This window comes from Antechinus flavipes, chromosome 1 (genome assembly GCF_016432865.1).
Source record: "Antechinus flavipes isolate AdamAnt ecotype Samford, QLD, Australia chromosome 1, AdamAnt_v2, whole genome shotgun sequence".
NCBI classification, from domain to species: domain Eukaryota; kingdom Metazoa; phylum Chordata; class Mammalia; order Dasyuromorphia; family Dasyuridae; genus Antechinus; species Antechinus flavipes.
Window position 1 is genome coordinate 645,445,278 of NC_067398.1, and position 71,604 is coordinate 645,516,881.

The 71,604-nt window shown below is 37.1% G+C and overlaps 2 protein-coding genes across 3 annotated transcripts; one reads left to right on the top strand and one right to left on the bottom strand.

The window, feature by feature from the left end:
• The first annotated feature begins 6,765 nt into the window (after positions 1-6,765).
• On the top strand, positions 6,766-9,910 carry LOC127544546 (mitochondrial inner membrane protease subunit 2). Of its 2 annotated transcripts, none has more exons than XM_051971228.1 (2): positions 6,766-7,609; positions 8,600-9,910. In XM_051971228.1, exon 2 carries the CDS (start codon positions 8,618-8,620, stop codon positions 9,140-9,142), a length of 525 nt encoding a protein of 174 aa, XP_051827188.1. In that variant the 5' UTR covers positions 6,766-7,609; positions 8,600-8,617; the 3' UTR covers positions 9,143-9,910. The 2 variants fall into 2 exon arrangements, 1 of the variants encoding a protein (XP_051827188.1); XR_007949464.1 differs by lacking the exon at positions 6,766-7,609 and having other exon boundaries at positions 8,065-9,473; positions 9,515-9,910.
• Positions 9,911-36,147: 26,237 nt separating this feature from the next.
• LOC127544525 (zinc finger protein 345-like) lies at positions 36,148-60,698 on the bottom strand. The gene is made up of 5 exons (XM_051971190.1): positions 59,403-60,698; positions 57,156-57,319; positions 51,005-51,131; positions 45,775-45,888; positions 36,148-41,725 (listed from the first exon to the last, which is right to left on the bottom strand). Exons 2-5 carry the CDS (start codon positions 57,156-57,158, stop codon positions 39,360-39,362), a joined length of 2,610 nt encoding a protein of 869 aa, XP_051827150.1. The 5' UTR covers positions 57,159-57,319; positions 59,403-60,698; the 3' UTR covers positions 36,148-39,359.
• Positions 60,699-71,604: the final 10,906 nt, after the last annotated feature.

Sequence of the window (71,604 nt, forward strand, 5' to 3'; positions counted from 1 at the left end):
GTAGAAGTGACTTGACCAGAGTCACAAAGCTAGTATATTGGCTTGATTTGAACTCAGTGCTTCCTGACTTCAGGCCTAATGCTGTAACCACTGTGCCCTTTTTGCTGCTGATCCTGGTACAGAACAGGTATCCAGTGATGTTTGGATCTATCTATGTGTGGGGAATAGATAAGGTGAAGAACTTACAAGAATGTATGAATTCTTTTTCTGTATTTTATTATTTCTGTGTTTCCCCTATGACCTGTATAATATGTACAGGCTCATATCTACTTGAGCCTTGGCCAGCTAAAAACATATTTACTTAACCTGAGCTGATGACATTTATTGGTATTTGACATTTATCGATATTTAGTCTATTAGCTGGACCACGGTCTGCTTGATTAAGCCTGAAGGCCTGACTTTCTGTTTCCTAGAAATCAGGAGATTTCAGGGAAACAGAAACCTTCCATTCCAATCTCCCCGAATAGCAACAACCAATTAGATGCCTCCCCCTCCCCTTCTCCATGCTCTCTCACTTGTGATATAATTTCTTGTATAAAAGCTATGTATCTTTACTACTTCTTTAGCCCTCCTACTGTGAGCTTATCTTGCGATGGGACAGCTCATCCTCCAGAGGTTTTTTTAATAAACAACTTTTCTGCCTTCTACTGAGTGATCTCTGAGTAGTCATTTTGGGTAAGGGTCTTCTACATCCCTCACATATGGAAGGGCTACAGCAATAAAAAACTGCCAAATTCACATTTATCATATTGAATAGAGAGGGAAACGAGAAAAGAAATCCTAAAATACATCTTTCCTCTCTCAGGAGAGGATATGGTCCTCTATGAGAATGGTCATCAACCATAACTGAACTAGCTCTATGCTGACTTCTGTGATCAAAACCTCCTCTCCTTTGACTTCTCTCTCATTTCCAAATCTATTCTTACTCCTCTGCCCTTCAAGTTCATCTTTTCAGAATGGACTAACTTTCCTCCCTTCATGCCCTTGTCATGTTGCTGGACACACCTAACAAAATTCCAATCCTGGTTCGTCCCTCACTTCTCATCTTACTCCTGTGATGCTTAATAAAGTCACAAAATTAATGTTTTATTCTTTCCTGAAGAACTTTGTATAATACTCTTAATGAGAGATACTATGCTTTGGTACATAAAGAGCTGGACCTACAAAAATTTGGATTCTGGTCCAAGGTTACTTGGGAGGTCACTTGGCTTCTCTCATTGTCACAGGCAGTGCTTTAGGTCTGTAACTTTTACATTTGTACAGGAGGTTTCCTCACTTGGAGTTTTCTAAGCTAATGAAATCATGGCCTAGTCAAGAGACTTCTACCATTCTCCAACATAAGCTAGTCCACCATTGACTCTCCTAAGCTCCCTCTAATACGATTACCATCCTCAAATGTTAACTCTCCTTGCAAAGAACCTCAACATACGCTTTAGTGAAAGGTCAAGTTGACCATTATGAACTCTCTCCTATTCCATGCTGGAAACTCCTCTCTTTACTCCCATTCTTCTTTGTTCCAGTCTCTATGAAAGAGGTGCTCTTTCCTCTTGCAAAGATCAGTCTTCAACTTTTAAGCTTGAACCCATTTCCTTCTCATCTCTTTTGGGAGCTTCTGCCTTTGGTCATTCCTTCTCTGTCATGTTCAGTCTCTCCCAATCTGCTGGTTCCTTTACCCCAGCCCATTAGCATGCCTGTTTCCCCCATTTTAAAATTCATCATGTGATGAATTTTTATCTATTTTCTTCAAGCTACCATTCTATGTCTCTTCACCTTTTCATAGCCAAACCCATAGAAATTGTTATCTACACTCACTGCTTTCCCTTCACCTCTCACCTATTTCTCTATCATTTTCATTATGGCTTACAATTTTAGTGTATCACTGAATAGGAACTCTCCATATTATTAGTAAGTTCATTTCAAATCATTGTAAGAACGTGACTTTCCCCATGTGAACCTATGTGAACCCAATCTCCATTTGACTGACTTTCCCCATGTGAACCTACTCCCCATGTGAATCTAATCAAGGTACTTCTGTGGGAACTTGACCATTCCCTAACCCATAAGAACAGATAGTTTAGCTCCTTTTCCCATAAGAACTTGACCTATAAGCTGGGAACATACCACATGTGTTTTAGCTCCAACCACATGATTCCAGGAATTCGCCTCTCTTTGGAATAGTTGCTGTCGATAAGGATTGGCCCCCTTGTCGATGCAACACTTTTTTTTTTTTCTTTTCTTTTTTTAATAGGGACATAGATTTATTTATTTATTTTAAATAACTTTTTATTGACAGAACCCATGCCAGGGTAATTTTTTACAGCATTATCCCTTGCATTCATTTCTGTTCCGATTTTTCCCCTCTCTCCCTCCCCCAGATGGCAAGCAGTCTTTTACATGTTAAATAGGTTACAGTATATCCTAGATACAATATATGTGTACAGAACCAAACAGTTCTCTTGTTGCACAGGGATAATTGGATTCAGAAGGTATAAATAACCTGGGAAGAAAAACAAAAATGCAAGCAGTTTATATTCATTTCCCAGTGTTCTTTCTTTGGGTGTAGCTGCTTCTGTCCATCCTTGATCAATTGAAACTGAATTAGCTCTCTTTATCGAAGAGATCCACTTCCATCAGAATACATCCTCAAACAGTATCGTTGTTGAGGTATATAATGATCTCCTGGTTCTGCTCATTTCACTTAGCATCAATTCATGTAAGTCTCGCCAGTCCTCTCTGTATTCATCCCGCTGGTTTCTTACAGAACAATAATATTCCATAACGTTCATATGTCACAATTAACTCAAACATTCTCCAATGGATGGGCATCCATTCATTTTCCAGCTTCTAGCCACTACAAAAAGGGCTGCCACAAACATTTTGGCACATACAGGTCCCTTTTCCTTCTTTAGTATCTCTTTGTCGATGCAACACTTGACTACAACCACCTGGAACCCTTGTTGGTACTTCCCTGTCTTATATGATGTCTTTATTTGGCTCAAAACCTTTTTTGTCCTGATTCCTATAAAAGGCGGGTAAAGCATTCTCTATTCGAAACCTCACCTACAGAGATAACGATCTGCCTAGGATTTTTCTGTTCAGGACTCAAAGGCTGAATTATCGGGGTTTCCCAACCACTGAAAATAAATTAAAGTCGGAGTTCCCCCGATAAGTGATGTATTCTTTATCTTTCTCTGCTATCCTAATCATAATTCTCATTATTCTTTGTCTTTTATGTATCATTTGCTGTATTAGTTGTTATTGTAAGCATTCTATTCCGTGTATTGTATAATTAAATTTTACTTTCACTTTGATTGAGTCTAAGAGCGTCATTTATAGGAACGGATCCGAACTTTTCCCTAAAGTCACATAACAATCACTAAAACTGTTCTCTTCAATTATCAATGATTTTTAAAATTCTAAATCCAATAGTTTTTTTCAGTTTGGAAATTCAAACTCCTCAGTGTTACCTCCATATTCAATTCTCTTATTTTTAGCAAAAGATTATTGAAGGTAGTATACCAACTGTTTCTCCTAAATACTCAATTCTTTTGTCTTTTACAACACTGCTCTCTCCTGGTCCTCCATTCTATCTAAGCAGATATATTATTATGTTATATATTAACTATAATATTCACTTCCTTGGCACTTGAGAGCCAGTCATGGGCATACTTCCCTTTTGTCTCCCCATCTTCTCTCTCCCCTTGATGATCTTGAAGCAGGAGGGAAACTGTTCCCTTTAAGATTTTCACTCTGAGATTATGTCTCCTTCAGAGATCAGGCTCTTCCAGGCCCCAAGGAGTCTAGAGACAGGACCCATCTTCCCAGGATAAGAGAAGCAATACTATCCAAGAGCAAATCAACTCTCACAGAAATTCTAAATTCTCATTCAATTGAGAAATCCTGGTCTGATCAGCTCAGGCTGTCCCAGCCCCCCACCAAGATACTCAGTATAACAGCTTCCTGTGGCTCAGCTCCTTGCAGGCCTAAAGTAACTTGCTCAGCTGCTAGGAATCTGCCCAATGATTCTCTCAGTGTAAAACTCCATTTCCCCAATAGAACTTTGCCACTATAGAAGTCAATCTCTTAGCAAACTGATTTCTATCTAACAATAAACTTGCATTTTGCAATTAATGATTCAGGAATAAGTGAATTCTTTCACTTTTAAACCTGCAGCCAGTTAAAGGGGATATTTTTTTTAACAACTCTCTTATTGCTACTAACCTCATGACCACCAGGAATTGATTCAAACCTTATCATAATTATCTCCTGGTTCGGCTCATTTCACTTAGCATCAGTTCATGTAAGTATTTCCAGGCTTCTCTGAAATCATCCTGCTGATTGTTTCTTACAGAACAATAATATTTCATAACATTCATACACCATAATTTATTCAGCCATTCTCCAACTGATGGGAATCCACTCAGTTTTCAGTTTCTTGCCACTACAAACAGGGCTGCCACAAACATTTTTGCATATGTGGGTCCCTTTCCCTTCTCTAATATCTCTTTGAGATATAAGCCCAGTAGAAACACTGCTGAATCAAAGGGTATGCACAGTTTGATAGCCCTTTGGGCATAGTTTCAAATTGTTCTCCAGAATAGTTGGATTCATTCACAATTCCACCAACAATGTATTGGTGTCCCAGTTTTCCCACATCGCCTCCAACATTCATCATTAGAAAATGGGATTTTAACTGAGACTTGGAAGCCAGGGAAGCTGAGAGATAGAGTTGAAGAAAGAAAGCCACAAGCAAAATACCTGGAGTTCAAAGATGGAGTATCTTGTTTGTGAAAAAGCCAGGTTTAGTGTTACTGGATAGTATATGTGGGGAATATAGTATAAGAAGATTAAAGGTAGAGATTAAAGGTATTAGGAGGTTAGGTTATGAAAGGCTTTGAAAATAGATTTTGCATCTGATCCTAGAAGTAATAGAGAGTGAGTGTAGCTTTTGAGAAGAGGAGTGATGTAGCTGGATCTATACATTAGAAAAATCACTTTTAGTGATTGAATGGAAGATGGCATGGGGAGAGACCTGAGACAGATAAACCTACCAGGAGGTCACTGCAATAACCTAAACATGAGGTGATGAAGGCCTTCACCAAGGTGGCTGGCAATATGAGAGGGGACGAGTATTTGAGAGACACTGCAGAGGTAAAATTGATAGATGTTGACAATAGATTGAACACCAAAAAATGAGAGACAGTGAGAAGTTGAGGATGATACGTAGTTTATAAGTATTAAGAGTTAGGGAAAGTGAGGGTGAATAGAGGATAACTGAGAAGATTAAATAATCTGAAGATAAAACTGAATTAGCAGCAGATGAAAGATAAACCCCAAATCATCCACATCTAGACATTCTGTCATAATAATTAAGAAGTACCCATTTAAAAAATAGCATTCCCAATCAAGTATAGATTCCAACTACTATGTGTACTATAGGATAAAACATTTATTTATTATTATAAAGTAGAGTAGAAGGTTTATTTCTAGGCAGCTCCATATTGTGCTATTTTTAAATGGAACTTCCTATCTGAGTCATATTCAGCATGCCAACTATGACTCTAGGCTTCTTTCTGCCACCATTCCCATTTCTTTTGACTCAGATTTTAGGCTCTTATGCACTATACTCTATATATGCACCTTCTGATCTTCGTCTTAGTTTATATGTTGTTGTGTCCCAGTCATATGTGTGAAAGGAGTGGAAAGAAGTAAAGGATTTCTGGACTGAAAGAAAATTTAGCACTGTACTTGAAGAAAAACTCAAATTCAAGTCAAAGCTCTTCTACTACTAGCTACAAGACCAAGGATTAATTATCTTCTCTAAAACTCAGTTTTCACACAACTAAAAAATAGTAGTAAAAATTGCTGCACTGCCTATTTCACAGGCATTGAAAGTTTACAAAAGGAAAAAAGTTTACACAGGGAAATCCTTTGCAAACTATAAATCACTAAATATGAACTTTTATAATAAGAATCTGGGGTTTCAGTGACTTGGTAGTGGTAGGGGAATATGTGATGAGCCAACAAAGGAAGTCATCAGTTGTAAGAGGGAGCTCAGATACAGAGGAGTGAGTACCATGCTGAAGATCATGATGAAGTTCAAGAGGTGTCTCAGATGAAGGGAAGCTGATAGCAATTAGAGCAGGCACTGACTTCTGAAGTGCCTCCACAGACCCTGTGAAGATTTGTTTTAATGCACAGATGGGGACCTGAGATTGATTAAATTGAGTATAGACTAGGAAAGACATCAGTCAAAGCTTTAGAGTAAAGAATTATCTATAAGGGTTAAAGAAAGAAAGGCATGTCCTCTTGGAAAGCACAAAATGTGGAAAGAGGCTGACCAACAACTAATGAAATTAGTTTCAATAGCCTCAGAGGTAAATTTTCTTCTCTATGATATGCTTAGAAGATTTGTTTTGTAATTGTTTTCGAAATTAATTATTCCTATCTTTCCTATTATTGTCACTTTTCTTAGTCATGACAAACAGAATCCTTATAGTCATCTATATTTACATTATAGTTTTACATTATAGGTATGATTACAGGTGATCTGAAAGGAAGGAAGAGAGGGAAGGAAGAACGGAGGAAGGAAGGAAGAAAAGAAGGAAAAAAATTAGGGAAGAAGGAAGGAAAGGAGGGAGGGAACATAAGAAGGAAAGAAGGAAGGAAAGGAGAAAAAGAGGGAAGAAAGGAGGGAGGGCAGGAGGAAGGAAGGGAGGGAGAAAGGAGACAAGGAAAGAGGAAAGGAAGGAGGAAGTGAGGAAGGGAAGGAGGGGAGAAAGGAAGGGACAGGAGGAAAGGAGGGAGGGGAGGAAGAAAGGAAGGAAAGGAGAGAGGGAAGGAAAGGAGGGGAGGAAGGGAAGAAGGAAGGCAGGAGGGAGGGAAGGAAGAAGCCCCCAACTACAAGCTTCATTCGTTGGATTTCTAGCTCTACCCAAATCGGACTTTGTTTTCTCCATTCCGATTCCCACTCCCGATCACTTTGACAGCTAAGCTCAGACAAGACTTCCTCGCCGTCCCCTTCCCTCCCCAAGCCTTGGAGCTACACTTCCCAGAAGCACTTTTCATGAAGGGAGCTGAATGAAGCCCACCGGGTTCTTAAGCTTCTGATGATGACCTGGACAATGACACTGACACAATTCCGATGGCCCTGCGATCCCTGCGAGCCAGTCATTCAGCTGGGAGCCCTAGCCCAGGATTCATCTAAAAGCCCCTGCAGAAGAGGAAGAGGCTGAGAACCCCCGGAACTAGAGCCCGGGCCAGGAGAAGGGGGTGGGGGCGTCGGATCACCGCCCCCACAGGCCACGCCCCCACCGGAAGCCGCGTCCCGTGAGCCCCGAGAGTTGAGCTGGGGAAAAAGACTACTATTCTCTGTCTGCTCGAAGCAAGATCTCGCACGCGCAATCTAGGTTGTTTAGGAACCACAGACCCCGTCAGCCTCACACAATGACACGATTCCCGAGATCCGGCCTCAGTCAGGAAGTGTTCTCCCTCTTCCGCCCTGCTCCGGTAGCACTTCCGGCGACGCTCTGGGAAGCCGGGGAGATTCGGTGTCTCTGTAACCCGTCTCGTGGTCTGAAGGACACTGGGAGCGAACGGACCCTAAAAAGTAGGAAAATTAAGTGGAATCGGGGGAAACAGGGCGTCTAAGGGGACTAGAGAAGAGAAAGGGAAGGGAAGAGGAGGGAAAAGAGAAAAGGGACAGAGCCACGAGCGGAAAAGGGAGGAGAGGAAAGAAAATAAGGGAGAAAGAAGAGAGAAAGGGACGAGAGGGAAGAGGGAATAAGAGAGAAAGGGAGAAGAGGAGAGAGAAAGTGAGCAGAGGAGAGAGAACAGGAGAGAGAAAGGGAGAAGAGGAGATAGGACAGGAGACAAAGGAAGGAGGGGAGATAGGACAGGAGAGACAAAGAGAAAGGGGGAGATAGGAGACAGAAAGGGAGAAGAGCTGAGGCAAAAGGACAGAAAAAAGGAAATAGGAAAGAAAAGGGGGAAAGAATAGGGGAGAGAAGGAATGAAACTGACACTGGGAGAGGGGAAGTAGAGGGAAAAAGAGGGAGAAAGGAGGAGGAGGGGTGGAGGAAAAACAGGGAAAAGGGAGGGAGAATGGGGAGAGAAGGGAGCAGAAGGGAAAGAGAGGTATAAAGAATGAGTATCTGGAAAAAAACTGCTTTTTTGTCTTTCTGCCCAAATTTCTTGGCGTGCCTTAATGATCATGTCACCATTTAAAAATGGGAGGAACTGATGTTCTGGACCTTATTCTAACCAAGAAAGAAAATAGGTTGCTGGGGTAGACATGTTGGGAGCTTCAGGAAGGCACTAACAATTCCATCTTAGAATTGATGAGAGAAGACAAAATTGAACCTAATCTGATGGCTGCTCTAGATTAGAGAAAGCGGATTTCAAAGGTTGGGCAGGATTCCATGAATTAAAATTCTACAAAGTCAGCCCAGGAGCAATGAAAAGCTCTCAAGAATGAAATTCTGAAGACCTGATATACAGGAAGAGGGAAGTGTGACATCCCACTTCCATCCCCTCCCCCAAGACAAAGCTATATTCTTGGAAAGGGACATAAAAATAACTACTTCTCCTTCTTTCCAAGGAAGAGCAGGAGGAAGTGATGCTGGCGCAAGGTTTTGGGCGAAGATATATGAAGGCCTTCTTAAAAGGTTTCTTTGTTGCTGTGCCTGTAACAGTAACTTTCTTAGATCAAGTGGCCTGTGTAGCAAGAGTGGAAGGAGCTTCCATGCAGCCTTCTTTGAATCCTGGGGGGAGCCATTCATCTGATGTAGTGCTTTTGAATCACTGGAAAGTTAGGAATTACGAAGTACAGCGTGGTGATATTGTGTCACTGGTATCTCCCAAAAACCCAGAGCAGAAGATCATTAAAAGAGTGATTGCTCTTGAAGGAGACATTATTAAAACAATAGGGCATAAGAATAGGTATGTGAAAGTCCCACGTGGCCACATGTGGGTGGAAGGTGATCACCATGGACACAGTTTTGACAGTAATGCTTTTGGGCCAGTTTCCCTTGGACTTCTGCATGCCCATGCCACCCATATTCTGTGGCCTCCAGAGCGCTGGCAGCGTTTGGAATCTGTTCTCCCTCCAGAGCGTGCTCCAGTTCAGACTGAAGAGAAGTGACCTCCTTGCATCTGCATGGCTTCTTTGGCTTAGGAAGACAATATTAAAATAAATGGAAGGCAGAGAAAAAGAACTGTAAAAGGCAGGCCACGTGTTGGTTGAGGCTACAAATGGAGTATTCATATATCCTATGGTTTTATATTGAAGCAAAAGTTTTTTTTTCCCAGATGAAACTATTGTATGTTACATAATATTTTGTCTGGAGTACTTGTACTACAGCATAAAAGGTCTTGATAGCATAGTACCAAAAAAAAAAAAAAATGTGATTGTTTCAGGGCTTTTCCATATGTCATATAGGATTAAATTGTTGGGTATACTTTTTTCTTAATTTGTTGATTCTTTATTTTTTTAATTAGGGTTTTGCTGATAAAGGTTGATTGTTTATTTTTTTAATTAGGATTTTGCTGATAAAGGTTGATTGTTTATTTTTTTAATTAGGGTTTAGCTGATAAAAGTTCCTGAACTGTAAAGCTTGATGAAAACATGTTCATCAAATAAATAATTCATGCATAATTTAGCTTGAATGTGAAGAAATAGTGACACAGATGAAGTGTGATTTTAATTGCCAGCATTCATTGGTTAGAAAACAAATAGTGAACTTTGACATATGATTCCTTTTTTAAAAGGAAAAAGGGAGATGTCAGTCCTAAAAAGACATATTGATATACAGCAAACTGTCCCCAAGAAAATGTTTTTTAAAAATCTAGAGTGCTCTGTTGGAAGTGGGGAAAATTTTATTTGGAAATAAAGGTGATGTTTTTAAAGATATTTAAATGAGATTCTTTTAAAAATATAGACACAAGAAAAAAGTAGTGGGTAATGAAGCATGAATACAAAAGTTTAGTACAGTTGTGTAAGTAGAGTCCATAGTAGTAAAATTTAGAATGACGTAAAGGTCAAGTCAGAATCATTGGCTTTATCCCTCCCTGCACCTTCTGTGGTGAAAGGGCCAAGGCAAAGCTTTGCAGCAACAGGCATATATAGGGCTTGAAGATAACTTAGGTAGATATGATTCTTTGCGTTCCAGAATCAAAAGATTAAATAAACTAAGATGACTCCTGCTCATGTCTTTGGTGGGAGGAGGCAAAGGGGACATATGGAGTGTTTTATCTCTGACAGGTAAGGAAAGTCATTTTTTTCCCATTTCTTTATATGCCTTGGGTGTCAGTGCTTTGGAACCAAAGACCCAAGTGAAAATGGATCCATCCAAAAGGAAGAGATAACAAGGACTATCCTCACTTTATCAGAGGAAACTAAGTGCATTTTACTTTTACTTTTTGCTCTGGGAACATTATGAAATTGAAATGAACTGCTTTGATGTGTCTAAATCTGTGGGTGCCAGAAGACGATAACTGACAAGTCACTTACTTAAAAGGTTGGTAGGCTAGTACCAAAAGACAATAATTTCCATATTTTGGAATTAGGATTTTATTTCCTAGCCTGAGAACAAGGAGAAAAATTTTGAACACTACAAGTACTACTAGTGGTGATTGGAGAAGTGTTTCAAACATTTTGGTTTGCTGAGTTTTTTAGTATCCACTAGTAGCCAGAAGGGAAATTGCAGTCTGTTAAAAGATAGCTATCCCAAAGTAGGATAGATCAATTTCTCCTTAGGACACATAACCCCTTGCAAGGTTGAAAGGATCATTAAAATATATAAACTTAATATTTGCCTTTATGGCCATTTTTGGATAAATTTCTAAAGAATTTTCTCTGTCCAGATAATTATTCAAGGGTCCCCAGGGTGTTGTGGCATCCAGCATTTGAAGGATCAATCAGTCCTTGAGGAAATCATTGGTCTTCTGACCAATTCATACACATACTAATGAATTGGGATGTACATAAATTTTCCTTACAATTCCAGGGGCATCCCTGAAGAATCAGTGATTCTTCTCTAAGGTAATCAGATCAAGCCCTCAATCTATTATATTATCTCCACTGTTAACCACCAGTAATTAAAGTCCCAGTTTTATTTAAGTAAATGATATTAACTTTTACAAACAGTATTTACATAAGAGGAATAGAACTACAAAAATTTCCCTGGCCTACCTCAGGTCCTGGGGAGAATAGATTCAAAGTAGTTTCTGCAAAGCATTTGCTCCCATAAGTTCACTTCCAAATGCTGTTTAGCTGCTGGATGAGTATTTGTTTCAAGCTGGGGTAAGCAGGGGTTTTGCCATTGCCTTATCCTTTCTTAGCTTCTGGTTAGCCCTAATATAGATTCCAGCTCCTTCAATATGGAGCTTGCTATTTTGTCCTTTCAAAATTCACTAAATGACAGCCTCGTTCAGTATTTCAATTGAAAACAGGAGAGAACAAAATAAAAGAACAGAAGCCATCTGTGGGGAAGATTAAGGCTCAAGACCTCTTTCCCCACTTAAAAGCTGGTAGCACAAGTATTACTCTAGAAAGAGGGAATACCTTGGCCAGTTAGTGTCTTGTGAATGTGTACGTGGCACTAGCAGTCAATTGATAATACTTGCTTTCAGTTCAGTGGCCAATACGAAGGCTCTTCATAGGCCAGGAAATAATCCATGTGTATGACCAAGTCCATATTGCATCAGACTGCATGCTTCACTGCTCAGAAACACTGGGCATCAATGAACTATCTCAGTCCCCTGTTATATCAGTAATAGAGTGACACCAACATAGACATGGAGAAGAGAGAAGCTAGGGTGAACTCTTCCACTTGAGCTAAAGCCAGCCAACCACCCTGAACAAGGGTATTGCAAACCAATGCTTTTCAGAACTATAGTCACACATTACCAAAGTACTGATAAGACATTAACTTTTGGATATACCATAAGCAACTAGAATCTATATAAAATGAAACTGATTATCTTGCACTCCCAAACCTATTCCAGTTCTAAACTTCACTATTTCTTTCACGTGTACCAATATTCTGCCAGTCATCCAAGTTTACAACTTCATTCTTCACCCATACACTCAAGAAGAGCAGATAATTAAAACTATCTGGAGATGGTAAGTTTCTCTTTACTGGAGATCTTCAAATGAAGGTGACTTAAATCGGGATTCTATAAAGGGGCTTCTGTAGAGCCGGGACTCTGGAGAACTATACTTGAAACAAGGTGTTAACTCAGTGAAACTGATGAGATGATCGTTCTCTAGTTCACACATATACTTAGTATTTATTTTGGTGATGTAATGGTTCTCTAGTTCACACATCCTGTATACTGTAATGATGTAATTATGATAGGGTATTTAAACTTGGGACAAAATCAGACTGAGGAGGAGATTGGTTGAAACTGGCAGATTGGTAGACTGCTGGAGGAAAATGGGTCAGACAGTCAGACTATGAACCAGACTGACTGAGACTGGAGCATCCTGGTTCAGACTGGGAGACTGAAAGAGACAATAAAGATTTTGAACTTTATTCCTGACTATTCTTGTGGTGATTATTCTGCTGAGACCAAGGCTGATCCCAAGGCCCTCCAGAAAGCTAGCCTGGACATTACAGGCTTCCTGTTGAAGTATGAATTAAAATTAGTCTCTGAGTTCTCTTTCAGCTCAAACAATCTCTCCTTTGGTAAACTTTTCATAAGACCATAGATTTCGACCCAAAAAGGGCCTTATAGATCTAGTCTAACCCTTAGTTTATAGTTGGGACTGAGACTAGTGAATTTGAATTAATTCTCAAAAGTCACATACTAGCAAAAGGCAGTCAGGATTTAACCCCAGGGCTTCTGACCCAAAGAGGGGGTCTGGCTCTGGCCCTGCCTGCACCGACTCAAAATCAGGGCTGTCAGAAGGGGTGAGCAGGCTGTCATAAGAGAGGCTCCCGTTGTGCGTCTGGTTGGCCAGACTCTTATAGGAGGTGGAAGTTGTGCCCTCAGAACGAATCGACTGCAGCTGGCCCGTATTGAAGCCCGTGCCTTGGGCCGACTTGAGGCTGGAGGAACGTGAGCCGCTTGATAGTGGGTCAAAGTGAAAACTTTTGCCAAATGTGGGAGAGCGGAAGCTTTCGGGTTCCAGGCTGGGCTCTGACCGGTACCTGGGGTGGCGGCTGCTCTCAGCGATCGAGGCTGGCTCCTTAACAAGCCAGCCACGCACATCACTGCCATGGTGACGGCCGTGCAGACCCCTGAGAGCTCCTCCATGTGGTAGAGCAGGCCGAAGCCAAACACGCCCATGATGTGGGCCGTGAGGGAGAGCAAGAAGAGGAGTTGTGTCTCCCGATGCAGTTGTTCACCCAGGGACAGTGGTGGTCAAATTCCTCGACACAGTTGTCACAGACACTGCAGTGTGAGCAGCGAGGGGGGCGCGAATTAATTACTAATGTATACTGTTTGCACTGGACACTGCCTTGTTGTCTTAAAAGGCCTGTGTTCTCCCCAACTGTAATCCTGATTGCTTTTCTGTTGGTTGATGACATCAGAGTCCTGAATTTCTAAAGTCTCTCTGGGTGTAACCTCAGCTGCTATCATGCCCCACCTGTCCTTTGATTGATACCTTGGAGCTGGGCACTGCCTCTCATTTCTCTGGGTCATCCTACATTCAGAGGCCCAGTGAAAGCCTCGATTACATTTTGGACATGGGGTTTTGGGTTTTCTCTCACCCTGTCTTCTCACTCTATCTCCATGTCTACAATGAGCTCTCAAATGTCCAACTTTTCCACACTGAAAACATCGACGAATTTCTCTAGAATTCCTTTGCCAAGAAGGACCTTGTCTTTCCATGTTCATCATAGTGTGGGCATAATAAGCATTTGTGCCCACTGTGGCACAGCGTCTCATGATCTCCTCTAAAGGAGCATTTTTGTCTAGTCCCCATATAATTCTTTTGCAAACCTCATTGGCATTTTCCTTAGCCAAATGTCTAGTCATTCTTTTTGTTGCTGCATTGTCTCCAATGGTTCTTATTACAGCTGTTTGCAAATGTCCCACAAAATCTGCAAAAGGTTCATTGGGACCTTGCTCTATTTTTGTGAAAGCATTATTTCCATTTTTCTGTCCAGGGAGAGAATTCCAAGCTTTTATTGCAGCTTTAGAAATTTGCTCATACACTGTTATGGGATAATAAATCTGTTCTGAACTCTCTGCATACTGACCTTCACCAGCTAGTTGTATATGAACAGATGGAAACTACGGGAACTCTTCAGCCTGGACTTCCATCTCCTACTCAGTTGCCTAGAGAGTGGCCTCTTTGGGTTATAGACATCAAGGATTGTTTCTATTCTCTTCCTCTAGATAAGGAGGATATGAAAAGATTTGCCTTTTCAGTGCCCAGTGTTAATTTAGCTGAGCCTTATAAAAGATATGAATGGACAGTTTTGCCACAGAGAATGAAAAACAGCCCCACTATGTGTCAAATGTATGTTGCTGCTGCTCTTGCTCCAGTAAGAAAAGCATTTCCAAAAGTTATGCTATTACATTGTATGGATGATATATTGGGATGTGCACCGGAGGAGTGAATGTTAGAAGCATGTCTACAAAAGACCATAGAAACACTAAGATACTACAAACTTCATATCGCTACAGAAAAAATTCAAAGACATGCTCCTTTTCAATATTTAGGATATGAAATATATCCTAAGGCACTTACACTACAAAAACTGTCTTTAAGAACAGAGAGGTTGAACACCTTAAATGATTTCCAAAAATTAATAGGAGATATCCAATAGATGCGTCCAGTGTTAGGTTTAACTACCAATCAATTGCAACCCCTATATGACATTTTAAGGGGAGACACTGCTTTAAATTCACCACGCCAGCTTACAAAAGAAGCTTGAGAGGCTTTGAGAGAAGTTGAACTGGCTTTATCTAATGTGGTTGAAAGAGTAACTCAAAAATCCTTGGAAATATCAGTTTTTGCTACAAAAGAATCAACACTCTTTCTATTGCACTAAATTCCATACAGGTTCTTGAGTTCCTGTAACTCTACTATCCACTACCAACTACTAGACAGTGTTGCTCCAGCCTATTTTTTCCAAGAGAGGTGACTAATTATAATGATTCAATATACATATAGACCTTTCTCCTTAGTTTGCTTTCCTAGGTGCTACCAGGAACCTTTGTATCTTTTATATCCAAGTTCTAATTAGTGTGAATAGGAATCCCCCCTGAAGTGGTTACATTCAAATTTACACTGCTTCATACCACTGGGTTACTGTCAATTAGATACTTTATATAATTAGAACTTTAAATAATGAAAATTTGCAACCACTTCTGAGGATTCCTTATTTGTATTAATTGTATCTAGCTGTACTCTCTAGGGTATGGTTTCTTAATCATTCATTGACACTTTTTGGATTTATCTTGCCAGAAGCAGCAAGTAATAGATTAGTACTAGCTTGGAAGAGAGGTACTTAAATGCCATTCCTTTATCAGCTATTTACTAGCTACAGGTTCTTTGATATTCCCTTTTTTGGGTCTCAGTTTCCTTAACTTTTAATAATAGCTTTTTATTTTTTCAAAATACATGCAAAAAGTTTTCAACATTCACACTTGCAAAACCTTGTGTTTCAAATTTTTCTCCTTCCCTCCACACTTTCCTCCTCCCCTAGATAGCAAGTAATCCAATATAGGTTAAACATGTGCAATTCTTATAAACATTTCCTTTTCTTTTAAAGGAGTTGGATGGATGATCACTAAGGCTTTTTTCAATTTTACCATTCATTAGTACTAAGATTTTATCAAAGCTTCTGCTCTTTTTCTGGCCATCTGTCAGTGGTTGGCATCCCCTAAATATCAGTTTTGATACCTCCACCCCTTTCTCTGGGTATTCACTTATTTAAGGAGCTAATTCACATGCAGAGTTAATCAACAATGACTAGAAGTAAGAAAATAAAAACCCTCAAATTAATGTAATCTGAGGTTGAATTAATATAACTATAGTGCCTAGAATCAGGGAGTGATTTTCCCATACTACCCTGTCCTGGTCAGACATCTGGAATATTGTGTTCTCCAATTCCAAGTGCAAGTTAAAAAGAACAGTCCAGAAGAGGAAAACCAAGAGAGCAAAGGGACTAGAAATCATTCTGAGAATCTACTAAGAATGTTTAACCTACAGATGATAAAGAGGTATAATAAACTCTTCATATCTACATGGTCTGTAGTCCTCTAGTTCACAATCTAATAGAGACAAAAAGCAAGCAAATATCTACAAACAAGTTAGATACAGATTAAATAGGAAATAGTTTAAATGAGGGCATAAGATTTAAGAGGGATTGGGAAAGGTTTCTTGTAGAAGATGAAGTTTTAGATGGGTCTTAAAGCTAAGGAAGGCAAAAGGTAGAGATAAGGGCCAAGCATGGGAGACAGGCAGAGAAAATTCCAGAGTTGAGAAATGGAGTTTGGTGGTTGCGAAATAGCAAGGAGGTCAACATCACTTTGTGGTGTAAGTAAGGCATAAAAGACTGGAAAGGGGGGAGGTTATAAAAGGGCAGCTACATGGTATAGTGAATAGAGCCAGACCTGCAGTCAGGAAGAATCATCTTTCTGAGTTCAAATCTGGTCTCAGACACTTACTATGTGATCCTGAGCATGTCATTTAACTCAATATGCCTCAGTTTCCTCATCTGTAAAATGACTTGGAGAAGGATATGACAAACTACTTGAGTATCTTTAGCAAGAAAACTCCAAATAGGGTTACAAAGAATTATTCATGACTGAAACAACTGAACCACAAAGGTTATAAAGAGGTTTAATATCAGAGGATTTTGTATTTGATCCTGCAGGTGATAGGGAGCCACTTGACCTTATTGATTTAGGGGAGTGATATGGTTGGAATTGAGCTTTAGGAAAATCACTCTGAGAGCTACATGAAGGATAGATGGGAGAAAGGATAGAGAGATGAGGCAGCAGGCTATTGCAGTAATCCAAGGATGAAGTAATGAGAGCTTTCACTAAACTAGTAGCAGTATTAGAGGAGAGAAAAGTATATTTGAGAACTTTGGCAATAAATTGGATAGGGAAGATGAAAGAAAATGAGAAGTCAAGGCTGATTTCTAAGTTATGGGTCTGAGGGACTAGAAAGATTGATTTTGCCCTTAATGAAAAATGAAAGTAAGAAGTTGTGTAGAAAAGATAGCAAGTCTGGTTTTGGAAATGTTGAGTTTTAGGATGTTTTCTGGATATTCAGATACCTGAAAAGCATTTAGAGGGAAAGTGGAACATAGAAATGCTAATTTTCTTCTCTCCCCACACTTAATACATGAAATTTAAGATGATTCTAATACTTTTATATTCTAGATATCTGCATATCACCAAAGATGACATCACCTTTCAATTCATGAAGCATAAAAGGATCCTTTTGTTAAGTTCTGTAGTTAAGGAGGTTTTTCTTTCCAAATCATGTTTTCAATTATACATAAAGGTTGAGTTGGATTCCCCTCTAGTAAGTAAGCATAGATAAATGATACCCATGAGTGTTAAAAGAATTTGTCAATTTAATATGATTACTGGTTATCATGCTAAGAGACTTCTGAGATTCTCAGGTGTTATGATTAAGACCTGTAATTTAAGGATTCACACAACCAGTTTTTAATTACTTAATAAGCATTTTATCTTTTTTTGCTATGATAGAGATGGTATAGAATTGAATAGAATAAAATACTGAATTAGAAAAATCATTGCAATTAAATTACTACTAACCAATTTTGGGATTTGGACTTTAGTACACAAAAATTCTCTTGTCTCATTAAGCACTGCATATAGAAATTGAGTTAGGTATTTACTTCAGTGTTAAGTGAAAATTGATGGGCAAATAAGGAATTTGCCTACTGTTTTATATCCACATGGATTTTTTTTTAAATAACTTTTTATTGACAGAACCCATGCCAGGGTCATTTTTTACAGGATTATCCCTTGCACTCACTTCTGTTCCGATTTTACCCCTCCCTCCCTCCACCCCCTCCCCCAGATGGCAAGCAGTCCTTTACATGTTGAATAGGTTACAGTATATCCTAGATACAATATATGTGTGCAGAACCGAACAGTTTTCTTGTTGCACAGGGAAAATTGGATTCAGAAGGTATAAATAATCCGGGAAGAAAAACAAAAATGCAAGCAGTTTATATTCATTTCCCAGTGTTATTTCTTTGGGTGTAGCTGCTTCTGTCCATCCTTGATCAATTGAAACTGAGTTAGCTCTCTTTATCGAAGAGATCCACTTCCATCAGAATACATCCTCAAACAGTATCGTTGTTGAGGTATATAATGATCTCCTGGTTCTGCTCATTTCACTTAGCATCAGTTCATGTAAGTCTCGCCAGTCCTTTCTGTATTCATCCCGCTGGTTTCTTATAGAACAATAATATTCCTTAACGTTCATATACCACAATTTACTCAACCATTCTCCAATTGATGGGCATCCATTCATTTTCTAGCTTCTAGCCACTACAGACAGGGGTGCCACAAACATTTTGGCACATACAGGTCCCTTTCCCTTCTTTAGTATCTCTTTGGGGTCTAAGCCCAGTTGAAACACTGCTGGATCAAAGGGTATGCACAGTTTGATAACTTTTTGAGCATAGTTCCAAATTGCTCTCCAGAATGGCTGGATGTGTTCACAATTCCACCAACAATGTATCAGTGTCCCTGTTTTCCCACATCCCTTCCAACATTCCACATTATCTTTCCCTGTCACTCTAGCCAATCTGACAGGTGTGTAGTGGTATCTCAGAGTTGTCTTAATTTGCATTTCTCTAATAATGATTCGGAGCATATTTTCATATGTCTATAAATAGTTTCAATTTCTTCATCTGAGAATTGTCTGTTCATATCCTTTGACCATTTATCAATTGGAGAATGGTTTGATTTCTTATAAATTAGAGTCAATTCTCTATATATTTTGGAAATGAGGCCTTTATCAGAACCTTTGACTGTAAAAATGTTTTCCCAATTTATTGTTTCCCTTCTAATCTGGTCTGCATTTGTTTTGTTTGTACAAAAACTTTTCAATTTGATATAATCAAAATTTTCTATTTTGTGGTCAATAGTGATCTCTAGTTCTTCTTTGGTCATAAATTCCTCCCTCTTCCACAGGTCTGAGAGGTAAACTATCCTATGCTCTTCCAATTTATTTATAATCTCATTCTTTATGCCTAGGTCATGAACCCATTTTGACCTTATCTTGGTGTACTGTGTTAAGTGTGGGTCAATACCTAGTTTCTGCACATGGCTTTTACTCAATATGAATTTTCTTATTATGAATAAGGCTACAACTCTGAGTGAAGATTTTTACACTCTCAAATTCGACTCAACAAATATTAAAGCCATACCAGGTACAGAGCAATATGTCCAGGATTGAGGAAGAAACAGTTAAGATAAGAAAGGTTTCCTTTGATTTCAGAGAGGCCTGGAGACTTCAATGACCTAATATTAAGTGAAGTGAATAGAACCAGGAGATCATTATACATGGCAACAGCAAGATTATACAATGATCAATTCTGATGGACATGGCTCTTTTGAACAATGAGATGATTCAGGCCAGTTCTAATGATCTTGTGATGGAGAGAACCATTCACAGCCAGAGAGAGGACTATGGGGATTGAGTGTGGATCACAACATAATATTTTCATTCTTTGTGTTGTTTGCTTGCATTTTGTTTTCTTTCTCATTTTTTCCTTTTTGATCTGATTTTTTTGTGCAGCATTTGTGGAAATATGGATAGAAGAATTGCACATCTTTAACATATATTGGATTACTTGCCATCTTGGTGGGGAGGATAAGGGGAAGGGAGGGGAAAATTTGGAACACAAGGTTTGGCAAGAGTTGAAAATTATGCATATATTTTGAAAAATTATCATTATTAGTTATATTATTATTAAAATTATTAAAATTTTATTTGTTATTAAATTATTAAAATTATTTTTAATTATTTTTTTAAAAGAAAGAAAAGTTTCCTTAGAATTTAGAAGACTTATTCCCATTATGAATTCCCTAATGTTGAACAAGCCAAATGAAAAGTTTTCCCACAGTTCTTGTATTCATATGGTTTCTCCCTTATGTGAATCCTCTGTTGTTGATTAAGCCAGGAACTCATTATTGAAAGATTTCTCACACTAATTACATTCATATGATTTCTCTCCAGTGTGAATTTTATGATTATTGCATGATATGATTCAGATCTGAAAGCTTCCTCCTATTTGTTACCTTAGAAAGATTTTTCTCCAGTATAAATTCTCTGATGTTGAATAAGGACCAAATGCTGACTGGAAACTTTCCCACACTCATTACACTCAAATGGTCTTTCAACATTATGAACCTCCAGTGATCACCAAGGTCTGATCTTCTACTAAAAAGCATTATCACAATTATGACATTTAAAAGGCTTGTCTTGGGTGTGAACTTTTCAATTTTGAATAAATACCAAATAGCCCTTTAAATATCACAATTGTGGTTCATACTGATGAAAAAAGCCATTTGAGCATAATGAGTATGGGAAAGCCTTCAGTTGGAGTTTTACTAAAAGTATTTCTCATCAGTATGAGTTTTGCTGTGTTTAACAAGTCCTACCTTCTTGCTTAAGGCCTTTCCAGAGGGAGTGCTCTTAAAGGCATTGTCTCCAGTATGGTTGTTAGGAACTGAGAACTACATGAGAATTTTCCCATAGTTATCATCATAAAAGGATTTATCTCTAGTATGATAACACTCATGTTGAGATTCAGATTTAACTTCAAATGGAAGACTTTTCCATAGTTGTTACAATTATAAGATTTCTTCCCTGTCCTGTATGAATTCTCTGGTGTGCAATAAAATAGGAGTTTTTAATTAAAAGTTTTACCACAATCATTACATTTAAATGGTTTCTCTCCAGTGTGAAATATCTGATAAGAAATTTTTCTACAGAAGGACTTAACCACAGTCATGACATTCATAGCTTTTTTCTTCATTATGAATTCTCTGATACTGAATAAAAACTGAACATTGAAAAATTTAATCTACATGCAGCACATTTATGGCAATTTTTTTTTTTTTATGTAGAAACCCTCTGATATGTAATAACTTCTGAGTTCTCACAGAAAGGCTTACTGGATTCACTATGTTCTTGGTATCTTTCCCATTTGGTTGTGCTTGGCACATAGCAGTTCTTAATAAATTCTTATTGATTGATTCTTATAGAAAATTGTCAGTACTCAGATGTTGCAAAATGGATTTAGTCTGATTAACTCCTATGGATTGTCTCATATGTATCACTAAATTGCTTTCTTGTTCAAAGGTGTTGCTTTCTCTACAATTCAGTTTTGTTTTGTTTTTTCAGGGATTTCTAAGGTTAAGGTAAAATTTCCATCCTGATATCTGTCCTGGAGAAAAATAAACAAAAAAGCTTGTGAACATATTTTTATAGAAGAAACAGAATTATCGAATTGAGACCAATGTAAAACATAAGTAAGCTACTTTGAAAGTACCACAAAACAAAATGTTAACTATGAAGAAGAGAAAGAAAGAATCTAGATGACCACTACCATAGGAATGATAACCAGAAGAGGAGATAAAGTATAAGCAGAGAGCTAAATAATTCTATGGGGAGAGAGAGAGAGAGAGAGAGAGAGAGAGAGAGAGAGAGAGAGAGAGAGAGAGAGAGAGAGAGAGAGAAGAGAGAAGAGAAGAGAAGAGAAGAGAAGAGAAGAGAAGAGAAGAGAAGAGAAGAGAAGAGAAGAGAAGAAAGAAAGAGAGAGAGAAATTTGGTTAGAAGACCATGTTAAAAAAGAACAACAAGGAAGTAGTTCTGCCATTCTAGCCTATCTAGGACTCATTCAGAAATGCAAAAGCACAGATTATTGAAGAAAAATCACATGTTGTCATTTCCTTGTATAGACCAGCACACAAATGGGATGTACTCTTATTTTCTTTAGTTTCCAATGAGTTTCTCCCTTCCTCCTCCTCTTCCTCTCCCCCATCAACTCAAATCCATAAGAATCTCTAGTGATCTTTTCTTGAGGATCTTACTTATCTTGGAACCATATCATTTCTTTTTCCTCCAGCTGGGTGATGATAGCAGGTTTACAGATTGGAAATCCTGATCAAGGGAAAGGAAATTAAATGTGCTCTGTGAGAAAGACACAGCTTTCTCAATGCTGAGCCAAAGGCCAGGCACATAAGATGAGAGATCAAAAAGAGCATAGATAACAGGATAAAAAAGGAAATGACCAAAAAAAAAAAAAATGGTCACAAGCATGTAATTAAAGAAGGAAATAGATTTAGTCACCCCCTCAAATTGAGAAGAAATGGCTGTATCTAAAGAATCACACAAGATAAGAAACTCAGCAGCTTATAAATCAATAAGAAAAAAAATTTAAAGATAATTGGAACTAGCTGAATAAGGATTTATAAAGTGTTGTGCTACTCAGAAGAGGCACAGGAGAAGCAGAAAAATATGCTAAGAAAATAACTCAATTGGAAATATACTTAAAAGTAACAAAAATAAAAGTAATAAATATGTTGGACAAATAAAAGAAGGAATCTCAGAATTATTTGATTTCCAGGAAGTATCAAAGGAATCAATCCAGTTACTGTGGACTAAGAAACTGAACAAGTAAACTTCCCCAAAATACTAAAAACAAATAGTGTACAGCAAATTGGGAAAATTCATAGAATACCAGCAAGGAAAAGCTTATAATTCAGCTCCCCAAGGAATATGTTTCTGTGTTAAATTTTGACACCCTCCCCCCCAAAAAAAAAAAAAAAAACTCTGTCAATAGGAAAATCATTACTTATCAAAAAATCCTGAATTTGGATCTTATAAGATTGTCTACCAAAACCAGAAATAATATGGAAGATGAAAAAAAATTAAACTTAAAACAAGGGCCCTGATCCCATAATCAATTTTACAGCAAAGCTTATTGTTCCTTTTTTGTTTCATTTATTTATTTATAGCAGTCATTTTTTAAAATTAGGTTTCAAATTTTCTTTCCCTTCAGTTTTTCCTCCTTTCAGTTAAAGGGAAGCAATATGATACTCATGTGAAGTCAAGCAAAACATATTTCCTTATTATCCATGTTGCAAAAAGAAAAAAAAAAGGAAAGTATAACCTTAAAAAAATATGGTTATTTAAAAATGTATATCTTGAACAATTCTGGAAAAAGGCCTAACATTTTAGCAGCTTTCTGGAAAAAATAGCAGAAAGAAACTAGAAGTCATTGGACAAATCATCAAAGAATAAAGAAAATTTCTCCCTCAAAAAAGAAAAAGAAATAATGATTTGGGAGCAGAACAACTAGAACATTCTTAGTGCCAGAAACAATCAGAAATAGAGAGGGTAAAATTATTAGAATAGATATTTTATAACTATGATTAATTATTCATTCAATATAATCTTAATAGAGTAATGATAACTATAATTGGTTGGACAATTGAATGGTGTTAGAATTTGGGAAGAAAAAAGATAAAATATCCCCAAAAAATGAAAAACAAATTTTGGTGCTTAACCTGAAGGATGTAATGGACAAAATAAGAGACAGACTGAATTGATGGATAGAGAACCAGCCTGAGTCAGGAAGACCTGGATACACATTCTTTGATCCATCTTGACTGTGTGATTTTTAGGAAGTCATTTAACCTCGCAGTGCCTCAAGCAACTCTCTTAGAATTGTTTTCAAATCAGGTGTTGGTCTGCATAGATAGAATTAATTTCCTCATTGGGAATTCTTTTCATCAACAAAATAGCTCTGATCAAAAAATAATAATAATAATAATAATAATACGCTTGAAAAGAAAGGCAGGGAAAAGAGAGGCCAGAGCAATAATAAAGTAAAAATCTCAAATCTGAAAGGAGGAAAACTAGAAAGGTCAACCTTATATTGTGTGTGTATAACCTATGTCAGATTACTTGCTGTTTTGGGGAGGAAGGAGACAAAAAAGGGAGGGAGAAAAAATTTAGAACATAAAATCTTGCAAAAAATGAATGTTATATCTAACATATATAGGACTGCTTGCCATCTAGGGGAGGGGTGGAAGGAGGGAGGGGAAAAATCGGAACAGAAGCGAGTGCAAGGGATAATGTTGTAAAAAAATTACCCTGGCATGGATTCTGTCAATATAAAGTTATTATAAAATAAAATAAAATATTTATATAAAAATGAATGTTAAAAACTATCTTTACATGTATTTGGAAAAATAAAATACTATTGAGAAAAAACAAAAAATAAGTTTTTTGAAAAAAAAAGGTTGACTTTAGCAATATTTATAGAGTTAATAGTAGAAAAATAGAATTTTGGTTTTCTTGTTAAGGAATTGAAATACGCAGCCCTGAAGTCAGAAGGACCTGAAGTCGATCAGTGGAATAGGTTAGGTTCACAAGATAAAATAGTCAATAACTATAGCAATCTAAGTGTTTGACAAATCCAAAGATCCTAACTTTGGGGATAAGAATTCATTATTTGACAAAAACTGCTGAAAAAACTGGAAATTAGTATGGCAGAAATTAGGCATGGACCCACATTTAACACCATATGCCAAGATAAGATCAAAATGGGTCCATGATTTAGGCATAAAGAACGAGATTATAAATAAATTAGAGGAACATAGTATAGTTTACCTCTCAGACTTGTGGAGGAGGAAAGAATTTGTGACCAAAGAACTAGAGATCATTATTGATCACAAAAAAGAACATTTTGATTATATAAAATTAAAAAAGCCTTTGTGCAAACAAAACTAATGCAAACAAGATTAGAAGGGGAGCTATAAACTGGAAAAATATTTTTAAATTAAGTTAAAGATTCTGATAAAGGCCTCATTTCCAAAATATATAGAGAATTGACTCTAATTTATAAGAAATCAAGCCATTCTTCAATTGATAAATGGTTAAAGGATATGAATAGACAGTTTTCAGATGATGAAACAAACTATTTCCACTCATGTGAAAGTGTTCCAAATTACTATTGATCAGAGAAATACAGATTAAGACAACTCTGAGATACCACTACACACCTATCAGATTGGCTAAGATGACAGGAAAAAATAATAATGAATGTTGGAGGGGATGCAGGGAAAACTGGGACAGGTTTTGATGCGGGAAAGATTCCTTTCTAGATTCCCACGTCTCCTAGTTAATAATGTAAATTGCCCTTTAACTCACAAATCCTGGTCCCTTTGAATTCCAATAGAAGATCTGACCTGTTCCCAGCCCCACCCGGATCTGAGCCAACTTTGGGGCTACACCCGAAAGCCCCTTGAGCTAAGTCTCCTATTACAAAAAAAAAAAAAAAAAAACCACCTCTTTGCAGAGATTCCAAACATGGCTACCATGTGAGGACCCTCTGTCCACTGGACCTCTGTCTAGTGCCTTCCTTATCTCTACCTTTGCCTATACTTTAACTTTGCTTATTCAATAATAAACCTCTTTTATCAATCTAGCTCTCTGGGCCAATAAATGCTTTTATTGGGAACTTGCGCCGCTACTAGACCCCTTTGCGCCGAATCTGTACCCCAAACCTGCCACTAGACCTTAACTCTAATTTCATTTAGGTACCCCAAAGTTAGACCTCAACAGTTTTACCACAAACTGTTACACAACTTCAACTGGGCCCTCACTGCTGCTAGACAATCTTTCTATACTTCCTTATCAACTCATTATCCCATTCTGCACAGCAGCTCTTCCAAATCTTTTCGACTTTCTCTAAACCTTCTCTGGAGCTCTTTCCTGCCCCAGCTGAGAACCTTGCCTTATATTTAACAGGAAAAAAAAAAAAAATGAGACTATTCACTATAAACTCCCTCTTCCTTTTTCATCTCAAATGTTTTCTGTCACTCTTTCCTTCACCTGTCTCACCTTATTTCTTACCAAGACTAACCTCTCTACCTGTACTAATGATTCCATTCTATTCCATCTCCTTTGTTTCCCCTCTATCATGCCCATTATTATCTTTCTTCTCCTCCTCTTGGCTTTCTCTAATGCCTACAAATATGCTCATGTTTCCCCTATCCTCAAAAAAACCTTAGTTTGATCCTTTTATTCGCACTTAATTACCATAATGTATCTCCTTGGCTCTTTATGGCTAAACATCTTGAAAAGATTTTATAATAGATGCCTTCACTTTCTCTCCTCTCAAACAATTATAATTTGACTTCTCACCTCATTATCTCATGAAAGAGGTTCTTTACAAAATTACCAGTGAAGTCTTTTGCCAAATACAATGGCTTTTTTTCAAGCCTATTCTTCTTGATCTTTCTGGAACCTTTGATACTATGAGGGTATGAGTCACTCTCTTTTCATTGATACTCCCTTGTGTCTAGGTTTTCTGGACACCATTCTTATCTAACATTCCTATCTGATCACACCTATCTCCTCTGCAGGATTCTTTTCTACATCATATCCTCTAACAATAGGTGTCCCACAGGGTTCTGTCCTGAACCCTTTTCTCTTCTCTCTTTACATTAATTCACTTAGTGATCTCATCAGCTCCTATAGATTTCTCTAGATTAATGACTCTCAAAACTATTTATTTTGTCCTAACATTTTCTGATCTTCAATATATCATTTCCAAATGCTTTTCAAAGATTTCAAACTGTATTCAAATAGATATCTTGAACTTAATATGTCCAAAACTGAATTAATAATCTTTCTTCCTAAACCCTCTCCCATCTCCTAACTTCCTTATTATTGCCAAGGAGAACACCAACCTCTCAGTTCCTCAAACTTGCAGCCTAAGTGCCATCTTTGATACTTCACTCTCTTATCAACCATATCCAATTTCTTGTCAAGGTCTGTCAACTTCAGCTTCGCCTCTTCCCTTGAGAATGTCCCCTTCTCTGATACTGCCACCATCCTGTTTCAATTATCACTTTGTACTATTCAAATAGCATATTAGTGGATCAGACTTCCACAAGTGTCTTCCACCAACAATCCATCTTCCATTCAGCCATCAGTGATTATCCTAAAGCCCAGGTCTGACCATGTCATTCCTTACTCAATAAACTACAAAATGTAAAATCCTGTTTGGGCTTCAAAGCTTTTCATAACTAATTCCCCAGCATGCATTTTTCAGTCTGGTGACACAGATCTTCTTGCTATTCCCTGGGGAAAAAATATTTCTGGGCTTCCAATATTTTCTCTTGCTGTCTTGCCTGGAATGCTCTTCCATCACATCCCCATCCATTGGCTTTCCCTGGCTTCCTTCAAGTACCAAGTTGAAGTCCTATCTTCTGCAGAAAGCTTTTTTTTTTAATTTTATTTTATAATAACTTTATATTGACAGAATCCATGCCAAAGTAATTTTTTTTACAACATTATCCCTCGCACTTGCTTCTGTTCCGATTTTTCCCCTCCCTCCCTTCACCCCTTCCCCTAGATGGCAAGCAGTCCTATATCTGTTAGATATGTTGCAGTATATCCTAGATACAATATATGTGTACAGAACCGAACAGTTCTCTTATTGCACAGGGAGAATTGGATTCAGAAGGTAAAAATAACTCGGGAAGAAAAACAAAAATGCAAATAGTTCACATTCGTTTCCCAGTGTTCTTTCTTTGGGTGTAGCTGCTTCTGTCCATCATTTATCAATTGAAACTGAGTGAGGTCTCTTTGTCAAAGAAATCCACTTCCATCAGAATACATCCTCATACAATATCGTTGTCGAAGTGTATAATGATCTCCTGGTTCTGCTCATTTCACTTAGCATCAGTTCATGTAAGTCTCTCCAAGCCTCTCTGTATTCATCCTGCTGGTCATTTTTTACAGAACAATAATATTCCATAACATTCATATACCACAATTTACCCCGCCATTCTCCAATTGATGGGCATTCATTCAATTTCCAGTTTCTAGCCACTACAAACAGGGCTGCCACAAACATTTTGGCACATAAAGGTCCCTTTCCCTTCTTTAGTATTTCTTTGGGATACAAGCCCAATAGAAACACTGCTGGATCAAAGGGTATGCACAGTTTGATAACATTTTGGGTATAATTCCAGATTGCTCTCCAGAATGGTTGGATTCGTTCACAACTCCACCAACAATGCATCAGTGTCCCCGTTTTCCTGCATCCCCTCCAACATTCATCATTATTTTTTCCTGTCATCTTAGCCAATCTGACAGGTGTGTAGTGGTATCTCAGAGTTGTCTTAATTTGCATCTCTCTGATCAATAATGATTTGGAACACTCTTTCATATGAGTGGTAATAGTTTCAATTTCATCATCTGAAAATTGTCTGTTCATATCCTTTGACCATTTATCAATTGGAGAATGGTTTGATTTCTTATAAATTTGAGTCAGTTCTCTATATATTTTAGAAATGAGGCCTTTATCAGAACCTTTAACTGTGAAGATGTTTTCCCAGTTTGTTGCTTCCCTTCTAATCTTGTTTGCATTAGTTTTGTTTTTACAAAGGCTTTTTAATTTGATATAATCAAAATTTTCTATTTTGTAATCAATAATAGTCTCTAGTTCATCTTTGGTCACAACTTTCTTTCTCCTCCACAAGTCTGAGAGATAAACTATCCTATGTTCCTCTAATTTATTTATAATCTCGTTCTTTATGCCTAGGTCATGGACCCATTTTGATCTTATCTTGGTATATGGTGTTAAGTGTGGGTCCATGCCTAATTTCTGCCATACTAATTTCCAGTTATCCCAGCAGTTTTTATCAAATAATGAATTCTTATCCCAAAAGTTAGGATCTTTGGGTTTGTCAAACACTAGATTGCTATAGTTGACTATTCTGTCTTGTGAACCTAACCTTTTCCATTGATCAACTAATCTATTTCTTAGCCAATACCAAATGGTTTTGGTGACTGCTGCTTTATAATATAATTTTAGATCAGGTACAGCTAGGCCACCTTCATTTGATTTTTTTTTTCATTAATTCCCTTGAGATTCTTGATCTTTTCTTCTTCCACATGAATTTTGTTATTTTTTCTAGATCATTAAAATATTTTCTTGGAAGTCTGATTGGTATAGCACTAAATAAATAGATTAGTTTAGGGAGTATTGTCATTTTTATTATAATCGCTCAGCCTATCCAAGAGCACTTAATATTTTTCCAATTATTTAAGTCTGACTTTATTTGTGTGGAAACTTTTTTTTGTATTTTGCTCATATAATTCCTGACTTTCCTTTGGTAGATAGATTCCCAAATATTTTATGCTATCAACAGTTATTCTGAATGGAATTTCTCTTTGTATCTCTTGCTGTTGGATTTTGTTGGTGATGTATAAAAATGCTGAGGATTTATGGGGATTTATTTTGTATCCAGCTACTTTGCTAAAATTATGAATTATTTCTAATAGCTTTTTAGTAGAATCTCTGAGGTTCTCTAGGTATACCATCATATCATCTGCAAAGAGTAATAGTTTGGTTTCCTCATTGCCTACTCTAATTTCTTTAATATCTTTCTCGACTCTTATTGCAGAGGCTAGTGTTTCTAATACGATATTAAATAATAATGGTGATAGTGGGCAATCTTGCTTCACTCCAGATCTTACTGGGAAAGGTTCCAATTTTTCCCTATTACATATGATATTTACTGATGGTTTTAAATATATGCTCCTGACTATTTTAAGGAAAAGTCCATTTATTCCTATCCTCTCAAGTGTTTTTATTAGGAATGGATGTTGAATTTTATCAAATGCTTTTTCTGCATCTATTGAGATGATCATATGGTTTTTGTTTGTTTGGTTATTGATATAGTCAATTATGCTACTAGTTTTCCTAATATTGAACCAGCCCTGCATTCCTGGTATAAATCCTACTTGGTCATAGTGTATTATCCGGGGGATGATTTTCTGTAATCTTTTTGCTAATATTTTATTTAAGATTTTAGCATCAATATTCATTAGGGAGATTGGTCTATAATTTTCTTTCTCTGTTTTCAACCTACCTGGTTTAGGTATCAGTACCATGTCTGTGTCATAAAAGGAGTTTGGTAGGACTCCTTCAATCCCTATTTTTTCAAATAGTTTATTTAGCATTGGAGTTAATTGTTCTTTAAATGTTTGGTAGAATTCACATGTAAATCCATCTGGTCCTGGGGATTTTTTCTTAGGGAGTTGGTTAATAGTTTGTTCTATTTCTTTTTCTGAGATGGGACTGTTTAGGATATTTACTTCTTCCTCTGTTAGTTTGGGCAAGCTATATTTTTGGAGGAATTCTTCTATTTCATTTAAGTTGTCAAATTTATTGGCATAAAGTTGGGCAAAGTAACTCCTAATTATTGCTCTAATTTCCTCTTCGTTAGTGGTGAGTTCTCCCTTTTCATTTTTAAGACTAACAATTTGATTTTCCTCTTTCCTTTTTTTAATCAGATTTACTAAGGGTTTGTCTATTTTGTTGGTTTTTTCATAGAACCAACTCTTAGTTTTATTAATTAATTCAAGTTTTTTTACTTTGAATTTTATTGATCTCTCCTTTTATTTTTAGAATTTCAAGTTTAGTATTTGACTGGGGGTTTTTAATTTGTTCCTTTTCTAGCATTTTTAGTTGCAAGCCCAATTCATTAACCTTCTCTTTCTCTATTTTATGCAAATAGGCCTCTAGAGATATGAAATTTTCCCTTATTACCGCTTTGGCTGCATTCCATACATTTTGGTATGATGTGTCATTATTATCGTTTTCTTGGGTGAAGTTATTATGTCTATGATTTGCTGTTTCACCCAATCATTCTTTAGTATGAGATTATTTAGTTTCCAATTATTTTTTGGTCTACTTTCCCCAGGCTTTTTGTTGAATGTAATTTTCATTGCATCGTGGTCTGAAAAGGATGCATTTACTATTTCTGCCTTACTGCATTTGAGTTTGAGGTTTTTATGTCCTAATATATGGTCAATTTTTGTATAGGTTCCATGAACTACTGAAAAGAAAGTGTACTCCTTTCTGTCTCCATTACATTTTCTCCAGAGATCTATCATATTTAATTTTTCTAGTATTCTATTTACCTCTTTGACTTCTTTTTTATTTATTTTGTAGTTTGATTTATCTAATTCTGAGAGTGCAAGATTGAGATCTCTCACTATTATAGTTTTGCTGTCTATTTCTTCTTGAAGCTCTCTTAATTTCTCTTTTAAGAATTTAGATGCTACACCACTTGGCGCATATATGTTTAATAATGATATTGCTTCATTATCCATGCTACCCTTTAGCAAGATATAGTGCCCTTCCTTATCTCTTTTAATTAGATCAATTTTTGCTTTTGCTTGATCTGAGATCAGGATGGCTAACCCTGCTTTTTTGACTTCACCTGAAGCATAGATTTTGCTCCAACCTTTTACCTTTAACCTGCATGTATCTCCCTGCTTCAGGTGTGTTTCCTGTAAACAACATATTGTAGGATTCTGGCTTTTAATCCATTCTGCTAACCTCTTCCTCTTTATGGAGGAATTTACCCCATTCACATGCATGGTTAAAATGACCAATTCTGTATTACTTGCCATCTTGTTAACCCCTGTTTATGCTTTTCTCCCTTCTTTCCCCTTACCCCCCTTCCCAGTATTAAGCTTGTGAGCACCACTTGCTTCTCACAGCCCTCCCTTTTTAGTATCTCTCCCCCCGCCTTAGATTTCCTCCCTCTATCTTACCCCTTTCCCTCCCCGTTTCTGCTTAGCTTATTCCTTCCCTTTTCACTTTTCCCTTCTCACTTTTCAATGAGGTGGGAGAAGTTTCACCATAAATTGAATATGTCTAAAATTTTTCTCTTAAAGCCAATTCTGAAGGCAGTAAGATACCCACTATATTCATCCCCCTCCATTCTTTCTCTCAGATATAATAGGTTTCCTTTGCCTCTTCATGAGATGTAGTACCCCCACTTTACCCTTTTTCTGGTACAATGTCCTTTCCACATCTAGTTTCTAGAACAAGGTATACATGTATTCTTTATACATCTTTATATCAGAAATATAGTTCCCAAGATTAATCTTTACCTTTTTAGATTTCTCTTGAGTTCTATATTTGTAGATCAAACTTTTTGTTAAGTTCTGGCTTTTTCATCAAAAATAGGTGAAATTCGCTTACTTCGTTGAAAGTCCCTCTTCTTCCCTGGAAAAAGATGCTCATTCTAGCTGGGTAAGTTTTTTTTGGTTGCATACCAAGTTCCTTAGCCTTTTGGAATATCATATTCCAGGCCCTTTGATCCTTTAATGTGGATGCTGCTAGATCCTGGGTGATCCTTATTGTGGCTCCTCGATACTTGAATTGGGTTTTTCCAGCCGCTTGCAATATTTTTTCCTTCGTCTGAGGGTTCTGGCATTTGGCCACTATATTCCTTGGTGTTTTGATTTTAGGATCCCTTTCATTAGGTGATCGATGAATTCTTTCACTGTCTATTTTGCCCTCTGTTTCTATGACTTCTGGGCAGTTCTCTTTGATAATTTCCTGGAAAACAGTGTCCAGGCTCTTTTTTTCATCATGCTTTTCTGGGAGTCCAATGATTCTCAGATTGTCTCTCCTGGATCTGTTTTCCAGGTCTGTTGTTTTCCCCAGAAGGTATTTCACATTCTTTTCCATTGTTTGATTTTTTTGGATTTGCTTGACTGATTCTTCTTGTCTCCTCGAGTCATTCAATTCCAATTGTTCAATTCTGATTTTCAATGAAGTATTTTCTTCACTCACTTTTTAAAAATCTTTTTCTAATTGTCCCATTGAGTTCTTTTGTTCTATGGAATTTTTTTTCATTTTGCCAATTTTGTTTTTTAGAGAGCTATTTTCTGTTTCCAGTTCACTAATCCTATTTTTCAAGTATTTTATTTCTTTATCCACTCTGTCTTTAAATGAGTGGGATGACTTCTCCAGACTCTCTTGCCAAGCCTCCCTCTCCTTTTCCCATTTTTCTTCTAGCTCCCTTGTGAGAACCTTTTTAATTACTTCTATGAGGTTCATCTGTGCTGAGGAACAGATGATCTCCTCCTTTGGGGAGTCACCTGAAGACTGTCTGTTTTTAGTCTCCTCAGGGTTTAGATTCTGCTCTCTATCTGTATAGAAGCTGTCAAGGGTTAAAGTCCTCTTCAGTTTTTTGCTCATTTTGTCAGAGAAGAATCAAAGACAAACTAGCAAAAAGAAAAAAAGAAAAAACCCCTAATTGGAGTCTGCTTTTTTGGGGGAGGGGCTGGGTGGTATTACCAAGCTTCCTCTGCAGACTGCGGGGCAGCAGTGAGGCCCTAACAGGACAGCGAAGTCTGTGCTGCGCCTGCGCTCTTAGATCCGAGAGCGTGCTGAGACACTGTGGGGGAGGGGTGGCCAGGTCCCGAGAGACTCCAGCTGTTTGGGGTTGTATTCTTCAGCCCTGTGTTTTTAGCTTCTCTGCTGGGCTGCTGACTTGCTGCCAGGGCAAAGTATCCAATCCTGTAGCAAAGCTCTCTCCGCAGAGACGGCTGCGATCACACCCCACCCTGCTCCGATCTGCTCGGTTGTGAGCTGCCTGCCGGGCTCTCAGCTGTCTGCCCACAACTTGCGCCCGATCTAAAACTGTCCCCGCCCTCATGCAAAAACAAACCTTTCTTGGCGAATCTCAAGGATGGCTTCTCTTGGTAACTATTTGTGGGGTTTTTTTCAGTCAAGCATTAATTCAGAGGCTTGTAATGAGATGGACAGTGAGAGAAAGCGTGGAGCTACACAGCTATGTGCCTCCTCTCCTCCATCTTGGCCAGAAGTCCTGCAGAAAGCTTTTTTAAACTCCTCTTAATTCTCATGCCTTTCTTTTAATTAGTTCTTATTTAGTCTGTATGTCATTTATTTGTATAAACATGTTTGTTTGTTGTCTCCATTAAATTGTAAGCTACTTGAGGGCAGGAACTGTCTTTTGCCTATTTTTATATCCCCACTACTAACACAGTACCTGGCAAATAGCAGGCATTTAATAAATGTGTATTAGCAAAAAAAAAAAAAAAAAAAAAAAAAAAACCTAAGTTTTTTTGTTTTTTTTTTTTTTTTGTCAGATACCATCTTCTTCCCAAATCTAAATCCCTTACTTTTAAATGGTATTAGTAACAATAATAGCATCTATATTGCAATGCTTCCTAAATTTCCTTTAGATGTATAATTTGTTCCCATATGAACCAGTAGAATAAGATAGTAGTCACCAACAGGTCTTGGGAAATTGTGTCATGTCTGAATATTTGTACTAGAAAGAGTGTCTACTGAATATGTTACATAGAAAATATCTACCATTACTCTTCAGTAGGAATTCATCAACAACCATGTTTCTTCTTTCTCTGGTCTTTAAACAAATGAACACTCACATGGTGGCATATGTAGGGCCACAATATTTTTCCTTGAAACAAGAACTCCAAATATTCAAATAGTCTTTCTTCCCTTCCATTTGTGAATTATATTCTTCTACCCTTCAGCTCTCAGACATAGGTTAGAATTCTGTTTTCACCCCTAACTTCCTATTTTTTTTTTTATTTTCTCCTTGAAGCATTTTAAAAATTACACTGCATTCTTTTGGTTATTTTGGAGTACTGAGAATGCATTTCTCCTGTCCTTTCTGCTTTTTCCCCTAGCAAAGTGAACAGTTAGGTCCTTGTAAAAAGACAAAGCCATACAAACTTTCTGCTTACTGAGAGTTCATTTAGTCACAGGACAAACAATAACAAATATTTTTAAAAAACAAATACAAAAGAACAATAGAAATCCAAAATCAACAAAAATGTAAATTTAAAAGTCCTAAAATTAAAAACAAGCTCATTAAGCAAGCAAAAGTGCTAAACGATGGGAAATTCATTGTTGATGCTGTGGAAGGACAGAAATGTTCCTTCACTGATAGTTCAATTGTTCTGGAAATTATTCAGAATTATGAAAATTATTCAATTGTACCCTTTGAAAACAAAGATCACATTATTAAGAATGTTATCTAACATTACTGATAGCAAGAAATGACCTTTTTGTATAGAATCACAGAATCATATTTTAAAAATTGGAAGGGACCTCAGCATTTAAGCTAACCTGTACTCAAAAGGAATTATTAGAAATCCTTATCTAGTCTCTGCTTCAAGACCTCAGTGTCCTTATCAGTGTCCTTATCAGTGACCTTAAATTGTGGCAGCCAGAACTTAAATGATACTTGAATATGGTATCACTAGGTCAGAGAACAAAGGTCCCATCACTTCTTTATTTCTGGATGTTATGTCTCCTAATGCAGTCTGAGATTTCATTAACGTTGGCTCATATTGTGCTTATAGCTCACTAAGACCCTTACACCTTTTTCAGACAAACTCTTGTTATATACTGTCTCCTTCATCCTATACTTGTAAAAGTTTTTTCAAAATATAAATGGAAGGCTTTATTTATTCCTGTTGAATTTTATCGTATTAAATTCAACCTAATGTTCTAGCCAATCTTCTGACATTTTAAGTAATACTTCCAGCTTTGTTTTATCTGCAGATTTAATGTATGTTTCATGGTGCAGCTGGTGGCACACTGGGCCTCAAGTCAGGAGAGACTTGAGTACAAATCTTGCCTCAGATGTTCATCAACTTACTTGGTGAAGTGATAATTCATTTCACTTGTTTGCCTCACATTCCTAACCTGTAAAATGGGGAAACAGCACTACTTCCAAGAGTAGTTGTGAGGATCAAATGAGATACTAATAAAGAGCTTAGCATATATAGTGCCTAGCCGATAGTAAATGGTATAGGCATATTAGCTATTATTATTTATGCCTTTATCCAAGTCATTAATTAAAAACAGCAAAGGACCAATCACTGATCCTTGCAAGCCAAGTTGCACTGGACCATTAATAACTAAGTCAGCCCATTCAATGAATTCAGAATCCATCTAATTGTATTATCATTTGAACTATATTTTTCCTTATTCTCCACAGGAATAAAATGGGATACTTGACCAAATACTGTTAAAATCTAGGCAAACTATACCTACTGTATTCCCTTGATCTATTAGTCCTAATTCTATAGCACATTCACTAATATAAAGAACATTATCCTTTGTATATGCCTCAACATTTGAACGATGTTTTTCTCAAAAGGAAGTCAAATTTCTTCATCACCACTAGTGGTATCAACCAATTTATGGGGAACAAAAGGTTTCCATGACCAAGTTCTTTAAGGACAAAATTAAGATTGTTCTGACCAATATTTCTGCATGAAAAGTACAATTAATGTTGTGATCAAACAACATTTATTAAAATACCAATTGTGTGGATTTCACTGTTTTGATGCTGAAGGAGATACAAAATCAGGTAAGACACTTCCTGCTCTCATGGAGCTTACAATTTACTTGATTAGGGATTCCTTCTTACACAATTGAGAAAACTCTCTAAACTGATTTTCACAGCCATCCCTTTAATCCTTCAACCAACAAGCCTAATTCCTCAAGGTTTGAAGACATCTCTATTGGTTCAAATCATCCCTGGGTCCAGAAATGATCCATTCAGTAGGACCAAGGATATCCACTACCACATAATATAAGAAAACTCAATATTCAAAAGTGCCAAGATAATTTTGCCAGTTGTCAATCAGATAATTATACCATGAGGCAAGAATGTTTCTCATATAGCCAGTGAGACATACTTTTCTTGGGCAAGGATGACAATTATTGGATGAATATAAAATGTAACATTTCTAATGTGTATTTACATATGACATCCTTCACCAAAGCTGTTTATTGTGATAAAAAGCTGATTTGTAAATTTGTGGGGTATTTGCATATCATGGAGAAAGAGAGCTCACTGAAAATGTGTTACCTCTTAATTTTAGAGGGAGGCATTCAGGGATGTATTCTCATTGAGACACTTTAACATATTGACTCAACTGACTAAAATCACCAGAACTTTTTCAGAAAAAGGGTTAATCTATTCATACCTATCTTTTAATTGGAAAATTATTTTTGAACCCACATTTAAACTTTTTTTTTTTTATTCTTGGAGGAAGGGAGTTAAAGATAGACTTGCGATTTCATCAATAGAATCTTTTGGTATGAAAATTTCCAACTACCAATGTGATCTATAATAAAAAGCACAAATGAAGATAACTAGTCACACTGCTAATAACACAGGCAAGACTCAAAACTAATCTCCCTGATTCCAGGGCCAATTCTCTTTAACTATACCACACCACCTTCTCAAGACTTTGTATTCATTTCTATTGAATTTAATCTTAGTAAACTAAGTCCAATGTCCTTAAAAAATATGACTACAACTATGGAATTAAAGATAATAGCAATAAATTCAAGTTTTATACACAAAGACCTAAAAAAATCAGTAAAATGAGGATGGTTTTGTTACTATTATGTTAAATTCAATATACATATCTTTTGGGGTAGATATAACAAATAACAATCTTATAGAGATATGTACAACCACATATGATTTTTGTTTCATTTTCAATGATTGTTTTACTATTTTTTACATATGTGCATATACTAGAATACACATGCCAGTAGAAGGCACTTAAAAAAAAACTAGTTGTAAAATATAAAATAAAAAATTCCACTTCCCAATAATCATTATAAATACAAACCGACTTGGACAATTTTCTACTATAGGATAAACCTTGACTAGTCAAGAATTGATTTCTCAATTCAAGTTTGTAGTCATATAAAAAATGCTCTAAATCACTATTGATTAGAGAAGTACAAATCAAGACAATTCTAAGGTACCACTTCATAACTCTGAGCTTGGCTAAGACAACAGGAAAAGACAGTGAAATGATCCAACCATTCTGAGGAGCAATTTGGAAATACATCCAAAGGTTTATCCCGTTATGCATAGCCTTTGATCCGGCAGTGCCACTGCTGGGTCTGTATGTCAAAGAGAACATAAAAGAGGGAAAAGAATCCACACATGCAAAAGTTTATAGCAGCTTTTTGTAGTGGCAAGGAATTGGAAATTGAATGAATGCCTATCAATTAGGGAATGGCAAATGAATATAATATTTATATTGTTCTATAAGAAATAATGAGCAGGCTGATTTCAGAAAAGCCTGGATTTACATGGACTGCTGCTAAGTGAAGTGAGCAGAACCAAAAGAACACTACACAATAGCAGCAATATTCAATTATGACAACCTTAGCTCTTCTCAGCAATTCAATGATCTAAGACGATTCCAATAGACTTGAGATGGAAAATGCCATCTGCCTCCAGAGAACTATGGAGACCAAATGTGGATCAAAGCATAGTATTTTCCTTTTTTGTTGTTGTTTGCTTTTTGTATATTTTTTCTCTTTTGGTCTGATTTTTCTCACATAACATGTCAAATATGGAAATATGTTTAAAAGTATTGTACATGTATAACCTGTATCAAATTGCTTGATACAGAGGGGCTGGGAGGAGGGACGATAAGAATGAAAAAATTTGGAATACAAAATCTTGCAAAATGAATGTTTAAAAATATCTTTACATATGTTTGTATTGAGAAACAAAAAGATTTGTTTGTACAGAAACTTTTTATATAATCAAAACCATCCATATTATCTTTTAAGATCCTCTACATGTTTTATTTAGTCATGAATTTTTCTCCTATCCATAAATCTGATGGGTAATTTTTGTAATTGCAAAAATTGGAAACTGAGAGAATGGAAGAATAGCTGTGATTAAATTTTAGTTTATGAATGTAATCCACTGCTATTATTATGTTATAAAAAATGAGGAAACATGATTTTAAAAAGGCATTTTAAGAACTGATGCAGAATGAAGTGAAAAGAAATAGGAATAATTTGTATTGTAACATCAACATTATAAAAAATGAAGAGTTTCAATGTTTTTTGTAAAAAATAATAAAGAACCAAAACAATGTACATTTTAATAACACTTGAAAATAAACTCCAAGAATCACAATCAATATAACAACCATTCACAATTCCAAAGGAATACTGTTAAAATGTCCTATCTATTGGAGAGATAATAGATTTAGGATACAGAACAAGACACATTTTGGCATATAGCCATTGGGGGAATGTTTTATTGAATTATGCATAATTGTTAAAAACTTTTTTTTTCAGTGGGTGGAGTAGGAGGAATGAAAATATTTTGTTCATTTTTTTTAAGAGGTGGAAGTATTGCAGATGTGAAATTTTCCATGAATTTTCACTTGAGGTCACTATCATTAATTTTATTTTACTTTGTTACAAGAAACGTCTCACAAAGTGGGCATAATTTGTAAATATATAATGTAAAACCAAAATATATTAATAAAATAATTTATTTGCCCCCAGAGTTCACAATCATCAATTTTTTCACTAATAAAGTTAGAACTAATTGGAGGAGGATTTTCAACATTTAAAACAACCATTAACCAGAGAACCTATTCAGTGCAGGATACTATTATAGATTACCTCTCAGAACTGAGAGCTATAAAGCCCCTAACATCATGGAACTTATAATGCAGCAAACTTCTCTGAAGTGTGAATTTTCTGGTGTCGTAGGAGCCTAGAGCTCAAACTGAAGGCTTTTCCACATTCATTACATTCATATGGTTTTTCTTCAGTATGAACTCTCTGATGTACAGTAAGGTATGGGCTGCACCTGAAGGTTTTCCCACATATATTACATTGATATGGTTTCTCTCCAGTATGAATTCTCTGGTGTTGGCTGAGTGTGGAACTCCGACAGAAGGTTTTCCCACATTCATTACATTGATATGGCTTTTCCCCAGTATGAACTCTCTTATGTACATTAAGAACTGACTGTCTATTGAAAGCCTTTCCACACTCATTACATTTAAATGGCTTCTCTCCAGTGTGAGTTCTCTGATGTCGAATAAGGACCGAATGTCGAGTGAAGGCTTTTTTACATTCCTTACATTCATAAGGTTTCTCACCAGTATGATTTCTTTGATGGTTGACAAAACCTATTAACTGAGTGAAGGCTTTCCCACATTCATCACATTTATAAGGTTTTTCACCAGTGTGAATTCTGTAGTGTTGAATAAGGCTTAGTCTACTGCTTAAGGTTCTTCCACATTCATCACACTGAAAAGGTTTCTCACCAGAATGAATTCTGAGATGCTGAATGAGGCTTATCCTGCTTCTTAGGCCTCTCCCACAAACATTACATTGAAAAGGTTTCTCACCAGTATGAATTCTGCTGTGCTCAATAAGACGTAGCTTACTGCTTAAGACTCTTCCACATTCATTGCACTTATAGATGCCATCTCCAGCATGAATTTTCTGATGCTTAATAAAACCTGACAATTGCATGAAAGTCCTCCCACAATCATTACATTCATGAGGTTTCTCTCCATTATGAACCCTCTCATGTCGAATAAGCTTTGAGTTCAAACTAAAAGTTTTCTCACACTTGTTACATTTATAGGGTTTCTCCCCTGTATGAGTTCTCCGATGTTCAGTAAGATGGGAGCTACGACCAAAGCGTTTTCCACAATCATTACATTTAAACGGCTTCTCTCCAGTGTGAATTTTCTGATGTTGGCTAAGTGTGGAACTCCGACAGAAGGTTTTCCCACATTCATTACATTCATATGGCTTTTCCCCAGTATGGACTCTCTTATGTACATTAAGAACTGACTGTCTATTGAAAGCCTTTTCACATTCATTACATTTAAATGGTTTCTCTCCAGTGTGAGTTCTCTGATGTCGAATAAGGACCGAATGTCGAGTGAAGGCTTTTTTGCATTCCTTACATTCATAAGGTTTCTCACCAGTATAATTTCTTTGATGATTAACAAAACCTATTAACTGAGTGAAGGCTTTCCCACATTCATCATATTTAAAAGGCTTTTCACCAGTATGAATTCTGCAATGTTGAGTAAGGCTTAACCTACTGTTCAAAATTCTTCCACATTCATTACACTGAAAAGATTTCTCATCAGTATGAATTCTGAGATGCTGAATGAGGCTTATCCTACTCTTTAGGATTATCCCACATACATTACAATGAAAAGGTTTCTCATCAGTATGAATTCTGCTATGTTCAATAATATGTAGCTTACTGCTTAAGACTCTTCCACATTCATTGCACTTATAGATGCCATCTCCAGCATGAATTTTCTGATGCTTAATAAAATCTGACAATTGCGTGAAAGTTTTTCCACCATCATTACATTCATAGAAAGCTTTTTCTACATCTAAAATAAGCTTTGAGTTTAAATCAAAGGCTTTCCCACACTTGTTACATTTATAAGGTTTCTCCTCTGTATGAATGCTCTGAAATTCAGTAAGATGTGAGCTATGACCAAAAAGTTTTCCACAATCATTACACTGAAAAGGTTTTTCTGATATATGGATTATTTGATGTCTTAGGAATTCTGACTTCTGATTGAAGATATTGCCACAATTTTGACATTCATAGTGGTTTCCTTTACAATGATTTCGCTGATGCTCAGTAAAAGCCAAAAGCTGGGAAAAATTTTGGCCACATATAACACATTCATATTCTCTTTCTTTTGTAGAAACTCTCTGATATGGAATAAACTTTGAGCTCCAAAAAAAAGTTTTGCCAAATTCATTATATTCTTGGCTTCTTTCTTCTTTGGTTGTTTTGTTATGGAAAACTTCTACTGACTCAGGACCTCTCTGGTGTAAAATATATTCAAGCTGATTCTCCTCTCTGGAGGTTCTTATTTGACTAGTTAAATTGATGTTCTGTTCAAAGAGTGCACCAAACTCAGGTATTTCAAATACATTTCTTTTAGATCTGTCTGGTATATTTTCATGTAATTTAACTTTCTCCTGGATTTCTGATCTTAAAGTTATATTCTTGTTCTCAGATCTGAACTTACAACCTGAAAATACAAAACAATACAATAATATATCCATTTCTGTACATTAGGAAAATAAATTATAGAACAAATATTAATTTAAAGTTAGTGTCTTAACAAAACATAAAAATTCAAAAGCATTAGAAACTGCCTAGTTTTTAAAAAAGTTCATTTGAAGGGAATCCTAGGGGTTAAGTTATTGATAAAAAGACAAGGTTTCAGCAAAGCCAACTAGGAAACACTTCAAAGAATTCTTAGACTAAGCAAAACAAGTAAAACAAAAATGAAATCAGTCAATTAATCAACAAACATCTATTAAGGACCTATTATATGCTTGACTGTGTGTGAGATAGTGTGTGCCTTCAAGAAGTTTATGTTCTAATGAAGGAAACAACATGTATAAATATAAATCTATATAGAATATATACAAAATGTATACAAGGTAGTTTTTGGAGGGAAGAATGAGAATGAAAATCACTAAAAAATGTGGATTGAATATAGTTCAGGAAGTCAAGAAGGGAATTTAGGAAAGTAAGTTAAATGTAAGGAGAGGAACTTGCAATGTATCAGAAGTGCCAAACCTAGGAAAAGGTATGAATGTGGAGTTTAATATTATTCAACCTACAATAATAGAAACTGAGGCAAAGCTTTGAACCAATGGAACTTTAATAAAGAGCCTATGGTATCCTTAAATGAAGTAGACCTCAGATTTTCCTCACTATCTGAGATGCCCCTGGTCTCCAGGATTTTATTTTTAAAGGAAATGATACAAAAAAGGCATGGTAAAATACAGAAGTTTGTTGGTTGATAGACTTTGATTTTGAGAACAAAAATTAAGATGGGCACCAAAAGAGTCATTTCCAATGACCAATCCAGTTATCTCCAATTGGTCATAAGATGTCACCTGCTCATATTAGGTATGAGAAAGTGGTCTGAAGGTACAAAAATAAGTTGGGGAACAATACAGAATCAAGGAACTTATCCATGCTGGACATGGAATTGGAGTAAAATAGGATGGAGATATTTTTGAAAGCATTCTTGTGAATGTGCAAGTGAACTTCATAATTGGTAAACAAGTACTGAACATTACATTAAAGTTCGAGGTCCATTATAAAGGCCTACTATAAAAATCTATCTTATCTAATTATCCTTATATGATTTATGTAAAATATCAAACTGATGAATATTGGTAGGAATAAAGCAGAGTCCAAATGAATCATTTCTTACATGAAGGACTGATTATTGCTGGAAAAATAGTATCCCTCCTAAAGAAAGACTAAAAGGAAAATTATAAATTGTGATTTTAAAAAATATATAATATTGTAATTATAAGTGACAGGATTCTCATGTGGAGTCATTTAGGCTAAGGAGTACTAATGACCAATAACCACATAAGCAATGACAAACTACTTGTACTTTTCAACTTCCCAGACTCATTTTGATCCTGTGCCAAACATGTGAATAACCTTAGTTTCTGATTTGGAAGATGCTCCTAGACAATTATAATGGTCATACACTAACAACTACTTTAGAAATCTCTGATAATCAATTTAGATCCTCACTCAATTTCTGGTCCTGATTAGGAAACTTGCATTCACTTAAATCTAGTATCGATAAATAACCTTAATGAATTTTTACACAGCATCTGGCTTGTATTAGCAGAGACAAGGGCCCCTTCATTATGCAAGACAAGGATGAAGGAAGAGATACTGGCAGGAGATATTTGGGTGATATGAAATGAGGAGAAGGAGCTCTTCTGAATGTCATTAATTTTTCACTAAGATATATGATAAGGTTCTAAGCTGAGAGAGGGAGATTTGAGGAGGGAAGAAAAGATATAGGCAAGAGACTGGTAAATGCAAGAGAGATCATTTTAGAAGATATCTAAGATAGAAGGACAAAATAATTTTTTAAATCATAATAATCCCCACCAAAAAAGCAATGAGGAGAATACCAATAACTAATAACCTTTATATCTACTTAAGCTGCCTTTATAAAAGGATTTTGAAAATAATCTATATATATACTGAAATTATCAAGTTTCCCTAAACAATTCTTTAAAGAAAACTGTATCTTTATAAATATACAACTGACTAACAACAAGAAGGAATATGAGTCAGCTCTATTTGTTGTTTTGTTATAAAAAATGAATTTAAGAAAATTCAGCCTTAAAGGTTCTCCTCCAACAAGAGAAAGAAAGAGGGGCGGAACATTAATCACATAGTAATATCATACAAGATTCTTTGATAAGTACAACCACAGAGATAAATATTCAGTATCCCTCTAATTATCATCATATAAGGAATAAAACAGAGAGATAATGTCCACTCCACTAGTATCATGGAAAATATCTTATAACAAGTTATAAAAGACAAATGTCCTACAGATTAAGTTTTTTTTATGTTCCTATTTGGAGATGATATTTTGCTTTAAAATGCATCAGTTCCTAGAATACATAGGATACTCTCAATGAGATAAAAGATTTTTCAAGAGAGAACAGCCAAACAATCCACACAGCAAGGATGAAAAATTCCTACTGAATATGAAATGAAGTTGGCCAGTTCACTGAGTTAATAGTACATTAATTCATTTATTTGGGACTTGAATTGTAGATAATGAAATAGACTTAAAATTGAATAGTCAAGAGAGTGAGCTAAATGGCATTTAGGAAATTTCAAAGTGTTTTTAACAATGCTAAACATTATCCTAGTGCACTACATATGAAAACTCACATGTTTTATTGGCATTGTTCTGTGATTATCAATATTAGAACACTTCATCCTCCAAAGAATCAAAGTGGTAGGTGACACAAAGGATTACAGAAAGAAGCACAGTGGGCTGGAAGCAGGTTACAACATATTTTTGGTGACAATCTGTAAGTGGTATAATAAGTAAAATGTAGAAAGGAATAATTAGAAAAAGATGTGAGTTGTTCATGTTCTGAGAGCTAGAGAGAAAACAGATGGTTTGGGCAATGCACTAGTATCCATGAAACATAAAATCCTAGAAGATGGCCTCTCAGCATATCTCTTTGGAGGACTTATGGGAGAATATGGTCTAGTACTACACAGAGTGCTAAAGAATGGATGATTACAATTAACAACAGTGGAGGGAATACCCATGTGGGTGACATCACAGATCCAAGGACACAAAAACAAGGGTGGCATGGGGTAGAATGGAAGCAGCAATAGGTTTGGTATAAGAGAATCTGCATTACCTGTTTGTAGTGGCTAGAAGCTGGAAAATGAATGGATGCCCATCCATTGGAGAATAGTTGAGTAAATTCTAGTATATGAACATTATGGAATATTATTGTTCTGTAAGAAATGACCAGCAGGATGAATACAGAGAGGACTGGAGAGACTTACATGAACTAATGCTAAATGAAATGAGCAGAACCAGGAGATCATTATATACCTCAACAATGATACTGTATGAGGATGTATTCTGATGGAAGTGGATCTCTTCGATAAAGAGAACTAATTCAGTTTCAGTTGATCAAGGATGGACAGAAGCAGCTACACCCAAAGAAAGAACACTGGGAAATGAATATAAACTGCTTGCATTTTTGTTTTTCTTCCCAGGTTATTTCTACCTTCTGAATCCAATTCTTCCTGTGCAACAAGAGAATTGTTCAGTTCTGCAAACATATATTGTATCTAGGATATACTGTAACCTATTCAACATGTAAAGGACTACTTGCCATCTGGGGGAGGGGATGGAGGGAGGGAGGGGAAAAATCAGAACAGAAGTGAGTGCAAGAGATAATGCTGTAAAAAATTACCCTGGCATAGGTTCTGTCAATAAAAAGTTTTAAAAAAGAAAGAAAGGAAAAAAAGAGAGAGAATCTGCATTAGAGTTCCAGCACTGCTGTTTATTAACTACATACATGACCAAGGGTAAATCACCTCCCTAAGCCTCAATTAACTAAACTGTAAAATGGGGATAATAGTATTTATATTACCGACAATTAAGTGCTATAAAATCACATCCTTTATTATTTATTATTTATTACTTGTGTGCTAAGTGATAGTACCGTTTAACCTTAATGAAACTGGTTTTCACAGACTCACCTCTGGAAGTATTTCTAGAGAGCACCCGTTCCTTAGGCACCTGTATATCCAAGACCCATGCTTCTTTCCCTTGTTCCAGTTGGCAGATGATGTCAGGTTTGGAGATGGGAAACCCTGATTATAGGAAAGAAAATGAAATGTGGTTTTCTGTGTCAGAAAAACAGAATTTCCTCAGGATATAAAAAATCAAAGGAAATAGAATAAAACATTTAAGGAATTAAATGATGAAATAACATCCCCAAAATCTATGAGAATTAAGAAAATAGCTACACTTAAGGAATTACATGGCAAGATTAAGATGAAACTTAAGCTGTTTGGAAGTAAGCAAAGAAAACTAAGTGCTGCACAATTTACTAAGTGCACAGAATACAAAGAAAAAACTGAAATAGTCCTTAAAAAACTTATATTCTAATGGGAAACAACATATTCAGTTCATACAATATAAACAGGGATAAACATATGCAAAAATGTCATAGAGATATCTGTGTATGGCTAGAAAAAAAAGATGAGCTGAACCAGTCCTGAGAGTGAGAAGTAGATGGCCCTTCTGTTTTCTAAACAATGCCAAGAAAATACAAGAAAGACTCCTATGACTGGTTTGCAGGAGGACAAGTTGGAGACTCATAAAAGATGGGCAGGACCGGAGGGGTTGTGAACTGCATTACTGGAGGGAATAGTGTGATTTCTGGCTTTCTGACTTCTGACTGATTCTATAGGACTAGTTGTCTGACAGTGAACAGGTCACTTAATCTCTGGACTTCAAATTAAAAAGTATTCAAAGAAATATATGATGTGGAAAAGTACCAATGACAACAAAAAACTATCAATATTAAATGCATGTCAACATCATAGCAACTAAATATTTAAAGGATATTTAATCCTTAATTCAACTACAAAATGAATTAAAAAAAGAAATAGTGGATAATTTCAACACCCCACTAGAAGAATATTAATAAAGAGATAAATAAGAAATGGCATAGAAAATTAAGACAACTCTGAGATACCACTACACACCTGTCAGATTGGCTAAGATGACAGGAAAAAATAATGATGAATGTTGGAGGGGATGCGGGAAAACTGGGACACTAATGCATTGTTGGTGGAGTTGTGAACGAATCCAACCATTCTGGAGAGCAATCTGGAATTATGCCCAAAAAGTTATCAAATTGTGCATACCCTTTGACCCAGCAGTGTTTCTATTGGGCTTATATCCCAAAGAAATACTAAAGAAGGGAAAGGGACCTGTATGTGCCAAAATGTTTGTAGCAGCCCTGTTTGTAGTGGCTAGAAACTGGAAAATGAATGGATGCCCATCAATTGGAGAATGGCTGGGTAAATGAATATGTTGTTATATGAATGTTATGGAATATTATTGTTCTGTAAGGAATGACCAGCAGGATGAATACAGAGAGGACTGGCGAGACTTACATGAACTGATGCTAAGTGAAATGAGCAGAACCAGGAGAACATTATACACTTCGACAACGATATCTTATGAGGACATATTTTGATGGAAGTGGATTTCTTTGACAAAGAGACTTAACTGAGTTTCAATTGATAAATGACAGACAGAAGCAGCTACACCCAAAGAAAGAACACTGGGAAACGAATGTGAACTATCTGCATATTTGTTTTTCTTCCCGGGTTATTTATACCTTCTGAATCCAATTCTCCCTGTGCAACAAGAGAACTGTTCGGTTCTGCAAACATGTATTGTATCTAGGATATACTGCAACATATCCAACATATAAAGGACTGCTTGCCATCTAGGGGAGGGGGTGGAGGGAGGGAGGGGGAAAATCGGAACAGAAACGAGTGCAAAGGATAATGCTGTAAAAAAAATTACCCTGGCATGGATTCTGTCAATATAAAATAATTATTAAATAAAATTAAACAAAAAAAAAGAAATGGCATAGATTTGAGTAATTTTGAAAAATCTAAATATTAATGGGGAAAACAGGAAATGTACTTTTTATTCATATACATGTGGGACATTCATAAAAATCAAGCATCTTCTAATACAAATACATTCTGAAACAGAAAATATCAACACTAAATTAACAGGATACAGCCCAATAATAAACAAGAAAATATCAAAATATGAATATATAAATGGGTATGGGTGGGAATTACTGAATAAACTTTGGTCAAAGGACAAATTATAGGGATAGTCAAAATATAAAATAAAACATAAATTTATCATCCAAAATTTTAAGGTCTGTAACTACAGTTCTCAGAAGTAAATTTACACACCTGAACAAAGGAGAAAAAGAAAAGATAAATGAGTTAAGTTTGCAATTTAAAAAATTATATAAATCAACCAATGATTGTTGTCTTTCATTCTTGAAAAGGACCAAAATGATATCACTATGTTAGAGTCAAGTTACCATGTGTCCAACTGTGGCTGATCAGACCAATTGAAATGCTCTTCCACAATTCAGGAACATATAGTACATGTGGACATTTGACGTGAAGCCTCTAAATCTGCACAGCTCACGTTTCTTTTGAGTTACTTCAATTCTGTTTTGTTCATTGAGCACATACATGCATACACACAAAAAAATCACGCATTAATCCCCCCCTTCACTTTAGTATTGTTCTTTTCAAGTTGAAGAATTTATCATCAGCCCAGTAGCTGACTTTGACATCATGTTCATCTTCACTGAAGGCTTGGCTGAAAACATCACACTCAAAAGCACAAGAACAAGCACAATGGTCATTGGGAAAGCGCAAAAGCATCGTCCATTTTTCAGAACCTTGAGAAGTATGCCATCAGGAAATTGATGAACTTTTGAAATAATGATGAACTTTTCACATGAACAAATCAATATACTCCAAGCAAACATCAAATAAAAATTCATCAGAATTAAAAGGGAAAATAACAAAATAGAAAGCAAGAGAACAAATTATTCAGCAAAAAACCAAAACAAAACAACAAAGAAACTTTTAAAAAAACCAATAAAATTGATAAACAAGCAGTAAATAATAAAAGAAAGGAAACACAGCTAACAAAAATGAAAATGGGAGTATGCAACAATGGAGAATATTAATAAAGAGATAAATAAGAAATGGCATAGAAAATTAAGACAACTCTGAGATACCACTACACACCTGTCTGATTGGCTAAGATGACAGGAAAAAATAATGATGAATGTTGGAGGGGATGCGGGAAAACTGGGACACTAATGCATTGTTGGTGGAGTTGTGAACGAATCCAACCATTCTGGAGAGCAATCTGGAATTATGCCCAAAAAGTTATCAAATTGTGCATACCCTTTGACCCAGCAGTGTTTCTATTGGGCTTATATCCCAAAGAAATACTAAAGAAGGGAAAGGGACCTGTATGTGCCAAAATGTTTGTAGCAGCCCTGTTTGTAGTGGCTAGAAACTGGAAAATGAATGGATGCCCATCAATTGGAGAATGGCTGGGTAAATTGTGGTATATGAATGTTATGGAATATTATTGTTCTGTAAGGAATGACCAGCAGGATGAATACAGAGAGGCTTGGAGAGACTTACATGAACTGATGCTAAGTGAAATGAGCAGAACCAGGAGATCATTATACACTTCGACAACGATATCTTATGAGGACATATTTTGATGGAAGTGGATTTCTTTGACAAAGAGACCTAACTGAATTTCAATTGATAAATGACAGACAGAAGCAGCTACACCCAAAGAAAGAACACTGGGAAACGAATGTGAACTATCTGCATATTTGTTTTTCTTCCCGGGTTATTTATACCTTCTGAATCCAATTCTCCCTGTGCAACAAGAGAACTGTTCGGTTCTGCAAACATATATTGTATCTAGGATATACTGCAACATAACTAACATATATAGGACTGCTTGCCATCTAGGGGAGGGGGTGGAGGGAGGGAGGGGGAAAATCGGAACAGAAACGAGTGCAAAGGATAATGCTGTAAAAAAATTACCCTGGCATGGATTCTGTCAATATAAAATAATTATTAAATAAAATTAAAAAAAAAAGAAATGGCATAGATTTGAGTAATTTTGAAAAATCTAAATATTAATGGGGAAAACAGGAAATGTACTTTTTATTCATATACATGTGGGACATTCATAAAAATCAAGCATCTTCTAATACAAATACATTCTGAAACAGAAAATATCAACACTAAATTAACAGTATACAGCCCAATAATAAACAAGAAAATATCAAAATATGAATATATAAATGGGTATGGGTGGGAATTACTGAATAAACTTTGGTCAAAGGACAAATTATAGGGATAGTCAAAATATAAAATAAAACATAAATTTATCATCCAAAATTTTAAGGGCTGTAACTACAGTTCTCAGAAGTAAATTTACACACCTGAACAAAGGAGAAAAAGAAAAGATAAATGAGTTAAGTTTGCAGTTTAAAAAATTATATAAATCAACCAATGATTGTTGTCTTTCATTCTTGAAAAGGACCAAAATGATATCACTATGTTAGAGTCAAGTTACCATGTGTCCAACTGTGGCTGATCAGACCAATTGAAATGCTCTACCACAATTCAGGAACATATAGTACATGTGGACATTTGACGTGAAGCCTCTAAATCTGCACAGCTCACGTTTCTTTTGAGTTACTTCAATTCTGTTTTGTTCATTGAGCACATACATGCATACACACAAAAAAATCACGCATTAATCCCCCCCCCCCTTCACTTTAGTATTGTTCTTTTCAAGTTGAAGAATTTATCATCAGCCCAGTAGCTGACTTTGACATCATGTTCATCTTCACTGAAGGCTTGGCTGAAAACATCACACTCAAAAGCACAAGAACAAGCACAATGGTCATTGGGAAAGCGCAAAAGCATCGTCCATTTTTCAGAACCTTGAGAAGTATGCCATCAGGAAATTGATGAACTTTTGAAATAATGATGAACTTTTCACATGAACAAATCAATATACTCCAAGCAAACATCAAATAAAAATTCATCAGAATTAAAAGGGAAAATAACAAAATAGAAAGCAAGAGAACAAATTATTCAGCAAAAAACCAAAACAAAACAACAAAGAAACTTTTAAAAAGACCAATAAAATTGATAAACAAGCAGTAAATAATAAAAGAAAGGAAACACAGCTAACAAAAACGAAAATGGGAGTATGCAACAATGGAGAATATATGGAAAATATGTATATATATATAAACATATATATACACATACACACACACGTAATAATTTATGAAGAGTTACAAGAAAAATTGTTTCTTACCTAGGGAGACAAGAATCCAATAATTCTCTAGCATCACATCACTATAGAGTTGCTTCTGTGCAGAGTCCAGAAGTCCCCACTCCTCCTGTGTGAGATACACAGCTACATCCTCAAAGGACACCAATTCCTGAAACAACAATATATTTCTGCTACCTCAGGGACCAGAAATTTGGGGATATGGCTCATATACCTAGGAATAGGGTCATTGGTCTCCTACAACAAGTGGAGACATAAATACATTCAGTGACTTAATAAGAAATCTAAAGCTCAAGTTTTCACCAGTTTCAACATCAAATAGTTACCACTATAATTCAGGCCCTATCACCATTCACCTTAATTATTGTCACAGACTGCTAACTGGCCTCCTGTGTTTCCCCTTCCAATGCATACTCTTCCTCCTAGCTGCCATAATTATCTCACCAATACTAAGGTCTTTGTCACTCTCCAGTTCAAAAACATTTAGCAGTTCCATATTATCTACAGAAAATACCAATTAGCAAATATCCACCCACTACATACTGGTTCCCAACTACCTCACTACTTTTACTTCATAATAGTCTATTCTAGGTATTCTCTGTTCCAACCAACTGGAATATTAGCTCTTCCCCAATCCCATCCAATACTCACAAAATGGTGAGTGAAAAGAGATCTTAAACTTTTTTGTCCAATCACCTCACTCTAGATAGGAAAATTAAGATCCAGAAAAGTGAAGTGATTTGTCCAAGTTCACGTGGCTACTTTAAGTGTCAAAAAGTGTCAAGACCAGATCTTCTAATTCAAGATTCAGGGATCATCCAAAATATGCCTCAAGGAGCTTACAATAACATACACCAAGTTGCGAGGCAACATCTGAGAAGGGCAAAAGTGCTAACAAATGAGACATCTCAGGAAATGATTTCAATAGTAGCTAGCATTGGAAATGAGCCTTGAAGGAAGTTCAGGATTCAAAGGAAAGAGGGGAGGGGAAGAAATGGGAAGGAAAAGATAGGGAAGAAGGAAAGGAGAGGGTAAGGAAAGAAATGCCTACATCCCCCCCCATGCAAAATTCTTCCATACTTCCATGCATTTCTCCTTTGCCCACATCCCCTTCTCCCTTGTGTCAGACTTACTTGTCATTTCCTTTATTATAATGTAGGTTTTGTGCTCACTCTCATTCCTATATCTCACATACTTAGAATAACACCTTGCTTGCATGGAACAGTGTTGTGTCTTGCTTTCTTAAGCCCCCAAGTTGGGGTGACAAAACGTACCGTGTTTTCTAAAGCCCCTATGCCAGGATGATTAAAATATACCTTCCTAATGGAGAAATGATGAGGCGGGACTCCCAAGGATGGTGGAAAAAAGAGTCCATTTATTCCAAAGACTTTCCCCTTTTTATACCCTCATCCCCTTATGTAACAAAAACACTGGGTATGCACTAAGTACACACTGCCCATGTGGGACCACATAAACAACTTGCTATTGTATGTAGTTTGCTAGCTGCTACCACTCTGCTTCAATCACAACACAGGTTGTCACCGCCCCCTGACTTCTCAGGAAGGTCGAGAGCCCTTAGGGGAGATGAGAGTGGCACCAGACACTGTTAGCAGGTTCCCTCTGGGCTGAAGGGTCTTATACCTCACCCAGAGTTTCCCCACTGTTTGTGACCCTCTACAGAACAGAATGTTAATACTTGTTTAAAGTTATCAAACTTAATGAGGACTTTTGATCTTCACCCAACTCCTTCCAAGTAGAGATAGTTTATAAACGAAAAGCAGCAAGGTAATAATGGATGGAGTGACGGTGCCTGGAGTCAGAAAGTCCATAACTCAAATCTAGTTTCAGCTGTGTGACCCTGGGCAAGCCATTTTACCTGTTTCTCTCTCTGACAATGGGAACAATAATAGCACAGTGCCTAGTATGTTGTAGGCATTTCATAAATATTTGTTCCCTGATTCACTCAAGACTGTTAGAGATTAAACTCCCTATTAAGAAGCAGACTTATGGGAACCATGAATGACTGACAGATGGGTGGGAACTGTCCAAGAATACTACTGCAGGATATGCATGGACAGAAAACCATTCAGGTGCTACTGCCCTACTCTCTGGAAAAAAAAAAATCAATGTGCTATCAATAGTTTAAAAAAAGTTTTACTAAAGTTGAATGCTAAAAAGAGAGGGGGATTTGTGTATCTTTTACTATGATCTAATTAGCTTTTTAAAATCACATAAATTCTAAAAAGAAAATTCAATAATGAAACACCCCCCACACACACACACACAATTTTTATCTCTCAGAACACTGTACAAGTGTGAATGGCAGAAGTACCTAAGAAATTTATTTGTACTTTTTACATGGTACCTATTTCAATATTTTGATGAGTACATGGTCTGGCTGATATGAATATTTCTTCATCTAAGCAGACTACAGCCTATCCCTGCATTCTTATTCTTGTCTATCCTAATATGTCTTCATTGAGAAATCTAATTCAGTGAGCCAGAGGCCTTCCTTATTTTATTATTAAAACAAAACAAAACAAAAAAAAAGAGCAAGATCTTCTACCTTGCTTTTGACATATGACTTCCTTTCTCATACAAACTCTTGATATAATACTTAAAAAACACAAACAGGAGAAACTATACCATTTCAGAAACTCCGCCATTCTCCTTATGATACAGTTCCCATTTTTTTAATATCAACATCCCTGATATGTGACATGACAACTCATCATGAATCCTAAGAATAAATACTGCAAGTGACCCAAAGTGAATGAAGAAATGGATGCGAGACATAAGCTGCCAGCATTAAATTATCAATAAAGACTAAAGTGAATTGAATTGCAAATGGTATTGTCGGCTTCTGATCAATGTGAAAAAAGTGGTCTAAGTCTGCTAACTGAATGTGGCGGCTGCTTGTGTTGTAACATCAGGACAATCCAGGGGCTGATCTGGTACCCACAAAATTAGTGTAAGGCCTAGAGAAAGGCCTCAGATGAGCTAGGTAGATTTTTTATCATAGATTTATAGGTGACAGAACAGGAATGCATGGAATGGTTAGGTAAAATGTGAATGGGCTTTAATCTGCACCCTTGGCAAGAGTCCACACAAATGACATGTCACTTTTACTGTGAATATCAAGCAAGTATTCCTCTATGCCAACTTGCCCTAATTTAGATCATCTTTCTCAACTGTGTACCTTCAGATTCTTCATCTAAATTATAAATTTCTTTAAAAGAGTGGGCAGATGGGGCAAAGGACAGGAATCATCAAAGTAATAAGTTGGTTTTAAAATGACACATTTGAAAAGAGCTGATATTTACAAAAGAGAATTAAATGGTATTTCTAAGATTTATTGAAGGAATGGAGGGAAAATGAATGTCCTGTTTAAGAATGAAAAAAAAATATGAATAATGGTTTATACTTATATATGACAATTTATATACAAACTTATCTGAACCTCACAATTCTGACAGGCAACATTATAGTAAAAAGAATAATAAAACTTGAAGTCAAGTTCTAGCCTAGTTACATTATTTTCAAGACATAAGTGTCATACTTTCCCAGTATTCTAACTTCTCTGAGCATCATCATCTGTAACATGATAATATTAACAGGGCACTAATTTGATCTCAGTGGGTTTTGGTGAGGAAAGCATTCAGTAAAGTGTCACCTTCTACATATATAAACTATTGACTTGCTCTAGAAGAATGTTCCTTGCTCAAAGAATGTTCCTTTTACTTTGCCATTTCTAGATTGTCTATCCAACTAACAGGAATCTAAACTTAAAAAGATAAGAAAGAGACAAGCACAGAAATATATTTATGAATTTTTATGATTTTTCTATCCTTAAGGCTAAACACAGACCCTTGTACACTCTTGAAAAATGTCTACTCAACTGGCAAATTACAATTGACAATGTTGCAGGGCAGGGACCACTAACTTCCATAACATCCACCCAAGTTCAAGGCTTCACTTCACTTTGGCATGCAATTCAACTAGCTAGCTTAGGATAGTCATGCTTCAGTCTATTCCCAGGGCCATCTAAAAGACTCTGCTGAATCATTAAAGTGAAGGTACTTTCTGTTTAAGACTCCTAAATCCTTCAGTTTCCCAACATCATTTATAATTCAATTAAAGGCATCACAAAGAAGCAATGGCAAAACTTTTCTCAGAAGCCATGCTCCCATTTTTGAGTTGACACCTGTGTACAGCTTCTCCCTGTTTTGGTGACCTGTATTATCTATTATTTGGTTTTGTTGTTCAATGATTTTCAATGGTGTCTGACTCTTTGTGACTCCTTTTGTGACCCCATTCTTGGCAAAAATACTGGAGTGGTTTGCCATTTCCTTCTTAAGCTCATATTATAGATGAGGAAATTGAGGCAAAAAAGATTAAGTGACTTGCCTGGGGTCACACAGCAGTAAGATCTGAACTCAGGAAAATGAATCTTCCTGACTCTAGGCCCAGCACTTTATTACTAGGCAACCTGCTGCCCAACCATTTGTCTCTCACATCACTTTATTCATATTAATTACTTTCCAGTTTGGAAGAATACTGGGTAAGACAAAATCCTCCAAAAAGATTGTTTTAGAATCCTTTGAATCCATAGAAAGAATGTACTGAACAGGCAATACAGAATATATATTTATGGTGAACCTGTATGGACAGCAAGATCCTGGAAAGATAACAGGAAAGACAGAAAAATGCTAGACTTCCTGCAGTGAATGGCAATGAGTCAAAATAAAATCAAAGGGGTAAACACTGGCAAAGTTTAAAATAATCCCTACTTATATAGGTTATGACTGTGTTTTTAGAAAATGCAAGGAACTATTTTTTTTAATTATGAAAATGAGTTCAGCAAAGGATAAAATATAAAATAAATGTAGAAAAATGATTCATGTTCTTATACCCTGCAAGAAAGATGAAGGAGGGACAGACAGATCACACTTACACAGTGCTTTGAAACATTTACAAGGCAATTTCCTCACAACCTTTTTAAGTAGTCAATAAAAGTATTATCTCCATTCTACAAATGAGGAAACTGAGGCTCAGAGAAGTAAAGTGATTATTTTAAGAAAACTCAGCTAATGGAATTCAAATCTCATAACTCTTATATCTAGCAGTTCACTTCTCTACATGTCCTCTTTCAGAAACAGTACTTACAATCAGATACAACTTTCAGATTCCATAAAATGAATGCCAGAGGGGGAAAAATCAGGTGCAGTTGGCAGACTTCTATTCTCTCACAAAATGAGAGACTATTGTTTTTATTCCTTTCTAATTACTCAGGTTTTGATGTAATTTCTTTCATCCAGGTTTTTGTTTAAGAGGATACAAGGAACACTGAATTATCACAATAGGAGCATTTTCAGTAATGTGAAAAATATGGTAAATGGGAGTTGTATCAGGACATTGGAAACAAGAAAATAACTTTGACTTATCAATAAAAAAAACTGTGAACATAGATATAGTAGTATATTCTGAACATGCTTAAGTGGGCTTCTGGTTCATAAACCAAAAAAAGTATGATTTCTGAACCCTGTTATTTTTCAAACTTCTATGTAATATTCAGTGAGAAAAAGGAGATCCATTATTCTAATGAGGAGCTTATTAACAAAGGTGAGTAAAAGGATTACTACTATTTAGGCTTTTACGTGTAATACACACAAACTTATGTATATATTAGGCCATTTAAAACAAAACCCAAAAAATGGATTCACAAAGCTAAATCATACTCAGAATATAATCAACTCTGACTCCTGGCCTTTTTCTGTTATCCTATCTTCAATAGCTCCATTTTGTCCTTATAAAATAGATAATAGGTACCTAACTATATCACCTTATGAGTTTACCTACTAAATTTAATTTTGGTTTAATAAGTGGATACAGTACAATCACTTAGTAAAGATGACCAGAGAGGAAGGGTTTCAATACTGAAAGAAAGAAGATTGTACTGATTGTTGGCTAGGACAAACCACCTAACCTCCACAATTCTGAATTTCCCCATCAGCAAAATAGGATAATATTTGTACTATCTATTAGATTAGAGATGTTGTGGAAAAATAATTTATAAATAAATGTTATTATAATGAAAATCTAGGGTTATGGTGGGTTTCTGGCAATAGGGTAATAAAACAACTAAAGAATCTGGCAAATTATAGGGGATGAGTACCATATTGAAGATGATGGAAGTGGAGCAGAACCTTCTAAGGTGATATCCAAGGAGTGTTCCAGGAGATGAGAAGCTGATGGCAGATGAAAGCAGATATCCTCTCCTGAGCTACCTCCTAGGTCCCTGTCATCTTGAGCCTTCCTGTCTGTGGCCATAGATGGGTCCTAGAATTGATTAAAAGTACAAAAAGTTGAGAAAAAGAATTTTTTTTTAAAGAAATGTATTCAGCCAAACCTTCACAATACAGATTTAATCCCTAGGAATAAAAAACCTTTGGGCTTTAGTTCTCTCCTCTAGTAAATAAGGAGGATAGTCGCAATAATCTCAAGTTTCTCCTAGCTCTAAAGTTACCAACCTAGGATCTCATATCACTCACATAGTGAATACTGTAGCTTAGGTCCTCACCACTTGTCACCTGGACTATCCCAGTAGACTCTTAGAGGTTTTCCTGCTTCCAGGCTTCCTCTTTTTAATCCAACTTCTACATATTTGTAAAGTTAAGAAATTTGACAAAGGTATGAAAATATCATAATTCTGGTCAAAAATCTTTAATGACTTTAGCCTTCAATTGCCTTTAGAACAATAACAAAACAGCCAGGTATTCCATAATCTGCAGATCCATTTTATGTTCAAGTCTTCACTTGGTTTCGTTAAAACCAGGATACTATTCCAGTAATACTCCTTTGCATAGGCTGGCTGTCTCCCATGATTAGAGTGCATTTTTCCCTTTCCTCCATTTCTCACACTCCTTCAAGGCCTACTTTTGAAACCACTTCCTCCTTGAATCTTCCTTATCCAGCCTGGAAAGACTTACATGAACTGATGCTAAGTGAAGTGAGTAGAACCAAGAGAACATTGTACACAGCAACAAGAAGATCATGTGATGATCAACTGTGATAGACTTTTCAACAGTGATTGAGAGAGAATCAGAGGGACTGGATGTAGATCACAACATAATATTTTCATCTTTTTTTGGTTATTTGCTTGCTTTTTGTCTTCTTATTTTTTTCTTTTTGATCTGATTTTTCTTGTGCAGCAGATTTGTGGAAAATATGTATAAAAGAATTGCACATGTTTAACCTGTACTAGATTACTTGCTGTCTGGGGGAGAATGAAGGGGAGGGAGAGAAGATTTGGAACACAAGGTTTTGCAAGGGTGAATGTTGAAAACTATGCATACATTTTGAAAATAAAAAGCCTTAAAGAAAAAGGCATCTAAAAAATAAAAATAAAAAACCTCCTTTCCTGATCCTTACAGCTTTTGATTGGGGCAGGTAAGTGATACAGTGGATAGAGGGCTGGGTCCAGCCTCAGATACTGTGTGACCCTGGGAATGTCACTTAAACCATTTGTTTCAGTTTCTTCATCTGTAAAATGGGGATCACAATAACACCTCCCAAGGCTACAAGTGAGTAACAATTGTAGTGTAAGACCAGAGTAAGCACTACATTAATGTTTGTAGCAGGAGCAGCACCATTCATTCCCTCACGGAATTATCTCGTACTGACTCAAACCCCAGGCATTCCCCACCTCCGCAAAGACTGGAAGCGCCTCGAGAACAAGGAACGGCTTCTTGGTCTGTTCTCAGTACCTGGGCATTAGGAAATGGCGGGGGGAGAGGCAGTCAGACAGCCTCCACAAGGAGAAGTTAGGAGAAATCAGCACAATTGTTTTCCGTTTATAACAGTTACTAAGTATGACCAGTGAGTTCCTTGTTTCCAGAAAGCAAATTTGCAGCCCTAACGTCTCTAACCCCGAGCAGGAGAATAAACACCGAGGTGCCCCAGATCTGAGGACTGGCTCGAGAGGAAGCCTGGGTCAGGTCACAGTTCTGCTCCAACCCCGACCGAAGCTTCCCCGGGCCGGACCCCATCTCCACCTGCCCCCGTCGGGCCACTGAGCTCCAGGCAGAGTGTCCGCCCAGCCCCTTCAGCTCCACCTGGGATGCCGCCACCTCCTCCGGAAGCCTCCCCGACTCCTCATCGCCTCAGTGCCGCCAGCCCCCTCAGCCCCAAAGCAGCCCCGCTCGGGGTGTCCGACCTGAAACCGGAGCCGCCTCCCACCGCTTTCCTCCTGGCGCAGACGAAGCAACTGAGACCCGGGGAGGCCGGGATGGTTTCAAAGAGGCAGGAGGAAGAACCAGGGAGGACATCCCCCTTCCCTCCTTCCCTCCAACCACCCCCCCCGGAGCAAAAGGACCCAGCAGGCAGCAAACCTCGACATAGCCACAGAGCTAGTACAACTCACCTGCCCTGAGACTAGCTTTGGCAGCGGCCGGGAAGCGTCCCCGGCCCCGAGGCCGGCTTTCCCCTTCCCACTTCCGGGATGCTCTAGGAAGCCTGGAGGACTCGGCGGCTCAGTAGTCAGTCTGTAGGACTGAGTCTGCAGAACAGCTCCTACCACCCCATCCCACCTCCCCAAATTCGGGGGGCGAAATGCAGGAGGAGGGGAAAGAACGGAGAAAGGGGCTAGAGAGCAACAAGATTCATTCCACTTGTCCCCCACCTTGTCTCTGGCATCTACTAGATCCCTTCCCTAACTTAATCCAGTATTTTCCTTCCCGCCCTTCTGAAGACCTGTTACCTCTGAAAAGAGCGGGGGCGGGGAAGAGGGCCACACCCTCACCTCGATGTTACATGTAAGCCGCCTGCGAGCATAACGGGGTTTTAAATGCACAAACAACATGTCTATGCCCAGGGAACTCTGGGGTTCAGAGCAGTAGTCAACTTGGCTGAGGCAGCCGTGGGGGGAGCTCGGCCGACACTGCCGAGAAGGGGCCAGTCCAGTAACGAGGAGAGCTCCACGCCCGAGATTGCCGTCAGCGGGAGGGAGGCCCGAGGAAGTGTCCCCTCTCCCTTCTCCAGACGGACCCAAAAGATGACCACATAGATACAGAGGTATCGTAGATACCTCAGAGTCCTGAGGAGGGAACAGCTTCAAGGAGCATGACTCTCTGAACTGGACAGCTGGCGATGGACTTGAGAGGACTTCCAGGATAACGGGGACTGGACAAGACGGGACGGGCCCTTCCATGGCGGGGTCCCGCTTGTAATCCACGTGGATGCTGAGGGATCCAGCTTCCTGAAAAGCCGAATAAAGAATACTTGCCTTTGACTTCAAAGCATGCACAGCTATCCTGTAACTTTCCTGTCAGCTCAATATAAGCTCTTGGCGAGCCTTCTAAATAAATAGAATGTGTTAAAAGGCACCAAAAAGCTTAAAAGCCTCCCCCCATCTGCTGGGCACAGGTGCAAAGATGACTCTATGAGTGAGAGAGCTGGCATTTTCCTCCATGCCTGGTAAATTCATGGCCTCCTAAGCAAATCTTTATCAATGATGGGGACCAAGAAACATTACTTGTGTCTTCTTCCTTTGGCATATGGCCTTTAACTGGAAGTTATGAGCTTATCCTGGGAACATGTGAGACTCTCCTCTGCCATGTACCTCTAGGTACTTGTGCCCCAGACTTTTACAGAAAGGAATGTTTTGTACTAACAATCTGTACTGTATTACCTTTGTAAAATGCCCTTTGCTAAAGAGCTAATCGAGGTCTTCTGATTAAAATAGGACAAAGACTAGTGGGAGCTCATGAGTCAAAGTATTTAAAACCTCAGCAACTCTCAATGAATACATACATACATACATATATAATGCACACTTTATATGTAATTTCTGGGTCATGTGACCAACAGGATGTTGACCCAAATATTTTCTCTGCTCCTTATGACCTCTCAAACCTCTTCAAAATAGAAATTATGCGCCAAAAATAAAGCAACTTCAGATATCCTTAAAGTTTAGCACACATGAATCCAAAAAGTTTTTTTTTTAAACGCAGAATCATGAATGGGCATCAACCTGAGCCCAAGTTGCACTCTCTCTCCAACTGCCCATCATGATACCAGCAGTGAAACTGTATTAGCAAATGTGACTCATAGGCTTGCAAGAAAATCCATCCCCAGATCCTACTCCTCCTTCCCTTCTTCCACTTCCATGGACAATTTGATTCTAGAATATTGTGGCCTAGGGGTCTTAGTAGTCAGTGCCCGAAAAGTATTCTATATTGTAAAATTCTCTACAGGAGAGCTGAAAAACAAGAGAAAAGAAAAGAAATGTTCCTGGGATTGAAACAGAGTTCAGATTCATAAAAGCTAATCCAAAACCATACTTCAGAAACCCAAACTCTCAACAATACAAATTACCCCAACTGCAATGGCAACAGTGTGGCAGTGTTCTGCAGGACCCAACCTGGAAGGAGGCTGAAATGCTTTGTGATCCAGTTCCCAGGGAAACCACCATCAGAGGGGAGGAGTAAAAAAAAATGAGCAACGGGGAAAAGTAAAGGGAGAAAAAAAAAAAAAAACTGCTGAAATTACCAAAGATCCTAGAAAAAGAAAATTGAGAAACCATGAAAATAAGCAGAGAAAAATCATTAAAAACAGAAACAAATGTGGCCTCCAAATCTAGTAAACAACTTCAGACATCTATGAAGAAATACTATAAAACAAAGGAAAATGACCCAACACTTTGAGACAGAAGACCCACTGGAATTTGAAGAAACAATAGAACCACAACTAGATAGTAAAAGAAAACTGGGAAAGGAAATGAGAATAATGCTAGAATATTAAGAAGAGAATTAATATCTTGGTAAAGGTCACAAAAAATACTGGATAACTCCTTAAAAATCAGAATTGGTCAAATAGTAGGGGGCAATCAGAGAAATGGTGCAATAAAGGCACAGTTGAAGATAGATAAAATGAATTTATGGTCAAGTCTTCACAGTTGTGGGCTTCCTTCAGAAAAATCAAAGAATACATAAGAGTTGAGCCAGAACAAAGACCGGGGAGGGGCGGGGGAGGGAGTAGCATGTGGAGGCTTCTGTGTTCAGGGCATTTAATCTTGTGTTTTGCAGTTTTTACTTTGCCCTTTGACAAACACCTTGTCAGATGGGAGATGTCCTTGCTTGAAAGATTGCTTTTTGCTTTTTCTTACTGTGAGAGTCTCTGATTGTTTTTGTGGTCAATATTGTCCCACACAGCTTGGGGCTCTTCTGAGATATTTCATGTTTGTGAGGAGTCTCTCTTGTACTGAATCCTTGGGCAGGCACCCTCCGGTGAGTTCTCTAGCGGTCATTGGACTTGGCTCAGGAACTCCCACTCTGATTGGATAAAGACTCTCGGAGGAAAAAAAAAAAAAAAACAGAAGTGGGATAGCAAAAATAGAGAATTAGGCCCAAAAGATAAGCCAGCTAAGAAAAGTTTGAAAAACGGTGAGGTAAGTTGTGCAACACAGCCCAGGAAAAGACAAGAACTGGTGACGGGAGGAGAGATTCTGCCAAGCAGCTGATGAGCTGTCTGGGTAATTGGGATTGGGAGAATTTAGGCAGTTAAAAGGTTCACATTTCCCTTCGAATGGCAAGAATTGGTGAGGGATAGGGAAAGAGAAAGAGACTATCTATAAGAAAACTCTCCTCTGACAATCAACTGTGAGCTATCTGGATAACAGGAAAATCCTAGGCAGTTCAAGTCCATAAGGATTCTCCTATTTTCCTTTGGTAAGATAAGGTGAATCCTTCATTAAAAGATGATAGTGATGGAGTATAGCTTCTAGGGAAACATAGCTATGAGGAGGTTCCCTGAATTTAGGATACTTTTAACAATCTGTCAGATTCTAAATTCTTCTAGCCTTAAAATAATCCTACAAACATTGTTGACTGTCAGATAGATAGCCTGCTGGTCAATTATAACAAAATTCCTGAGACCACTCCTCAATTCTTCCTCTAGACCATGAAATTAACATATCAGTGACATAAAGAACTAGATAAATTTATTCCCTTGTTCCTAATTCTTTGCTAAGTTCTTTTGGAATTTAACCTACTTCAATTGGCATTACAATTACAATACTTTGCCCCTTGACCTGGATATGGGTTCAAGCCTGCAAATTCCTTTGAGATGTCTCGACACCAGTGTATGACCCCAACCTTTTGAACTCTTCATTTTGAACCCCAACATTTAGTGACCTGTATGGGGAGAATCTGCCTCTCCTACCTTGATTTCTTTGTCAAGGTAAGTTCTTCATTTCTCCCCTTCAATCCTATACCTTGGACACCGCAAGAAACTGGGAGAAGTCTTGTCTAGCTTGTCTTGAGCTCCATTTTTCACCCAGATTTGGAAGTTCTTGCAATTTTCTGCAAAGTTCCTAAAGAACCTTTACCACATTTCCACCTTCTCTGGAATGTCAGAGGAGATGAAGTGCTACAGGATGGCTTTTGGCAAAGATGGGACAGTCCTCTTTCATGTGATTTTTATTTGTATCTGTGTTTCTGTGCAGAATGCCTGTGTCATGTTTGTTCTGTGAACTAGATTTTCTTACCTGGAAAGATTTAAAAAAAAAACATTAATTTTTTTTTTTTAATATCAAGGAAAAACCTCTATGCTGTAGTTAGAATGCTGGGAAAGATTTCTTAACATCCTTGACTCCCACCTTAAAAAAGGAAAAAGCTTAACTTTTTCTTGTGGAGCTCACCTCTAACCAAGCTACAGAAGGAGAGCAATGATTAAGAAGTTTGGCAATTAGTCATTTTAAGATTGCAAGAAAAAATTCTTGAAACATTGGGGATAATTATAGAAATTTGCCCCATTCTGAAAGAAAAGAAAAAGAAAAAACAAACTAGGTAAATAGCAACTTTCTGTTAATCCTTCCTTGACTTCTGTCTTGTTTGTAGTCCTCTTCTGAACCATTGGAAAAGGACTCCAGAAGGTATTAAGGCAGTTATGGTGATTGCTAACAAGATGATATAGCCCAAGTCCCTTTAGTTGCTAACTGCTCTCATCTCAGATCAGATTAAGAAAAGAATTATAGGGAAACTGAAATAGTTTCCTGTAGAAATAAAGGAAGCAGCAACAACCTCAGGGACCCCAAACACAATCTTGCTCAAATACTTCCCCAACCCAGCTTGGGGAAATGGAGATGGAGAGGGGGTCAGTCTCCTGGTCATCATTTCCTGACCCCTGGCATCAGAAATAAACATCAAAGGGAGATCCTGGTATTAGTCACCCCAGCCTTCAGTAAGTTCTGTCCATTAAATGCCTGGGAAGAATCCAGGTGCCCTTGGCACCATCCAGTATAACAATGTGAGGTGAGAAAGCCAGTCAGCATTTGATAAACCCACCATTCTCTGTGTCAGTAGTGGATATGTATTAACTATGTAATTTATGGCAAATTATTTTATCTCTGCCCAGTTTTCTGATTTGTAAAGAAAAATAGTAATGATGGTTGTGAAAATCACATGATTGCAAAAGTGCTTAGTGTGAAACAAATGCTATATGAATGTTAGCTACTTAACTGGATATAATTGCTTCATATTTGATAACTTTATGGATATTTATGTAACCAACATGTCAGTATTGTGATAAATGATTTTTATGTGTGTGTAAAGTAATTTGGAAGCAAATTCAAATAAATTAAGACCTCCCCAGGAGTAGGAGGATAGTGCATAGAGGAAAGAGTCTCTTTCTCCCCTCTCCTTTCCTTCCCTGACTGCAGATTTAAGAGTTTGGGAACTTTAGGAAAACAGAAAAGAGTTGCTACTACTTTAAAAACTTTAAAGGCCAACAAATAGCCTGCTTTTGAGTTATTGAGAGTGAGACTTCTGAAGGCCCTGTCAGTTAAAAAAAAAAAGCACTTTAACCCTTTCCTGGCTCACAAAAGAGAAATGGTTTATGTGAACTGGAAAATAACCAAATGGCGATTCAGTTTGTCTAGAACATTTAATTAGAATTCAGGGAATCTTATTAGCTAAATTAAATCACTTGATTTTAAAATCTGTTCTATCTCAATTTTAAGAATTGTCTTGTTTTCTCCTTACAACAAAAGGGAACCATTTGAGGGAATAAACAGCTAAGACTATTTGGCTATTGCTTAGAAAAATTCTAAAATTGTTAATTAAGTTATTTGGAGTTATTGTCATCACATTAAATTTAAAATTGGTAATTACTGTATGTGGAACAACCAGGATAAGGTGAAAGCCTTATCAGTTCACCTCCAAGTATGAGGTATGCTATACCTTTTTTCTACCTTCACAGACTGGGGAGAGGTATCAAACAGTACAGCCCACGAAAACGCCAAGAATAATTGGTGTGGGTAACAGCATGGGGTCAATGTTAACTCCTCTTAATTTGCAAGCTTGCCAGTTTTCTTGAAACTCTTGGAATACATAGAAGCCACCTGACAGTGTTGCTGGAGATCCAACCCAGCCCTGCAGAATGAATCTCCTCATGTGAGAGGATGATACAAGGAGACTGAGAGGCAGTTGCTGTTCTCTGAATGAGAGGCCATCTAATCTCTCTGCTCTTTCCTCTGCCTCCAATTTACCTCATTCCTAACCTGCAACACCTGTGTCAGCAAAGGCTGCCGTGCAACTCCTTTAGATGCTATGATTCACAGCTGTGGAGGCCCTCAGTGAATTGACCTGTCCCTTAATAGAAACCATCAGGGTTAAAAGGTCATTAGCCCTGAGAAATGAGCATGTTTAGGATATATAGTTCCTAAAAAAGTAATGTCTTTACTAACAATCTGTAAACTTGTTTAATGATTGATCCTTTGTACCAGAATAAGTTGAAACATATAAAACATGTTAAACAAAATCTCTTATGTATGTAAGTCTTGGTAAACTTTTAAAAATAATGTATCTAGCCCTAAGTTGTGATTAATAGAATTTGCTATTAAAGATAAAATCTCTTGGGATTGTAACTGATATTCTTTTGAGTTTTGAATTTGACTGCCTGATCATTAAGTCAGTAATCCATCATTTAAGAGAAATGCCATAAGTTATTCAGAGGAATGGTGTGGAAGTCTTATCTTGCCAGGCAAGAGCTAGGAGGATAATCTTAGCTTCTGCTCAAGATGTGATCCTTTTTTTTTTTTTTTTTTTAAAGATTTTTATTAACAAAACATATGCATGGGTAATTTTTCAACACTGACCCTTTTAAAACTTTCTGTTTCAAATTTTTCCCTTCTTCCTCCCATCTCCTCTCCTAGATGGCAGGTAGTCCAGTACATGCGAAATATGTTAAAATACATGTTAAATCCAATATATGTATACATGTTAATACAGTTATCTTGCTGCACAAGAAAAATCAGATCTAGAAAGAAAAAACCTGAGGAAAACAAAATGCAAGCATACATCAACAGAAAGCATGAAAATGCTAAGTTGTGTTCCACTTTCTGTTCCCATGGTTCTCTCTCTGGGTAAATGGCTCTCTTCATTACTGAACAATTGGGACTGGTCTGAATCATCTCATTGTTGAAGGGAACCACATGCGTCAGACTGATCATCATATAATCTTGTTGTCATATACAATGGTCTGGTTCTGCTCATTTCACTCAGCATCAGTTCATGTAAATCTATCCAGGCTTTTCTGAAATCATCCTGCTGGTCATTTCTTACAGAACAATAATATTCCATAACATTCATATACCACAATTTATTTAGCCATTCCCCAACTGATGGGCACCCACTCAGTTTCCAGTTTTTAGCCACTCCAAAGAGGGCTGCCAAAAACATTCTTGCATATGCAGGTCCCTTTCCCTATAGGGAAACTGAGTGGATGCCTTTCACTCTGTATATTGAGAAAAGGCAGGGCCAGATCCTAGGTGTCTTCACTTAGTCCCTGGGACCCAATCCCAGACCCCTTGTTTACTTCTCAAAGAAACTTGGTGTCTTTTGGGTGACCCTCCTGCCTTAGAGCAATGGCTGCCACAGCCCTTCTACTTGAGAAAGTCTCTAAGCTCATCCTAGACCAACCATTTAAGATTCTAACTCCCCACCAGATTCAGAATCAGAGTTTTAGAATTAGGGAAAGGAATGTGAACATCTATCCTGGCTCTAAATATGCCTTTCATGTTTTGCATGCTCATGGGGCTATATGGAAAGGAGATTTCTGACAGCAAAAATAAGTGAATAATTCCATTAAATATTTAGGGGAAATTCTACAATTGTGCAAACTGTCCATGAACCTAGAGAAGCTTCTATTATGTTTTGTAAAGGACAACACAAGGGCAATTCACTTCAGGCTAAGGGAAACAGGCTTGCAGACTTAGCTGCCTGTGCTGCTGCCTGTTAGCCCCTGACTATGACACCTTTAATCTCTCAATTCCTTGATTCCTACACTCCCTCATAACTCCCAGGAACAAGCCCTTGCTAAGGAAAGGGGTACACTCTTTCTCCTTCTGGGTGATTTCAAACACCTTCAGGTCAGCTTCTAATCCCAAAGGCCAGCCAATGGGAACTTCTCTTTGACCCACACCAAGCTACTCACTTGGAAAACAATGCTCTCCAATCCTTGTGAAACCTATTTTCACTGGTCACAAGCTAGGAGAAATAATTAAACAGATCTGTCAGACCTGTCCTGTTTGTGCCCAAGTAAATCCTGAAAGGGCTGTTAAACACTACCCCACTCCAATCCTGAAGTCTATGCAGAGGAGGGGTACATACTTAGGCAAGGATTGGCAAATACATTTTACACACATGCCCCCTCTTAGGGGTGCCAAACTGCTTTTGGTTTTTGTTGACACCTTTACTAAATGGGTAAAAGCCTTCCCTTGTAAGACTGTAAGGGAAATCAAATCCATTTAAAATTATCTCCACTCTGCTTGTCATCCTCTCTACCCAATGCTTAATGCCTTTTAAACAGTATTGTGTTTGCACCCTGGGTCACCTTAGCACTCCTTTCACAGTATATAATATCATTATTCTACCCATTATCCCTACTAATTTTAAGAAACAAAAGCAGGGATTTGGGGGGAAATGTTCTTTAGTATCTACCCAGGGAAAAGCTGTCAGGATGAGAGACATTCATGACAGCCTCATCTCCTATCTCCCCTCCCCACCCTGAGTCTTTCTTGGGTGGGGGGTGAGGAGGGAGTTGTTTGCTGGTTATTGTCTCTAGTAATCTCCTCGTTTATTTTTTGCTCATATTTGACCCCTGCATTTTTAACCTACTTGTGAGATTTGTTTCTTTCAGACTCTAAACTATGAATTTCCAACTATTTGTTCAACCTGAATACCACTGGCTAACTGATTCTGACACTCGGCACCCCACTGATTGCTGCCACCATCTTCAAGTAGCATATCTCCCCCGCTCAGTTGGGACCCCACTAGGCAGGAACAGCTCTACAGCCCTTAATCAGCATGAAGCAGCTCCAGAAGATGAGATCCCCATCCCTTTCTCCCAAATGAATTTGGGGTTCAAACTGCTTGAGAGAGGAAAAATGATGGGATACAGATTCTAGGAGAAACATATCAATGAGGAGGTCCCCTGAATTTAGGATGCTTTTGTTTTAACAATCTGATTCTAAAGTCTTCTGGCTTTAGGATAGTCCTACAAACATTGCTGACTATCAGATGAACTGGATAAATTTGTTTCCTTGTTCCTGGTTCTTGGCCAAATTCTTTTGGAACTTATCCCCCTTCAAATGGGGTTATGATTACAATAAACTTTGCCCCTTGACTTGGATATGGATTCAAACCTGAAAATTCTTTTGAGACATCTTGCAACACTGGTCTGCGACCCCCAATTTTTGGGGTCTCCTATTTGCTTGTGTTTTGTTTTTATTTTTTGCTGAGGCAAATGGGGTTAAGTGACTTGCCCAGGATCCCATAGCCAGGAAGCGTTAAGTGTCTGAGGCCACATTTGAACTCAGGTCCTCCTGACTTCAAGGCTGGTGCTCTGTGTTTGTCTTCTTTGGTTCTCTCAGTCATCCAAAACACAAAGGAAAAGATCTGGCTGTGTGGGATTTAAAAGTGCTTGTTTTGTACATAATTGGACTTATGCAAATAGCTTTTAGTAGAGAGAAGAAGGACTAATTCTGAAATAGGAAAAGTTTTTAGCTGCCACACTAAAAAAAACCCAAACCAAATCAAAATAAAACCAAAAAACAAAAACAAAAAAAAAAAAAAAACCAAACATACAAACAACAACAACAACAACAAAAAAAAAAAACCCTGACATTTCTGTGGACTTAAAACTGGCTAATTTGGGTCTGCAGAAAGTTAAAAGTTACAGAACTATTAAAACATTTTTAGCAGATTTTGGGGTTTTTGAGATTAGGTTTTAAGTTGTTTGGCACTATTAGCTAAGTTCATTTGCTCTACTATATTTTTAAATAAGCCTAATTTACATGATAAAAAACATTTTGTTAGCCCAGCTGGATAGGATGTAAATTTTGTGAAATTTAGTTATTTAGAATATTAATCTCAAGGTTTGTTTTGCTTTCTCCCTTTAACAAAGAAGTAAAAGCAAGGAAACTGCAGAACAAGTTGTATCTGAAGGGTGTATAATATATCTAGAAATAGATAGGAAGGTATTGAGGAAGTGTTCCTCCAGAGGAAGGGAGCCTAGCTCCAGAATCACCCTTTGAAATGTTGTATGGAATGCCTTACCCAGGGAAGGAAGGACAGGTCCTATCTCTTCAGAGAAAGGATATGCTTTTAAGGAATTATATACTGGCTGTGTCCTCATCCCTTTTTAACTCCTAGGAAGCAGTGATTACTAATCCAGACAACATCTTTGGCATTTGCAATTCCAAGAATCCTGGAAGAAGCAGAGTAGGAAGTACCTTATCAGACATTACAGATGAATGGGACTGCAGTCTGGAGGCTGAGAACACCAAGTTTAAAGGACCTATGGAAGAACCTCAAGAATGGACTGTTAAGGACAATTTAAAACCTCTAAAATTGACTTTGCAATTAGGGATGTTTTGGTAGGAGGTGAGAATGTTTGTGCCTAGAGGAATTTAACAATATTGATATTGTACCTGTTATTTACATTTTATAGGGACTCCTCAATTGGAGGAAGTTGAATTAACATTTAGGATGAAAAAATTATTGTTAATTTCTGAGAGGGTTCTTTAATGTGAAATTAGGACAACATATTCTATATTCTATGTAAGTTTTAATTGGTTGTATTGAGTCATTTTTAAAGTGTTCCTATTGTTTAGGGAGATTCTGAGAACAGTGAACTGTCTTTGTCCTTTGAACATGGTTAATAACATGTTTTGATACAGACTAGTTATTGATTATTTTAAAGTAAAATGATTTGTGTAATGTTGAATTTAAAACCCATCTACTTAAATATGAATGTAAACTGAACTTTCTAGGATGAATCTCTTACTGTTATCTATGTAAATAGGTATAGTCAATACATATTTAGGATATGTGATCTTTGAGAGCTATATTCACCTGAATCACTTGATTAATGAGACTTGTGATTTGAGATAAAATCTCTTGGGACTGTAGCTGATATTATTTGGAGTTTTGATTAGATATGATTGTCTGATGGATCATCAAGACAGTAATCCACTATCTGAAAGGAATAGGCCACAAGCTACTCAAAGGAATCCTGAATTGTTACAGGTAGAGATTAGTACCTGGGCAAGAGTTGGGAGGACAACCTTAGCCACTAAGATGAGACACTTCTGACTCAGTTCCTAGTTGTGTAAGAACCTGCCTGATTATTCCCAAGTCTGGCTGTAAGGTGGAATTGTTAAACTGAACTAAGGATGCTTTATCCTGTCATGTATGTGTTCTCAGGCTGAGGCCTGAAGGATCAGTTTTTGATTATAACTACGTTCCTGCTTTTTCCTCTTTTAGCAAGCTTCTATGGTCAGAGAAAGTGATCAATACAAGTCATGAATACAACTCAAGTATGTAAGATCTTACCATTTTCAATCTGAAAAATGTGGTAATTATATCCTAAATAAGTAGATAAATGGATATCTGGCCTAGTCATTTATCTGTTCTAGAGGCATATATGTCTGTTTCTTTGAGTATTTTTGTTGTTGCTGATAAGCATTTTTATTTGTTAAAGCTTACCTACTCTAATTACTGGGAACACAAATAGTTGAGGTGATAGATGGCCCCAGATGGGAGTTGGGGGATACAGAGCTCCAATTTGTATGCTAAATAGGTTCATTAGACTCCAGGCCATAGTCAAAAAAATTGCTAACCAGAGGACAAAGGCACTGGACTTGTTATAGATTTGAGAGAGCATATAGTTAGTAAGGAAAGGCTTTTATAAGTTCCTTGGCAGAACTCACAATTTCCCAGTAGAAAGGGAACACCCCTGAGGTTGGGATATGCCCTTAGCTGGCAGACCAAATCCTGAAAGGGACTTAGCACCCTAAAAGTGTTAATTAGCTGTAGGGAGAAGTGAGGTAGAAGGAGTAGTGGAGTTAGGAGAGATACACAGTATGGGGGAAGGATATATCACAAGGCAGGATGCTGTGATGATGATCAGACTGATGAAGAGGAGAGTGGCAGCCATGGGATGGTGCATAAGTAGGTTTTATAGGAAACATTTCACAAAAGAAAGACTGAGCAACCTGGAGAGAGAAATCTAATTAGACAAGAATGGACTCCAGTAGAGAAAAAGGACAAGATAGGTCCAGAGGG

What these genes read in the sequence shown, in the direction of transcription:
- LOC127544546 (XM_051971228.1), top strand. Translation starts at nt 8,618, where the DNA reads ATGCTGGCGCAAGGTTTTGGGCGAAGATATATGAAGGCCTTCTTAAAA.
- LOC127544525 (XM_051971190.1), bottom strand. An exon ending in TTGGATTCTTGTCTCCCTAG is followed by an intron (nt 45,889 to 51,004) that starts GTAAGAAACAAT and finishes TCCTATAATCAG; the next exon opens with GGTTTCCCATCTCCAAACCT. An exon ending in CTCTAGAAATACTTCCAGAG is followed by an intron (nt 41,726 to 45,774) that starts GTGAGTCTGTGA and finishes TTGTATTTTCAG; the next exon opens with GTTGTAAGTTCAGATCTGAG.